This window comes from Ovis canadensis, chromosome 20 (genome assembly GCF_042477335.2).
Source record: "Ovis canadensis isolate MfBH-ARS-UI-01 breed Bighorn chromosome 20, ARS-UI_OviCan_v2, whole genome shotgun sequence".
Classification (NCBI taxonomy): Eukaryota; Metazoa; Chordata; class Mammalia; order Artiodactyla; family Bovidae; genus Ovis; species Ovis canadensis.
The window spans coordinates 30,227,476-30,297,335 of record NC_091264.1 but is presented as its reverse complement, the minus strand read 5'-3'; the positions used below and the strand labels follow the sequence as shown (position 1 = coordinate 30,297,335).

At 47.4% G+C, this 69,860-nt stretch overlaps 2 protein-coding genes, 2 long non-coding RNA genes and 1 other non-coding gene across 11 annotated transcripts; 4 read left to right on the top strand and 1 right to left on the bottom strand.

The window, feature by feature from the left end:
* Window positions 1-6,674: 6,674 nt before the first annotated feature.
* Window positions 6,675-8,177, bottom strand: LOC138425352 (uncharacterized). Its single transcript, XR_011251182.1, has 2 exons — window positions 7,841-8,177; window positions 6,675-6,860 (listed from the first exon to the last, which is right to left on the bottom strand). It is a non-coding gene; the product is annotated as an uncharacterized lncRNA (long non-coding RNA).
* Window positions 8,178-14,953: 6,776 nt separating this feature from the next.
* On the top strand, window positions 14,954-17,531 carry LOC138425351 (uncharacterized). The gene is made up of 3 exons (XR_011251181.1): window positions 14,954-16,107; window positions 16,601-16,688; window positions 16,802-17,531. It is a non-coding gene; the product is annotated as an uncharacterized lncRNA (long non-coding RNA).
* A 12,525-nt stretch (window positions 17,532-30,056) lies between these two features.
* TREM1 (triggering receptor expressed on myeloid cells 1) lies at window positions 30,057-44,514 on the top strand. 4 transcript variants are annotated; one of them, XM_069564412.1, is made up of 5 exons: window positions 30,067-30,206; window positions 34,933-35,274; window positions 36,518-36,725; window positions 38,275-38,338; window positions 43,945-44,514. In XM_069564412.1, exons 1-4 carry the CDS (start codon window positions 30,158-30,160, stop codon window positions 38,288-38,290), a joined length of 615 nt encoding a protein of 204 aa, XP_069420513.1. In that variant the 5' UTR covers window positions 30,067-30,157; the 3' UTR covers window positions 38,291-38,338; window positions 43,945-44,514. The 4 variants fall into 4 exon arrangements, with proteins under 4 accessions (XP_069420511.1, XP_069420513.1, XP_069420512.1 ...); XM_069564410.1 differs by lacking the exon at window positions 38,275-38,338 and having other exon boundaries at window positions 30,057-30,206; XM_069564411.1 differs by lacking the exon at window positions 38,275-38,338 and having other exon boundaries at window positions 43,928-44,514.
* Window positions 44,515-50,456: 5,942 nt separating this feature from the next.
* On the top strand, window positions 50,457-50,604 carry LOC138426093 (small nucleolar RNA SNORA79). The gene has a single exon (XR_011251519.1). It is a non-coding gene; the product is annotated as a small nucleolar RNA SNORA79 (small nucleolar RNA).
* A 7,222-nt stretch (window positions 50,605-57,826) lies between these two features.
* Window positions 57,827-68,237, top strand: LOC138425954 (trem-like transcript 2 protein). 4 transcript variants are annotated; one of them, XM_069564407.1, is made up of 6 exons: window positions 57,827-57,925; window positions 59,271-59,442; window positions 61,509-61,829; window positions 64,477-64,897; window positions 65,938-66,044; window positions 66,325-68,237. In XM_069564407.1, the coding sequence occupies exons 2-6, from the start codon at window positions 59,382-59,384 to the stop codon at window positions 66,402-66,404; spliced, it is 990 nt and encodes a 329-aa protein (XP_069420508.1). In that variant the 5' UTR covers window positions 57,827-57,925; window positions 59,271-59,381; the 3' UTR covers window positions 66,405-68,237. The 4 variants fall into 4 exon arrangements, with proteins under 4 accessions (XP_069420508.1, XP_069420509.1, XP_069420507.1 ...); XM_069564408.1 differs by lacking the exon at window positions 57,827-57,925 and adding an exon at window positions 58,862-58,995; XM_069564406.1 differs by lacking the exon at window positions 57,827-57,925 and having other exon boundaries at window positions 59,177-59,442.
* The last annotated feature ends 1,623 nt before the right edge of the window (window positions 68,238-69,860 follow it).

Genomic DNA, 69,860 nt, shown 5'->3' with positions numbered 1-69,860 from the left:
AGCTCCCTGCTCCCTCCCACACTGACAGTGGGCAGTTGGGTCCCCAGTCCCCAGACACAGGCTGACACTTGCATCTTTGGGTGTCCTGACTCAAAAGCTAGAAGCTCCACCGGAGGCCCACTGGGGATCCACACAGTGACTGAGACGCAAGCTCACCCTGCCTGGAGCTGGCCACCCCATGTGAGCGAGGAGGGCCTGGGTGAGTCCTGGGGTCTAGGGTCTCCTGCAGGCTGTATTGGCCCAGAAGGAGCGGGGCCTTGGGGACTAGTGTCTGTGCTGTCTGCCTCCACAGGAGCCCCTGGCTCTCCCCACCATTGCGAGGAGCTCAGTGTCAGGCTCTCTCCCTGGCCCCGTCTCTCTCTTCCCACCAGCTCTGGCGAGGCTCCTTCCCCTGGGGCCCCAGCTCTGGCCTGAAGGACCCTGAGGGGCTGGCTCTCGCCCCTCCCCCTCTTCCTCTCAGGACTTTGGGGGCTGGCCCACTCTCCTGGGGACCCTGGGCGGCATCGCCTTCTCTGTGTTGTCATCAGTCGCATTTGCTTTTCTGGTGATATCCATGCCAATCCCCGTCAGTGTCTCTGAGCACAGGTAGGTCTGGGGGTCTTATTGGAAGGGAGGGGTCTGGGAAGGGCTGGACAGGTGACTGTGTGGCCTCTGATTCAGGAAGAGGAGGACTGGGGGTGGGCGAAGAGATCTGAATGGGGTCCCAGGTCTCATCTCAGAGCTGGGTTGGCAGGGGAGAAGGAGGGGTTGAATTTCATGTATGATGGGGCTGGGAGATAGCTGTTAATACGTGTCAGGAGTGACAGGACTTCCATGAGTGCTGGTTTCACATGTGAGGGACGTGAGGTCTGTCTTCAGTCATGTGGCTACTTCCGGGAGATTCTCTGCAGGCACCTCTGGGTAGTGCCCCTCCCTGTCTGTCTGTTGCAGATCTGGGGTCTTCTGAAATAGACAGATCTAGTACCCCAACTGGTCTGCTTGTACTGCTGGCCCCAGTGGCTCTCTGCTCTCACTCCAGCCCTGTCTCTCTGCCACCACCCCTCTTGGCAGGGTCATTCCTGTCTCCATGACCAATGGGCTCTGGTCCCTTCCTGGTCCCCTGGAAGCCTCTGACTCTCTTAGGGTGCCAGCTGCCCCCAGACTTGGGCTCAGAGCAGGTCATTCCCCATGAGTCAGAGGAACTCTAGGTATTGCCCCACGTGCTGGTGCCGTGAGCCCATGGCTCCTTGACAGTGGTTCGGGTGGGTCAGGTACAGAATCAGGCTCCAGTTCCACGAGTCCCGGGGCCTGGACTGGGGGAGTACCAAGGCAGTGGTCACCACAGCCTGGGTCCAGCCTGCTTCTTCTCCCTCCTCTCTCCATGGATCCAAGGCTCTGTCTCCTCTGGCTTGGCCACCCCCAGACAGCTGGTCAACCTGCTGTGCGGCCTCGTTGTGGCCAAGGGCCTGCTGCCATCAGCTGTGCTTGTGTTCCTGTGCTCCGGCCGTTGGGTAGGTGGGTGGGTTTGGCTTGGGCACAGAGGGCAGGGGCAGAAGGAGATGGTGAAGGCCCTGCTGAGAAAGATGGTAAGGGGGCAAGGCGGCAGGCACAGAGGTGAGGTTTCCAGTCTATTCCAATCTCTTTGAGGTTTCCAATCGATTTGATCCTGATTTGAAAGCCCCAAGTCTCTGCCCGTCTCTGGCCGCTTCTTTGCTTCTCATAAGCCACCAAGATCCTCTACCTCCAAACTCTCAGGTCTCGTCTAAACGTTGCCCCACTCACACAGACGCACACTCCTCTCGCATTCACTCATTCAGGATGACATCTGTTGAGCTGGCGTCAGTCTCTTAGAGATTGACTGGCACCTGGAGAGGCGGGGCAGGCTTGGGAAAGGAGTAGGGCCAGGCGGTGTCTGTACTTCACTCGGAGAAATTCCTTCTCACTCCCCAGGGCTGGAAGAACACTTTGGGGGCAGCAGGAGTGAAGGCTTCTGATGGCCCTCCAACGCAGTCCAGGCACCTGGAGCGACACTCACTCACCCACATCTACTCTTGACCCTCCCTGTTCACTGTGATCCTTCCTGAGCAAAGACTGTTCTGTGCTCACGGAAGACAGCTCCCAGCCCTGAATCCACTGTGTCGCAGTGCAGACCCACCCTTGCTGGACCACTCCATGGGCATCTGCTCCCATGTCCCAGCCTCTTTCTCCCCAACCCTAGAAACTTTCTCCTCCAGGGCTCCTCCTCCTGCTTTTGGGTTCAGAAACCACCCAGACCATCACCTTCATCAGCGCTGGCTCCCTTCTGCCTTCCCCTCCCCTCTCCCCCTCCTCTCTCCATTATCTCCACCCAATTCAGGCTGTTCTACCTCACACCGCATCCGGGTGTCTCTCCCTTACTAGTCCTTCACTCTCAGCCTCTACCTCCCCAGCGGCTCTATAGATGGTGAATCATTCCTGGGCAGAGCCTGACCGTTGCTTGCACCTGCTAGGGTTTCTATTCTACAGGAAATTCTATTCTCCAGCTTCCTCAAGGCCTGCCACCTCTAGCCCATATGAGCCTCTGCAAACACAGAGAAAACCTCAGTTTCGAAAAGACAGGTGGTGTGTGTTTCCCATGAATCCTTGCATGCGGGGAAGAAAGGACTAGGCTCACTGGTGTTTCTCTCTTCTCACCCCCAATCTTTGAGAATAGCAGAAAACAAATAGAAAAAGAAGGTAAATCCAAATTAAGAAAACAGACCATCAACAGATTCAATTTCTGAGGGTTAAAAATTGAGATCAGGAAAATTAGAATGTTCAGAGCAGAAAGCTCAACAGCCTGAGATACAAGTTGGAGAATATACCCTTCATTCCACTTGAGGAAAATCTGTAGCATTGTTATCAAGTCCAAGCTCAGTCTGCTGGCCTCATAGACAAGGTATTGGGGTAAGAAATAATGATTTTATTTGGAAAGCTGGGAGTCTGGGAAGGTGGCAGACTAATGTCCTAGAGAACCACCTTGCAGGCTAAGCTGCTTCAGTTTTGTCCAACTCTTTGTGACTCTACGGACTGTAGCTCCCCAGGCTGCTCTGTTGATGGGATTCTCTAGGCAAGAATACTGGAGTGGGCTGCCACGTCCTCCTCCAGGGGACCTTCCCGATGCAGGGATCCAACCCACGTCTCTTATGTCTCCTGCAATGACAGGCAGGTTCTTTATCATTAGCTGCATCTGGGAAGCCCAGAGAACCATCTTACCCAAGCAGAATTCAAGCTTCTTTTACACTAAAAAAAGATGGTGGGTGGCTGGTTACTGTGAACTCTTAGGTATTGGAATCCTTTGTTCTTGAAGCTGTCCCCATGGTCAGATCACCATATTCCTGTAAACCTCCAATAAGACAAATGTTACTCTTTGTTCGGCAAATGTTTATATGAATGGGAAAGTGTTTCATCTTTAAAGGTCAGAGCTTTGTTCTGTGACAATCTAGAAGGATGGGATGGGGAAGGAGGTTTCGGAGTGAGGGGACATGGGTATACCTATGGTTGATTCTTGGTGATGTATAATGAAAACCCACAAAATTCTGTAAAGCAATTATCCTTCAATTAAAAAAATAAATTAAAAAAAAAAGGTTGGAGCCTTGAGAATGGCTATCCTGTATATTTCAGGCTGTAGGCAACATTCTTAACTTGAAACAAAAGCAATAGAATACACAGGTTAAAGTAAAAGAAACTAATCCAATATATACTTTCCTACTACATACAGAGGTAAGGATTTAACACAAGCACACAGAATGTTTGAATTTAGAATTAATGGCAATAATTCATGGGACAGAAGAGAAACTTCAAATAACTGCCATAAATATCCTCAAAGACACTGTACCTTTTTACTAGTCAGGCATTGACAAAAGAAAGCAAATGGCAATATTACTTTAATTTATTAATTTGACAAATCATTAAAAAGATTTTCATATCAGTGCTGGCGAGGGTCTTGTGAAGCAGGTGTTATCTGTGTTAATGGCAGAATATAAGTTGGTCAGCATTTTTTAAGGTGAATAGGGAGGATCTATGAAGTTTAACTGGAGAAGGCAATGGCATCCCACTCTAGTACTCTTGCCTGGAAAATCCCATGGACAGAGGAGTCCGGTAGGCTGCAGTCCATGGGGTCGCTGAGAGTTGGACAAGACTCAGTGACTTCACTTTCACTTTTCACTTTCATGCACTGGAGAAAGAAATGGCAACCCACTCCAGTGTTCTTGCCTGGAGAATCCCAGGGACGAGGGAGCTTGGTGGGCTGCCGTCTCTGGGATTGCAGAGTCGGACACGACTGAAGTGACTTAGCAGCAGCAGCAGCATGAAGTTTAACATGTATATTCTTTGACTTGTCAGTTCTACTTATAGGTCCTCAGCTCTGACACACACACACACACACACACACACACACACAGGAGCATGCTCAGAAAGACAAAGATGCTCATCACACATTGTTTGTAATTGTGAGCCCTTGTCAAGGGTTTAGCTAAGCTCCTCTGGGATCTTGGTGCCTAGACATCCATGCTGTTTGGCCAGGAGGCTTGCCAGAGTCTTAAACTGACACTAACCCCTGACCCCCTTGGAGTCACAAAAATAAGTTCCTGATTGACTTCCCCAGTAGCCCTGCGGTCAAGAGCCTTCTCTGTGGCCCAGAGCCTTCCCTTCACCAAAACCCCACTCATTTTGGTTTGAAGTGACCAATTTTGTCTCAGCTCAGGTACCCCAAACCACTCCATCCATGGACCCTAACAAAGGCTTGGGCTCCGGGTCCTGACTCTGTACTCTGCCTTGACCTCCCCACGTGGCCTCTCGAGGCACCTATGAGTGATAACTTCACTATTTCTATACCCCTTGTTGTCTTTTGTTGAACCCTATCCAGCACTCTTAAAAAGTGTTAATGTAACAAAGTCACAGCAGCCCCGTGGGGCAGTAATAAGATAACAGCACCTCTCTTCTGTTTGGTACCACAGAGCAGTTCAAAAAGAATGGGACTCATCTTTATGCCAGTGGGAAGGATGGGAGGAGGGACAGTTAGGGAGTGTGGGATGGACATGTACACACTGCTATATTTAAAATGTGTAACCAACAAGGACCTACCGTATAGCACAAGGGACTCTGCTCAGTGCTATGTGGCAGCTTGGACGGCAGTGGCGTCTGGGGGAGAATGGATACATGCATATGTATGGCTGAGTCCCTTTGCTGTTCACCTGAAGCTATCACAACATTGTTTGGTAATCAGCTATACCCCAATACAAAAAAAAAGTTTATTTTAAAAAAGTAAGGAAAGAAAAGAATGGGGCTCCTCTTAGGTGTGAACACAGCTTCAGGCCCAAACTTCATGTTGGGTTTAATTTTTAGTGCAGAATGGCACGGGCTTCCCTGGTGGCTCAGTGGTAAAGAATCTGCCTGCAATGCAGGAGACGCTGGTCGGATCCCTGGGTCGGTAAAATCTCCTGGAGGAGGGTATGGCAACCCACTGCAGTATTCTTGCCTGGAGAATCCCGTGGACAGAGGAGCCTGGTGGGTTACATGCAGTCCATAGGGTCGCAAAGAGTTGGACACAGCTGAAGCAACTGAGCACGCATGCATGCCGAGTGGCATGGAGAGTATAATCTCATCTCTGCAAAGAAGGATCAACTCAGACGGTACATTCGTTTGCTCACGCAAGCCTACAGTTACTGAAACCCAGGAACTGCCTAAAAATCTACGCATCCATCAAACAACAGGGCTACCTTTAGAGGGGAGGAGCCTGGTTAGTGTTGGGGGAAGGAGTGGAGAAGGGAACTTTATCTGTTTATCACTGTGGTGCTTGTTTTTAAGAAAGAATCTTTACATACACAATTTCATGTGTTGCTGTGTAATGAAGATATTTTAAATTAAATTTATTTTCTCCTGTTGATCCAGCTTCTGTCAATTCAGTTATTGGGTCAGCCAAAAAGAACCTAGAAGGGTAGAGGAAAATTCTTCCCCTACGGTGGGCTGCTGGATTCTACCTGGCAGAGGCAGAGAACTCTGCAGAAAGGATGCCCACAGAGGAGCCGAAGCATCAGCAGGCCCTGCCCCAGGCCACAGGGACTCTTTCTAAGCATGTTGAAGAGCCTCTGACTTGAGCCTGGGCTTGTCCAGACTCCTCAGCTGCATCCTGCGTTGTTCAGACATCCTGAGTGAGAGGAAGTGAGAGTGGGGGCTAGATAGGAGGCGGCACAAGCTCCGTGATCTGGGACTAGAGGGGACAGGGCTCTCCACAGATGGCAGCCTGAGAGAGAGAAAGAGGGAAGAGAGAGGAGAGAAAGCCTGAGCTGGTGTTAAGCTAATCAGGCCAGAGTGACCGTCCCTTATCCTGCCTGTGTCTGACTTGTCTTGGTCATTCCCCAGACAAGGAATTCATGTGCTTGTTGGTGTCAAAGTTAGAGGCAAGTTCAGTTCTTAAACGATTGTTTGAGGTTCCCCATGCAAATGTTTAATTAATTAATTTTTGGCCCCACGGCATGACTTGCAGAATCTTAGTTCCCAGGCTAAGGACTGAACCTGGGCCACAGAAGCGACACAGGCCAAGTCTTAACCCCTGGGCTGCTGAGAAATTTCCACCCTCCCCACCCCACCACCAAATATGTTTTAAACCTTTGCATTGGTCAAGATGGAACAAAAATAATAAAATTCTATAAATAAGAAAACCGCCATCCAAGTGCTTGTATTTTTCTGTATTGTATTGTAAAACTTTGATAAATATGTAATTTGAGTCTGTGTTAGAACTTCAAGTCTGTCCCAGTCTGTGTTGAACTTCAACATTATGAAGTCTTCTCTGGTGGCTCAGATGGTAAAGAATCGGCCTGCGATGAAGAGACCTGGGTTTGATCACGGGTCAGGAAGATCCCCTGGAGAAGGAAAGGGCAACACACTCCAGTATTCTTGCCTGGAGAATTTCAGGGACAGAGGAGCCTGGTGGGCTACAGTCCATGGGGTCCCAAAGAGTCAGATATGACTGAGTGATTAATACAACAGGCAACTCAACATTATAAATGGCTTTCAAATATGTGATTTCCTTAGGGAAATCTTTTTCAGTTTCTGGAATCCTTTTTCCAGTCTTCAGTGTTTCTGGAATCCTTGCTGTCTCTGCCCAGATCTTACTCCTTCCACCTGGCTGACGGGCAGAGTCACTCCACTGACCCCCTTTGGGGTGTCCACCTGCAGTGCCAGCTGGGCCTCCTCTACTTGCTCTCTAGAGGTCACCGAATTCATGCTGAGCTTTAGAAGGAGTGTGGAGGAGTGGAAAGAGTCCTGATTCACTCTGATCCTATGTTGGGGGTGGGGTGGGGTGGAAGGGAGTGGTAGGTATTGGGAAAGAAGTTCAGAAGATTTGGCCCTAAGCATACTTTTCTGCAGGAGACCAGAGCAGAGCGCCCTAGGCAGGAAGACTTTAGAAAAAAAATCTCAGGGAAGGCCATTGGAAGTCTAGCCAGAGCTGTAGACCTCATAGACTTGATGGGAGAGAAGGTGTAATATTCCCATTTGACAGACAGGGAGACTGAGTCCCCTCTGTCCCTGCAGTCACGCAGAGAGAAGGAGCAGGCAGGTGGAGCTGCCTTTCCTCACCCCTCCTGGGACTACTGTGGTCTCAGCTTCTCTCAGATTCTTCTCACGTCCTGAATCTTGGGATTGGGGAGGGGGAAGAAGACAGGTACCCCCTAGAAGGTCAACAGAGTAATGGGAGTCATCCCGCGCTGTTTTCTGTAACAGGGCCACAGACTATGCCATTGCCTGAGCGCAGTTCCCACAGAGCCATTTGCCCGCAGCTCCTCCTGGGAGAGCTCGTGTGAGGAAGAGATGGGACTCAGGACTGGGGACAGAGACTGACCTCGGGCATGAGCGCTCTCTCGGCAGGTTCTGTTCCTCGAGGACCCACTGAGCTCCCCACAAAGGTCCAGATGCTCAGCAGAGACTGCACTGTGGGGGCTCCAGGACCCCCAGCTCTGCAAGGAAGATGCTCACCCAACGACGCGGAGAAACGGCAGCGCAGGGAAACGGTGACTCCGCTGTCGGCGGCGAAGGGAGGGCCCCTTTTCACACAGCAAAGCGCAAGTCGGGAGGACCGAGGGCTGCGAAGAGTAAGCGTGGGCAGAACGCGATCTTGGGAGGAATCGGAGGGGAGCTGCGGCGCGGTTCACACACACGCGCAGCCTGAAGGGCCTATAGCGCACTTTGGCCAGCAGGGGGCGGGGCAGCCCGTCCATCGCCCGAGCGCGCTCCCGGCTCCCGGCCCTGCCCTGCTCCACGGAGCAGCCTGGCTGAGCTCCCTGTTTAGCCCTGGCGCGACTCCGGCACAAGAAGGAGCTCTGAGCCTGGAGTCCTCTGGGCCCCCGTGATGCCACTAATTCACGGGGGAACCTTAAGAGAATCACGAGACTCCCCGTGCCTCGGTTTTCCTCAGTGTGAAAGAGGAGAGTGACGGCTGCTTCACTTTTTAGGCCAGTGATTTCCAGGCTTACCTGCATCCGGGGATCGCCAGGGGGTCTTCAAACACACTGCTGCCTGGTCCCACCCCAGGGGGATCTTTTCATTGGTCTGCGTCTGGCGTGGGCGTTGGCATATTCTCATACCTTCCAGGTGATTCTAAGGTGCCGACAAGTTTGACAATTCCAGACATAGGTACTCTGGTAACAAGGCCTCGGAAACTAAGTTACAACTGTGTTTTTACCTCTTTCTCCCAAGGTCCCTTTTATACTGTCTTGTTTTCTTAAAACTGAAATTTCGTCTCCCTTCTGTGTCTTCCTAGCTCCTGTATAACCTGGGTAAGTGGAAAGTGTAGATTTCCCTCACAATCTGAACTCAAAAGACTTAAATATTGACTCCTCTCACCTATGATGTAAATAAACCTGTGATGCAAAAACCCATGCAGTCTGAGTAAGCCTGAGCTGAGGGCGTCTTTCCCAGGCTCCTGGGTGGTGTGGGCTGTGTAGGGCCAGAGAGTTGTGAAATATCAGTGCTTCTGATACCTGGGGTAAAGAAGTGGTTCCAGGTTAGTCATCAGCTCCAGCCCCCAGGAAATGGCTCAGAAGCCTCCACATTTTATTTGGGACGACCCTAAATCTGATGAGGATGACAGACTTCAGTGGGAAGGAGAGATTTCAAGAAATGAAAAGGGACCTGGGCCAGGAAGCGGGTCTGATAGAGGAGAAGGCATGGAACAGAACTTCCCATTCTTGAATTCCCTCCCACTGCCTCCCCCAGACTCCTCACTTCTCAGGGCTGTGCCAATACTGGGAGAGGAGTATTGCCACCCGGCCCTCACTGGAACCTGTGGGAACTCGTCCCTGAACCCTGGGTCCCCCACTTCCTCCTGCTCCTTTATGACCCTGAGGTCTGGGACCTTGCAGGAAACAGCATTCCTGTGTCTCTGGAAGAGGCTTCCCAGCATCTGAGCGCAATGCTATGGGGGTGACTCTCCCCCCAGAGCTGAGGATCCCTAGATTGCCTTCTCTCAATACAATTCCAAGTCTCCAAAGCGTGGGTCTCCCAGCTGGGGGACTCTCCCTGAGCATCTAGGCCACTCCCTCCCACCCAGCTCCTCTCAGTGGAACCAAACACAACGGACAGGTGTTCTCCCCTACCCTCCCCCTCTCCCCCTCTCTGGGGATTCGTTTCTCCATCACCCAGCAGATCAGGTCCCCTCCACTGCAGTCAGCTTTGACTCCTCTTTTTCTAGTTAGACATATCTTATTTCATACCACATAAAAATGGTATTTATATACCATATAAAAGTATAATATTTGATATTTCCAAAAAGCACATGCATTTTCAAAGTCTATGGCAATGAAGGAAAGTTATTCCCATCCTATATGCCAGATAAAGGGTTAATAGCTTTTGTACATAAACATCTTTTTTTTAACAAATAAAAAAAAAGAATCAGGCAAACACTTTCATTTTTTTTAACATTTTCATTTTTAAAAAGGCTTAGGATATGAACAAGTAATTCATTAGAGAATAAAGAAGAAACAATATAAACGCATGTATGGACAAGTGTGCAAAATGGCTGATAAAGAAACACGAAATGAACGCTCTCATGCTTGGTCCATCCGTTCAAAGAAGATGAAAATAACGATAATCACCTTCTGTGCTAGAGAGGTGTAAGGCAAAGGGAATCCTGGTGAATTGTTGGGAGGACAAAATTGATAGCCTCTTCCTGGAGTGAATTAAAAGGCAGAGAAAATCATTCATTCATTCATTCATTCCATCCTTTGGGTTGTTTCTAAGATTTGGCTGCTGTGAATAAAGCTGTTGTGAACAGTTTTGTTCAGAGGCAGCAAAAGGAAAACAAAAGAAGCAGCTAGTTAGTGAAGCAGTTTGTGAATTTTTTTCTAAATAACTTGACATGTGTGATGATTGCTGTTTAAAAAGACACAGGGCTTCCCTGATAGCTCAGTTGGTAAAGAATCCACGTGCAATGTAGGAGACCCTGGTTTGATTCCTGGGTCAGAAGATCCCCTGGAGAAGGGATAGGCTACCCACTCCAGTATTCTTGGGCTTCCCTTGTGGTGCAGCTATAAACAAGCTACCTGCAATGCGGGAGTCCTGGGTTCGATCCCTGGGTTGGGAAGATCCCCTAGAGAAGGGAACGGCTACCCACTCCAGTATTCTGGCCTGGAGAATTCCATGGACTGTATAGTCCATGGGGTCGCAAACAGCTGAATGACTGAGTGACTTTCACAGCTCACATCTCAAAAAGACACAAAATTGTACAAGATTCAAAAAGCCAAAAACACTCTTCTCCATCATTCTAAGCCTCAGTTTCCATTCCCCTGAAGGAATCACTGAAAATCTCTTATCTATTTATTCAGATGTTTACTTCTATATTCTGGGGAAGGAAAATATAGAAGAGAGAAAAAGTTTATAGTGTTATTTATTGATTTTCCAGCTTTACATATTATCTGTTAATCTATTAATGAAGATGAGAATTGAATCATTTAATGCATCACTATCCCTCCCAATCCCACTTCCTCTACCTGTAAACCCACAGTCAATCACAACTGCCCATAAAAGATGGATGGATATTCAGATTTTACATTTTCTGATCCTGTAAATATTTTTTATAGCCTAGCCATGGAAACAACGTACTATGATCATGTCTTCTTTTCAGTATAAGTCATTCTGCTCTCCCCCCCTCCCCCAATGACTCTTCTAATATTCTTATCTGGGGTGGGGGAAGGGTAGATGCCTGTCTTCTAATACTCTTGAGTCCTAGTTGCTGCTGTGGTAAGTCATTATTGAAATGGAATAATAACTATCTTCCAGAATGTAGAGAGAAAAAGGAATTTAATTTTAAAATGCTGATTTATAGGACTTCCCTGGTGGTGCAGTGGATACGAATCCGCCTGCCAGGGCTTCCCTGGTGGCTTAGATGGTCAAGAATCCACTGTCAAGGCAGGGGACACAGTCTCAACCGCTGGTCTGGGAAGACTCCACATGCCTCAAGCCCGTGGGCCACATCTACTGAGCCCAGATGCTGCTGCTACGGCAGCTCTCACATCTAGAGCCCGTGCTCCACAGCAGGAGAAGCCGCTGCAATGAGAAGCCAGTGCACCACCCCTAGAGAGTAGCCCCGCTCTCCACAACTAGAGAAAGCCTGCTGGGGCAACAAAGGCTCAGCACAGCCACAAACAAACAAAGCAGTGTGCACATGCCAAAAAAATAAATGATTTACAAAACCATCAGGAGTAGGGAGACAACTTGGTGTTTTTCCCGAAGGAGAGAAGAATATGAAAAGAATTTTCTTAAGCTGGTTTTAGAAAAGGCAGAGGAACCAGAGATCAAATTGCAAACATCCATTGGATCATTGAAAATGCAAGAGAGTTCCAGAAAAACATCTATTTCTGCTTTATTGACTACCAAAGCCTTTGACTGCGTGGATCACAATAAACTGTGGAAAATTCTGAAAGAAATGGGAATACCAGACCACTTGACCTGCCTCTTGAGAAACCTATATGCAGGTCAGGAAGCAACAGTTAGAATTGGACATAGAACAACAGATGGGTTCCAAATAGGAAAAGGAGTACGTCAAGGCTGTATATTGTCACCCTGCTTATTTAACTTCTATGCAGAGTACATCATGAGAAATGCTGGGCTGGATGAAGCACAAGCTGGCATCAAGATTGCCGGGAGAAATATCAATAACCTCAGATATGCAGATGACACCACCCTTATGGCAGAAAGTGAAGAAGAACTAAAAAGCCTCTTGATGAAAGTGAAAGAGGAGAGTGAAAAAGTTGGCTTAAAGCTCAACATTCAGGAAATAAAGATCATGGCATCCGGTCCCATCACTTCATGGGAAATAGCTGGGGAAACAGTGGAAACAGTGTCAGACTTTTTTTTTCTGGGCTCCAAAATCACTGCAGATGGTGATTGCAGCCATGAAATTAAAAGACACTTACTCCTTGGATGGAAAGTTATGACCAAATTACACAGCATGTTAAAAAGCAGAGACATCACTTTGCCAACAAAGGTCTGCCTAATAAAGGCTATGGTTTTTCCGGTAGTCACATATGGATGTGAGAGTTGGACTACAAAGAAAGCTGAGCACCAAAGAATTGCTGCTTTTGAACTGTGGTGTTGGAGAAGACTCTTGAGAGTCCCTTGGACTGCAAGGAGATCCAGTCCTGGGTGTTCATTGGAACGACTGATGCTAAAGCTGAAACTCCAATACTTTGGCCACCTGATGTAAAGAGCTGACTCATTTGAAAAGACCCTGATGCTGGGAAAGATTGAGGGTAGAAGAAGGGGATGACAGAGGATGAGATGGTTGGATGGCATCACTGACTCAATGGACGTGAGTTTGGGTGAACTCCGGGAGTTAATGATGGACAGGGAGGCCTGGCGTGCTGCGGGTTCATGGGGTCGCAAAGAGTTGGACATGACTGACTGGACTGAACTGGACTGAAAATGGAGAAGAAAATTTTGTTGAAGTGAAGGGAAATGAAGAGTGCTGATTAAAAGGGCTTCCTGCATTCCAAACAGAATTAATGAAAAGAGAGCTATGTTCTGTCTGTCAGGATCAGCTCATTTATGCTGGAGTCATAAACATACTCTACCCTTCAGCGGCTTTGCAGGACAAATGTTGACTTCTCTCCAGTATGCTGAGGGTCCCTGGTGAGCTTTCAAGGCATTGTCCTTGGAGACTGCCTCCGAGTTCCAGGCTGCTTCAGTCTGATGGCCTGTCCAAATCAACAAGTGCTTCTTTAGCAGAAGAAAGTGCCAGAAAGAGAAGCAATTAAATGTTCACACCAGAACTGACACAGTACAGTTCTTTCGACAAAACCAATATAATAGTGCCTTGCCCAGTTTCAAGGAGCTGAAAATGATGATTCTCTCTCTCAATGTCTAGAAATAAAAATAAACTGAATACCACCAAGCAGTTGTAATGTCAACCATACACCTGTACGCCAAAAAAAAAAAAAGTTTATCTGCAATAACTAAGAGAAAATTCTTACAATAACTAAGAGAAAATCAGTGTTGGAGGGAAGAAAGGGTTACTTCTAAAGGACTTAAAAAAAAAATCTTGGCTTCAGAGTTTTCTGCAGCAGCATGAATGCCAGAAAACAACAAATTATTCTTTCTTGAGAATAGAGGGAAATATTATGATCCAGTAATTTCATGCCTCATTAAATTGTCCTCATTGTGTAAAGACAACCCAGAGTTTTCATGTGAAAGAAACTAGGTATCTTTCTTTGAAAATATAGATCGAAAATTTACTGAGTTCACTGAGGTAAAAAGTAAAAAACAAAATGACAAATGAGGAAGCTGTGGTTTACAAATACGTTTAATCAGAAACCAGTCAGGCTGAAGATAAGCTAACTGCTGTAATTCTGTCTTAAAGATAAACAAAACTCAACGTTTGTAACTGTTGCTAGCTAGGGCATAGAAATGTAATTGAGTTTTAAATTTTGATCTTCTATTTAGTGACTTGATAGTTTCTCCTATTAACTCTAGTCATATACGTTTGGAATTTCTAACACAGATAATCATATCACTGCAAACAATGTTAGTTTTATCATCTGCTTCTGATACTTATGGCTTCCTTCTTCTTTTTTTTTTTTTTTTTCCTAGTCTTAAGGCGTTGCCTAGGCTTTTCAGTAGGATGATGGCTAGAATGCGCATGCCTGTCCTGCTCCTGGATTTGAAGGGAATGCATTCCCTTTTCCAAAGTCAGGATTCCCATCATATGCTACATTGCTCCGTACAGTTGTAATTTTGTGGCACGTGCACGCTCAGTCACCCAGTCTTGTCTGACTGGTTACGACCCCATGGACTGTAGCCCACCAGGCTCTTCTGTCCATGGGATTCTCCAGGCAAGAACACTGGAGCAGGTTACCATTTGCTACTCCAGGGGATCTTCCTGATCCAGAAATCGAACCTGCGTCTCCTGCGTTGGCAGGCAGATTCTTTACCACTAGTGCCTAATAGGTACATTTCTAGCAGCGGAATTGCTGGGTTGGTGGGAACATGCATTTCTACTGATGTTGTCAAAATGGCCTTCATCACAGTACGCTTGGGGTCCGAGGGTAAACCTGTAGTCCCAGTGACCAACAGTGAGTGAGGTGCCCTCAGCTAATGCTAAATCAGCGTCGGGGACTGTCTGCTTTCTGTCAATCTGCTGGGTCCGGGTTACACTTTGTTGTGTTTGTACCTTGTCGGGGATAAGGAAGGGTGATCAGCTTTTTGAGCACTGATGTGCATTCTTCTTTAGCTCACTGGCCCTTTTCTTACTGATCTCTTTGATCCACAAATGGTTTCCTAAAACTAAGCAATGCAAACAGACGTGCTTCAGGGAAGAATGGCCTGAGAACTGTGAGCAGAAAGAACATGAAGAAGGATCAGCTCCTGGAGGTGCCAGCGGTGACCTGGTGAGAACTGGCCATGCAGGGAGAGGGAGGTGGGGCCTGGGGGTGGTGGGGGGGGTGCAAGAGCATTAGGTTGAGATGGAACTGACTGTTGATGGCAGAAAGAGGATGTAGGAGGTGAGGGAGAGAGCAGCTGGGATGACTGGCAGATGTGTGGGGCCAATGATAGAGGGAGAGCCCGGGGGAGGGAGCAGTCAGCCTGGGAGGAGGTCTGAGAACCACCCCCTCCCCCGTGGGGTGAGGAATACACCCTAGGGGCTAGGCGTTGTTCTTCACGAATATAAGGTCAAAGTCTTTCTTTCAGGAACTGTATGGTTCACTGGTTGGGGGGCTTCCCAGCATAACCAAAACTGGAGTCTGGCTGCTCACCGCTCAGAAAGCTAATAAAGAGGGAAAGTTGATGGAAAAGGAAAGTTTGCTTTATCTTGGATGCTGGCAACTGCGGGGACTGAGGGTAGACGCCTGTCCAAAGGCTGACTCCCCCGACCTGACAATCAGGGGGCAAGAGCTTTTATAGACAGAAGGAGGGGGCTACATGAAGAAACAGCAGTCAGCTCTGATAGTCACCTTGACATTGGTCATCTGTGGTCTGACCAGTGTCATCTTGATTTCTGAATTGGAGTGAATCCACTCCTTGACTCTCTCTGAGGCCCTCGCCTGCCTCCCCTGCTCCACCAAGCCTGCACCTTTCCTCTGCCCCTTCTCCCTCCTGTTCTCGCCTGCTTACTGCCTTTCAGCCCATGGGTCCAGGAGCAGAGACAATGAGAAGATGTCTGTTTTCCTGTGACCAGCCTCTGCATCGCCCTCCCAGTACCCCGGTCACTCTTTCTTGTGTTTTCAGGGCCCCTGCCCACAGTCCAGAGACCCTCCTGAGGACACCAGTTCTCAGGAGGATCCCTGACCCTTGTTTCAGAATGGGTTTGGTGGTGGGAGGCTGGGGAAGCCCCCAGCAGTCAGCCCTTGAGAGCAGTGGGAGCTCCTTTTGGTCTGTGATGAGGACTTGTCTTCGGGTGAACTCTGGAGCAATGGAGTGAGGAGCATCCAGGGAGGAAGGCCTCGTGTGAGTTTAGAAGGATGGAAGGCGCTGATGGCAGCTGGAATAGTCTCCAAGCCTGGGGAGATCAACAGGCAACGACTGCTCTGTGAACCTCTCAGATGCGCTACAGTCTAAAGGGAAGGAGGGTGAAGGTCCTTGGTTCTACTCCCATCACCAGCAGGATGTAAGTTCAAGGTGAGATCATTCCTCTAGACTTTGAACCACAGCTCCCAGCAGTGTGTCAGACCAACAGCATTTGATAACATCTGTTACACGCTGACATAAGCCCCAGTTTTTATTTTATAAAGAGATTGCTTCCATCTTCCATGACTGTCATTTTCTTTAGAGAGAAGTTTTTTATTGCCTTGGATCAGGAGGGTTAGAACCACATCTGGCAACGGCAGGATGCAGAGGGAGGAAACTGGGGTCCTGAGAACACCATGCAGCCCAGCCCCCACCCACCCCTTAGACGGCAGAGCTTGGTTTCACACGAGATGGAAATAAACCCCTAAGCTGTGTTAAGCACCGTCACTTGGAGTTTCTCTGTTCTTTAGAACTGAAACCAGTGCCAACAAATACAGCTATCTGTGGAGAGTTTTGTTAGGTGAACAGTTTCAGTTTAGCAGTTATTCCTCCTAAGCATTTTGACGATGTTTATTCCACTGCCTCCTGGCTTGTGTTGTTGCAGGTGAGAAGGCTGCTATTTAAAATCCTTCATAAGTGAAGACTGCTTCCTCTCAGTTTTATGTTCTGCAATTTCTTGACAATATGCCAAGGTGAGGGTTTCTTTTTGTTTATGTGGCTTGGTTTGTGAAAGCTTGTGTCTGTGGCTTAATGATTTGTTGTAACGCTGGAAAATTCTCAGTCTCTTCACATATTGCCTCTTCAGTTATGCCCAGGATGCAGAGACCTGCTCCCATCCGGACAAGAAGAAAGAGCCAGTCACAAATTTTCCTGAATCTCGAAGGAGTTGAGGTTGTAAGACAACGGAATAAACTAAAACCCCAAAGGAAGAGAGGCCACTCCACATAGACTCAAGATGTTATCCCTGGCTCACCTGTCCTCAGGAGGGGAGGAAAAGATGCAGAATACCAAACAAGTGGGTCAGAACAATTCAGCTGTTTTACCAAATTATCAAAGATCAAGTGCAGGCTAGCATGACAGTATAGAACTCCTGGGATCCCAAGATAAGAGGAGTGTTCACACCAACTTTCAGCTTCTCTTCCAGGTGCTCATGGGAAGGATGGAAGATGGAAAGTCTCCCTCAATGGGGAGGACCTGGAGCAAGGGAGTGGGAAAATAGATCCCTGCTCTCTATCGAAAAAAAGTATCAAGCAGCTGGGGTAAGGGCAACAAGTCTTGTCATCCCCAGGGAAGAGGTGGAGACCCACTGAAGCTAAGGAAGTGTACAGAAAATACTGTGTGGCTGCCAAGAGCACAAATACGAGGGCTGGAGGTCCAGCCGTCATTTTGGCCACAAGATGATAGACTTTGGAGACCGTGAATAGGATGGTGGGGCAGAGAGAAGGAACCAGATTCCCTGATGATGATCAGCCCAGCCCTACGTGTCTCTCTCTGAACTTTTTAGTAAAAGATAATAAACTCTTACTGGAATCTTCTTTGGTATTCAGCCTGCTAATTCTGAATGAATAAGTACAGAATGAATTTATTCATGTACATGAATAAGTACAACTCATTTAGTGAGGACCCTCATGTTTCTGGGACTTCCCTAGATCATAAACCCTACGTGTAAACATGGATTCAGCCAGGCTACAAGGTAACCTTGTTTTCATGGGTAGACCTCCTTGCACACTTCAGCAACTATAAAAAAAATTCTAGGTTAAAATTATTTTAGTGTGAAACACATTACTAGGATAACACTTTTTGAGTATTGAGGGCTGAGGACACAGTCTAAAAACTACTGCCGCTTAGAATGCTGCTGCTGCTGCTGCTGAGTCGCTTCAGTCGTGTCCGACTCTGTGCGACCCCATAAACGGCAGCCCACCAGGCTCCCGCTTCCCCCGGATTTTCCAGGCAAGAACACTGGAGTGGGTTGCCATTTCCTTCTCCAATGCATGAAAGTGAAAAGTCAAAGTGAAATCACTCAGTTGTGTCCGACTCTTCGCGATCCTATGGACTGCAGGCTACCAGGCTCCTCCATCTATGGGATTTTCCAGGCAAGAGTACTGGAGTGGGGTGCCACATAGGTGAGAAGTTACAGAAGCATATCCAAAGATAAACTGAGTAAATTGCTCCCTCTAGTGGTGACTTTGCATTTATACACGACTGAGACGACTGGGTTAATTGTTTTGTTTTGTGATCCAAAAAAAAAAAAAAACACCTAAGTTTGGAAATTTTTAAATTGACTTTTTTTAAACTTTTTTTTTCTTGAAAAAATGAGTTTGTGTTTTTTCTATTTGAAAATAGTGCAGTTACTGTGGAATGAATGGCATTTTTCCCCATTAAAACTTACATGATTAAGGGTTTCTAACATAATTATTTTATGAAAGATCTGCCATTAACAGACCGGTTAGTGTACAAATAGCTGTTGTCTATGTAAACTGGTTTTTGCAATCCATATAAAATTGAAAATAGTGAGAATCTGTGCTATCATTCCACTAGGACATTTTGAAAAAGTATTAAAAGCATAACATTTTGATAATAATTCTTCACATAATTGAATCATTCATAGTACTATAATCATTTTATGAGATTATTAATAAGCTCTGGACTAATACGATACTGATTTGGCAGGAGATAGATGGGCTCCAGGTCAGACTTTTACCGTTGGCCTCCTGTCTGCATTTCATGGGGCAGGAAGCAGTGGGCTTCAGGCTGGATACTTACAACTGTTCACATTTCCTGAGATAAGAGACAGACGGGCTCCAGTTGAGGAATTTACAATCAGCCTCCTGTTTGCCCTCCAAAACAGAAGTAACAACAGAAACAGGGTAAGTGACCAGTCTTTGTCTCGTGTGGACTCTGAGAGTCCGGGCAATAGTCAAGGTAGAAGTCATGGCAAGGACAAAGGGGGCAAGATTCTGTCTGCGTGAAGGACTGAGGGATCTCCGCTCTCACCTGTTTGGGACAAAGGAGACTCTACACGTGCACAGAAAGGCCCCCTGTGGGTCAGAAGTCAGGGGATAATGCCAGGCCATGGTGAATGAGTCTGGCACCTCCCAGAAGCCTTCACTTTGAGATCCATCTTGGCTGAGAACTGTGTGTGTGTGGCCCAAGGGAGGGCCTCAGGGGAGGTCATGTGTGGACAAAGAGACCAGATAATTGGCTAAAGGTAAATACAGTCAACAAAAACAAGACCAGGAGCTGACTGTGGCTCAGATCATGAACTCCTTATTGCCAAATTCAGACTTAAATGGAAGAAAGTAGGGAAAACCACTAGACCGTTCAGGTATGACCTAAATCAAATCCTTTATGATTATACAGTGGAAGACAGAAATAGATTTAAGGGCCTAGATCTGATAGATAAGACTGCCTGATGAACTATGGAATGAGGTTCGTGACATTGTCCAGGAGACAGGGATCAAGACCATCCCCATGGAAAAGAAATGCAAAAAAGCAAAATGGCTGTCTGGGGAGGCCTTACAAATAGCTGTGAAAAGAAGAGAGGCGAAAAGCAAAGGAGGAAAGGAAAGATATAAGCATCTGAATGCAGAGTTCCAAAGAATAGCAAGAAGAGATAAGAAAGCCTTCTTCAGTGATCAATGCAAAGGAATAGAGGAAAAGAACAGAATGGGAAAGACTAGAGATCTCTTCAAGAAAATTAGAGATACCAAGGGAACATTTCATGCAAAGATGGGCTTGATAAAGGACAGAAATGGTATGGACCTAACAGAAGCAGAAGATATTAAGAAGAGGTGGCAAAAATACACAGAAGAACTGTACAAAAAAGATCTTCATGACCTGGATAATCACGATGGTGTGATCACTCATTTAGAGCCAGACATCCTGGGATGTGAAGTCAAGTGGGCCTTAGAAAGCATCACTACAAACAAAGCTAGTGGAGGTGATGGAATTCCAATTGAGCTATTTCAAATCCTGAAAGGTGATGCTGTGAAAGTGCTGCACTCAATATGCCAGCAAATTTGGAAAACTCAGCAGTGGCCACAGGACTGGAAAAGGTCAGTTTTCATTCCAGTTCCAAAGAAAGGCAGTGCCAAAGTATGTTCAAACTACCACACAATTGCACTCATCTCACATGCCAGTAAAGTAATGCTCAAAATTCTCCAAGCCAGGCTTCAGCAATACGTGAACCATGAACTTCCAGATGTTCAAGCTGGTTTTAGAAAAGGCAGAGCAACCAGAGATCAAATTGCAAACATCCGCTGGATCATGGAAAAAGCAAGAGAGTTCCAGAAAAACATTTACTTCTGCTTTATTGACTATGCCAAAGCCTTTGACTGTGTGGATCACAATCAACTGTGGAAAATTCTGAGAGAGATGGGAATACCAGACCACCTGACCTGCCTCTTGAGAAACCTATATGCAGGTCAGAACAACAGTGAGAACTGGACATGGAACAACAGACTGGTTCCAAATAGGAAAAGGAGTATGTCAAGGCTGTATATTGTCACCCTGCTTATTTAACTTCTGTGCAGAGTACATCATGAGAAACGTTGGGCTGGAAGAAGCACAAGCTGGCATCAAGATTGCCGGGAGAAATATCAATAACCTCAGATATGCAGATGACACCACCTTTATGGCAAAAAGTGAAGAGGAACTAAAAAGCCTCTTGATGAAAGTGAAAGAGGAGAGTGAAAAAGTTGGCTTAAAGCTCAACATTCAGAAAACGAAGATCATGGCATCTGGTCCCATCACGTCATGGGAAATAGCTGGGGAAACAGTGGAAACAGTGTCAGACTTTATTTTTCTGGGCTCCAAAATTACTGCAGATGGTGATTGCAGCCATGAAATTAAAAGACGCTTACTCCTTGGAAGGAAAGTTATGACCAACCTAGACAGCATATTCAGAAGCAGAGACATTACTTTGCTGACTGAGGTCTGCCTAGTCAACGCTATGGTTTTTCCTGTGGTCATGTGTGGATGTGAGAGTTGGACTGTGAAGAAGGCTGAGCACCGAAGAACTGATGCTTTTGAACTGTGGTGTTGGAGAAGACTCTTGAGAGTCCCTTGGACTGCAAGGAGATCCAACCAGTCCATTCTGAAGGAGATCAGCCCTGGGATTTCTTTGGAGGGAATGATGCTAAAGCTGAAACTCCAGTACTTTGGCCACCTCATGCGAAGAGTTGACTCATTGGAAAAGACCCTGATGCTGGGAGGGATGCGGGGCAGGAGGAGAAGGGGATGACAGAGGATGAGATGGTTGGATGGCATCACTGACTCGATGGACATGAGTCTGAGTGAACTCCGGGAGTTAGTGATGGACAGGGAGGCCTGATGTGCAGCAATTCATGGGGTCGCAGAGAGTTGGACACGACTGAGCGACTGAACTGAACTGAACTGAAACAAAGACCCAGAAGAACTGACCTATATACACGACTTAACTGCCTCTTTACTGAGCTCCTCCTCACTAAGAAGGATGCCCACACCCTTTCTCTCTGGATGTGAATCCCTGTTTTGCTTCTGTCTTAACTAAAACTGTCTCCCTGAATGCTCTCCCACTTGTTATGCTATGTTTTCAATAATAAACTTTGTATTCCCGCATTTACAGTTTTTGTCTCTGTGATAAATGCATTTTTCACTGGGGGCAAAGATCCAGGGCAAAATAGCTTCTAGCCTCCAGTGCTTGCTGGGATTCTTGGTTCTCATCCAGGCTACCCAGGTTTAATTTCTGGGCAGAGAATTAAGATCTTGCTTCATACCACTATTCACTGCTGCCAAGCCAAAATAACTGGGACAATGAATGTTTCTATCTAAATATTTTTGAGAAACTGGAGTTCAAAATGTAAGCAAACTATGGTCAAAGTAAATGCTAGTATATATCATGGACAGAATCTAAATTAAAGATCTAATATATATCATTCGTATATGAATATAAGTAATGCACATGTGCACAGACTCACACTATATGATTTTGAGCAATGAAATAAAGAACTTAGCGGATTTTAGGTAAGGCTTCAAAAACTTGTACTTGTCTGTATTATCTTTTTCATTTATCATATGAAATTCTCCTTAAAATTATTAGATACTCTCCCTAATCTCTTCCTGAGGTTAGAATGGAAGTGATTCTTTGCAGTTCACTGACATCTGCCAAGGTCATACAATTAATATTAGGAGGATACTCTGGACAAGGCTTCCAGGTGGTGCCAGTGGCAAAGAATCCTCCTGCCAATTCAGGAGACAAAGAGATGTTGGTTTGATCCCTGGGGTGGGAAGATCTCCTGGAGGAGGGCATGGCAACCGACTCCAGTATTCTTGCCAGGAGAATCCCATGGACAGAGGAGCCTGACGGGCTATAATCCATAGGGTCACAAAGAGTCGGACAGGACTGAAGCAGCTTAGCACTCATCCACTCTGGACAGTCAGTTCAGTTCAGCTGCTCAGTCGTGTCCAACTCTTTGCCACCCCATGGTCTGCAGGATGCCAGTCCTCCCTGTTCATCAACTCCAACTCCAGGAGTTTACTCAAACTCATGTCCATCGAGTCGGTGATGCCATCCAACCTTCTCATCCTCTGTTGTGCTCTTCTCCTCCCGCCTTCAATCTTTCCCGGCATCAGGGTCTTTTCCAATGAGTCAGTTCTTCCACCGGGTGGCCAAAGTATTGGAGTTTCAGCTTCATCATCAGTCCTTCTGACGAACATTCAGGACTGATTTCCTTTAGGACGGACTGGTTGGATCTCCTTGCTGTCCAAAGGACTCTCAAGAGTCTTCTCCAATACCACAGTGCAAAAACATCAATTCTTTGGCATTCAGCTTTCTTTACAGTCCGACTCTCCTATCTATATATGGCAGCTGGAAAAACCATATCCTTGACCATCCTTGATGGACCTTTGTTGGTAAAGTATTGTCTCTGCTTTTTAATATGCTGTCTAGGTTGGTCATAGCTCTTCTTCCAAGGAGCAAGCTTATTTTAATTTCATGGCTGCAGTCACCATCTGCAGTGATTTTGGAGCCCCCAAAATGAAGTCTGTCACTGTTTCCACTGTTTCCCCATCTATTTGCCATGAAGTGATGGGACCGGATGCCGTGATGTTCATTTTCTAAATGTTGAGCTTTAAGCCAACTTTTTCACTCTCCTCTTTCACTTTCATCAAGAGGCTCTTTGGTTCTTCTTCACTTTCTGCCATAAAGGTAGTGCCATCTGCATATCTGAGGTTATTGATATTTCTCCTGGCAGTCTTGATTCCAGTTTGTGTTTCATCCAGCTTGGCATTTTGTATGATGTACACTGCGTATAAGTTGAAAAGCAGGGTGACAATATACAGCCTTGACGTACTCCTTTTCCTATTTGGAACCAGTCTGTTGTTCCATGTCCAATTCTAACTGTTGCTCCTTGACCTGCATACAGATTTCTCAGGAGGCAGGTCAGGTGGTCTGGTATTCCCATCTCTCTCAGAGTTTTCCACAGTTGATTGTGATCCACACAGTCAAAGGCTTTGGCATAGTCAATAAAGCAGAAGTAAATGTTTTTCTGGAACTCTCTTGCTTTTTCAATGATCCAGCGGATGTTGGCAATTTGATCTCTAGTTCCTCTGCCTTTTCTAAAACCAGCTTGAACATCTGGAAGTTCCTGGTTCACTGTTGAAGTCTGACTTGGAGAATTTTGAGCATTACTTTGCTAGTGTATGAAATGAGTGCAATTGTGTGGTAGTTTGAACATTCTTTGGCATTGCCTTTCTTTGTGATTGGAATGAAAATTGACCTTTCCCAGTCCTGTGGCCACTGCTGAGTTTTCCAAATTTGCTGGCATATTGAGTGCAGCACTTTCGCAGCATCATCTTTTAGGATTTGAAATAGCTCAACTGGAATTCCATCACCTCCACTAGCTTTGTTCCTAGTGATGCTTCAACTGATTGAATAATCATTCATTTCTCCCACCTGGAGGGGGTTTCAGTATTTGTAAAACAACTCAAAACTATTGTGTGTATCCATTGATGGGGAACCAGGACTTTGCCCCAAAGCTACTCTATTGTTTCTCTAGACTGTCTCTCCCTGGTCTGACATCCCTCCCTTTCCTAAACAGCAGGTGCTCAGATCTCCCCATTGGGACTCAGGGAAGGTTGAGGAGGCTGAGTGAAGACTGTTTCCTGTAATTAAAGAAAGAAAGGACACAGAAAGGCCGTGTGCCCAGGAGCGCCATGGGGCCCTGTACTCCCTGTACTCCCATTTCTTTTCTTTTTTAACTTTTTATTCCATATTGGAGTATAGACAATTAACAATGTTGTGATAGTTTGTACTCCCGTGCCTGATGCAAATGAACCAGCAAAGCTCTGCTCACTGAAGCTTTAGAGACTTGGCTGATAGAAGCTTCTACAGCCATGTTAGAGAAAGAAGAAAGGTGAATTCTGTGCTGACTCTTAAAGCTTCGGTCCACATGGTATGCAGGAAATATTTATTTCATGAGTGACTGAACTGAACTGAAGGTTAAGAAACTGATTTTGACAAGAAAGGAAAAGTTAATAAAAGAAGGAAATCTAAATAATATGCTTTCATGTTAAGATTCAATAGGAAATGATAGACAGTGACATTGAAATTGAATTGGGTACCTTTAAAAGTCCATCTGAAGAGTGTATATTCAATTTTTTGTTTTGTTTTGCCATTAACCAGGATGCCAATTTGCATTTGTGTCAAAGTTAGTACCAGTGATTTTGAAGGTTCACTTATAAATTTGTATTTCAGTCTTACTGCTAGGATTCTGGTTGCCTTGGATAGTCGATGCAAAAAGAGTGTGTTCAGCAAGGCATTTTGTTGCCGTTGGGTGAGGAAGCATTTAATGATCTTGCGGGATAGTGAGAAAACCTGGGGCTCAGCTGAAAAGACTCTCATAGCCAAATTGAGATTAGTGAGCATCAGAAATGAAACAGCAGGGGATTCCTGGTGGTCTAGTGGTTACAACTCTGGACTACTGCAGGCTGTGCAGGTTCCATTGCTGGGGGTGTGAGTTCGATCCTTCGTAAGAGAACTCAGATCCCACATGGGGCAACATGTGGTGTTAATGGTGTTAGTCGCTGAGTTGTGTCCGACTCTTTGAGACCTCATAGACTGTAGCCCTCCAGGCTCCTCTGTCCATGGGCTTTTCCAGGAAAGAATACCGGAGTGGGTCACCATTCCCTTCTCCAGGGGATCTTTCAGACCCAGAGATCGAACCTGGGTCTCCCACCCTCCCCCTCAAAATAGCAGCCTGTCTATCAAGACATATTGATAGACAAATATAATTATATTCAAAATGGAAGAACGGAATATCTTTTTCTTTATGGATAGTAAGTGCTATATATAGGTTGGGTTTTTTTCCCCTGATTAAAAAAAAGGTTCATATTTAACTGCATGGATGTTTGAAGAGTGCGTAGAAGGGTTCTCATGCCCAAAGCCTAGAATAATCACTGTCAACAAGGCTGATAAAACTACCCCCCACCCCCCATTATCAGGATGGCTTTGTCGGGTTATTCAGGCTGCTGGCTCTCTGATGAGCACTTCTCTACCCTGGTCTGAGTTGAGATGCTGCAGCCAGATTTCTCCTCTGTCAACAGGGAGACTAGAGGGGACCAAGTGCTGGAGGAAGGGACAGGGTTGTGTCTTCCAGTTTGCGTCTGTTCCTGTGAGTGTTGCCCCAGACAATGCATTTCAACTGGGGCAAGAGCAGTGGTTCCAGTGTGCCGTTATTCCTGCTCCTGGTAACCGTCCTGTTGAGGCAATCTGAGGTTGGAAAAGAATTTCCAAATACAGAGCATTTCAGAGGGGAGTGAGTTTATTAAGAACAAAGAGCAGAGATACTGTGGGCACCGGGAGCGCAGCGGGCCGACCTCCTGACAGGGGAGAGCCGACCATTTTCATTGGTTAGTAGATGATTTTTATAGCCTCAAGACAAAGAAAATTCCTGCTTGAAGGATGGCCTTTAGGTGACTCTTTAGGGCAAAGTCGGACACGACTTCAGCGACTGAACATGCCTGCACGTAGGGTGCTTTAGGGTAACTACCCCCGTGAGCATTTTTGCCTAATTTGGGGTCAGGAAGCCTGTTGGTGATGATCAGGGGGGCTTTTGCCAATGGTTACAAAGGGGCTAAGTCAGCTTCGGAGGTGACCTTGCTTCTGGGCTCTATTTCTGTGGCCTTGGTACAAGGTCTCACACCTGTGGCCTTGGGGTGTGCGTGCATGCTAAGTCGCTTCAGTCGTGTCTGACTCTTTGTGACCGTATGGACTATATCCTGCCAGGCTCCTCTTGTCCAAGGGATTCTCCAAGCAAGAATATTGGAGTAGGTTGTCATGCCCTCCTTCAGGGGGTCTTCCTGACCCAGGGATTGAACCCAAGTCTCCAGCAACTCCTGCACTGTAGGCAGATTCTTTACCATCTGAGCCACCAAGGAAGGCCTTGGGGGCAGGGCTCAACAAGTCTCATTGGGCCTCTTCAGAAACACCAGCACCAGAATTCAGAGATCTGGGTCCTGGAGCCATAAGGCCCTCCTTTGAGCCAAAATCTTTTTGGCTCATATACATTCTCATTGTTAAAAGATGTCACACATATATTCTAGCTAGGTTAGAACAGTTATGTGATTAACCAATCCATGTTAAGAAAGAAACTGTTACCTTATCCCATTGTGAAGATTGGAACCTATTCACATGGGCCAGTGACTTACTAAAGTAGAAAAAGAACCCAACCAGAATAATATTTACACAGGCTTTCATAATAGTACTAAAAATAATGTTTGAAGAATAAAACCAAAAAGACTCATGGTACCTTAAAAATAAACCCTCCTGGTGCTGGGGCCTCTGAAGGAGGAACTTTGAACTGAACCGTCATAAAATGAAAAGAGATCCTAGGTCACAAGTCCCAAGACTATTTAATGAGAAGCCGTAAGACAGTAGCTTGTTGCGAGAAGTAGTTTGAGAATTTAAAATCCTGGCTGCAGGAAAGTTAGGACTCCACACTGCAGGGGGCCCAGGTTTCATCCCTGGTCAGGGAACTAAGATCTTGCAAGTCATACGATGAAGCTTCACCCATGGCCTCCTAAAAAAAGAAAGACAGAAAAAATAATGGATGGGTCACTGAACTCTTCAGAAAAACAATGGGTTAAAAAATGAGAGGATACTTTACGTTCTGTTTACTTCAAGTACACAAAGCGATCAGACAGGTTGAGAAAGACTTCTCTCATTTAAATGCACTCAGGTGGTGCCTCTAGTTAGGACATCATGAAGGAGCCATCACTTTCCTGTGATACTCAAGTTTAGTTAGAAATCCTTCTCGGGCTATTTAATGAAAAGTTCCCAAAAGAGAAACAGGGAAATGAGAACCAGAGGACAGAAACAAAACCAGCAGATAGTAAAGTGCTGCTGCTGCTAAGCCGCTTCAGTCGTGTCCGACTCTGTGCGACCCGATAGACGGCAGCCCACCAGGCTGCCCCGTCCCTGGGACTCTCCAGGCAAGAACACTGGAGTGGGTTGCCATTTCCTTCTCCAATGCATTAAAGTGAAAAATGAAAGTAAATTCGCTCAGTCGTGCCCGATTCTTCGCGACCCCATGGACTGCAGCCTACCAGGCTCCTTTGTCCATGGGATTTTCCAGGCAAGAGTACTGGAGTGGGGTGCCATTGCCTTCTCTGAGTAAAGTGCTAACCCATCAGTATTTACCTTAGATGTAAATCATTGTCACACCCTTACAAAAGACACAAAGTGGATAAGACACCACAATCCAGGTAGATACTGCTTGTAAGAATCTCACTTCAAAGACAACGACTAGGTAAGTTGAAGGGAAAAGGATGGAACAAGATACAGAAACATGAATTTTTTAAAAAGCAGAAGTGGCTACATTAACAGGACTTCCCTGGTGGCTCAGGCAGTAAAGAATCTGCCTGCACTGGAGGAGACGTGGGTTTGATTCCTGGGTTGGGAAGATCCCTTGGAGAAGGGAACGGCTATCTACTCCAGTATTCTTGCCCAGAGAATTCCATGGACAGAGGAGCCTGGCTATATCAATATCTGATTAGACTTCAGAGCAAAGAAAAGAGCTAGAGACAAAGAGAGCCATTTTATATGATAAAAGCACCAATCAACCTGGAAGACTTGATGATCTTGTAAGAATATACAGCTAATAACAGAACCTCAAAGGACATGAAGCAAAAACTAATGGAAAAAAAAGGTTTCTCTTAATCTTCCAGGAATTTGACCCTGAACACTGACCCTGAACCCTGAAAGTAGGCAGACACAAAAAATTGGCATGTGCTGTAGTATTCATTTAGGTCCGGAAGACACATCTTGTAAGAAGAGAGATCTGTTACATTAACTGTGCAAATGTGACTCATCCTTGTAAAAATCAAACAGACGCCCCACTGAGTCAGAAAATTTCAAAATCTCTGTCTTCTTTCCCTCCCTGTGGGCCAGACAAATAAAACAAATAGCGCTTCTGGCAGATTTCAACCCGAGTGCAGTTGCAAACCTGGTTTCTAATATCATTTATAGAACAAAGAATAGAAAAAAAATTTAGTAAAATGTTAACTACCATGATCTCTGCAGGGTGTAATAGTAGGATAAAAATTTCTTCATTATTGTTGATGTCTTAGAAGTTGCTGCATTCAACAGTTTTAATTTAAAATGTTAAAGTTAACCTTAGAGGTTTTTTTTTTTTTTTTGCTTTTATAATCTGCCGACATGATAGTACTTTTTTGCTGCTTTCATACTTGAATAGCAATCAGCTTTTGTATACAATTCTAGAGGCAGATTTTCTGTACACATCATCCCACTGTGTCTCAGTATTTGTTACTCGGTAGAAGAAATTCCAGTCCCACTCAGTTCAATCCTTTTGAAGGAATCAAGTTTTCTTTTCCTGTTTGTTTAGCAGCAGGAGCTTTTATTTAAATTTAAAATTTCTCACCTGGAAACTGTCCAGTCTTGATTTTTCTTCATGAATGTTTCCTTGCCAATGTAAAAAATTCTCTCAACTTCCAATTTCAGATATCTTTTCAGATCTAGAGAGTAGGTCTTTTTGTTTCTAATTTTTATGGAAGTGTAGTTGACTTACAATGTTGTGTTAGTTTCTTGTATACAGTGAAGTGATCCATGATCCAGCGTATATATAATTTTTCAGATATGTATATATATATTCTCAGATTCTTTTCCGTTACAGTTTATTACAAAATACTGAATGTAGTTCCCTATACTATACAGTAAGACCTTCTTTAAAAAAAAATCTATTTTATATATAGTAGTTTGTATCTACTAATCCCAAACTCCTAGTTTACCCCTCCCTCCCTTCTTTTCCCCTTTGGTAACCGTAAGTTTGTTTTCTACATCTGCAAGTCTATTTTGGTTTTGTAAATAAGTTCATTTGTGTCATATTTTAGATTCCACATATGGGTGCGATCATATGGCATTTGTTTTTGTCTGACGACTGCAGTTAGTATGATAATCTCTAGGTCCATTCCGGTTGCTGCAAACAGCATTATTTCATACTTTATTATGGCTGAATAATGTTCCTATATATTTGCCTATATACCACATCTTCTTTATCCACTCATCTGTTCGTGAACATTTAGGTAATTTCCATATTTTGGACATTGTAATTAGTGCTGCTCTGAACATTGGGGTACTTGTATCTTGGAAAGTGTTTTTATTTAATATACACTTTAAATCTTGTTTATGATCCACTGTCCCATGTTAATCTTCAAGGACATTCCTTATTTGTAGATGATCTGTAGATTGGACTTCTATGCTTTGTCCTCTAGTATATTTCTTAGCTGTTTAACATGTCCTAGTCATTTTACATTTGGGATTATTTCTGAAGTGAATCTTTTCTGTTATTGACTTTTCACACTGTCAAATCTGCCTTTCATTGCTTCTAGTAAGGAACCTTTTGGATTTCTTTCTTCTTTATTCACTGTCCTGTATTATATCATCCTGCATCTTTTCTGGTCTATGAATGAGCCTAGTCTTGGATCCCTATGTTGTCCTTGAAGTCTGGAGCCAAGATACCCAGTGATGAAACACAGCATCAGACTCAGCACCTCCCAGCAATGGCATAACATCCTGTTGTGCAACTTTCTGGAGCCTCTGGGGTAGAGTGTCTCTCTGTAGCTGTGCCAGGAGCCACAGAACAGCTGGAGTCAGCGCACATGAAGGATGAGGAAGGCCAGGCTCTGGGGGCTGCTCTGGATGCTCTTCATCCCAGGTAAGATGCGGAGGAGGCGTGAGCGGGTGAGCTCTCCGCCTAGGACCTGGGGTTGGGGCCAAGCCCTCCACAAGAAAGGTCTCCCGTTTCCTCTGAAGCTCCAGGGCTGTGGCCACCCAAGACAGAGCCAGCCAGTAGATATGCCACGCTGGGTTTCTCCACCCAGACTTAAAAGAATCAGGAGAACACACAGGGCCTGAGAACAGAACTAAAGGGGGGGGGTTAGGGAAGCAAGATGCCTGTGCCTTTTGATGTTGTCAGGGACATGCAAAACCCCGAGTGGGAAACTAATGGTAGAGAAAAATCTCACCTTGACATGACCTAAGGGAATTTTGTTTTTGAGTTTGACATTTTTTTCCCTTTATATTCCATCATGGTGCTTTGGATGTTGAAAGAAGTGTTAGTCACTCAGTTGTGTCCAACTCTTTGTGACCCCATGTCTATCCGTGGGATTCTCCAGGCAAGAATACTGGAATGGGTTGCCATTTCCTTCTCCAGGGGATCTTCCCCACCCAGGGATCGAACCTGGGTCTCTCACACTGAAGGCAGGCTTTTTACCAACTGAGCCACCAGGGAAGCCTAAACCCCAAAGACATAGTCCATTCAATAAATACCTCCCAGTGGCCAAGCATGGGCCAGGAGACCTGCTATTGCTGAGGACACAGAAGTGCACAGGAGAAAAGTGCCCGTTTTCACAGAGGCCGTGATCCCAGGGCCCTGAGGCTCTGCTGCTCGGGCTGCGCAGGGTTGCTGGGGCCCTTCTCTCCTCTTCCTGCCTAGCTCACACCTTCACTAAAAGTGGAAGCACTTGGAGCTTTCTTTGTTCCTGCTCCCAGTCCTCATGAATACATCGGGAAAATAAGCAGAGAAGGGGAGCATATCAACAAGGAATTAAAAGAAACGTTTCTTTGGAAAGACAGAAAAGATTCTAGGGAGAGGATGTTTTCCGGGGACCCGCTGCCTTGAGCAAAGTCCTGGGTAATCACCTGGTAGAGCCTGCAGACCAGGGTTGCTCCGGGACTTCTTGGAGCTGGGGTGATGATCCGGATGGGGTACATGGAAGTGTGGTTCCCATGGACCAGTGCACTTCCTTGCGTCTTTTCTTTCTTTTCTTTTTTTAAAGATCTGTTTTCATTTTGCAGTGGAGGTTGTGTTTATTTATTGATTTATTTTTAGTTTTATTCATTTATCCGCCCGCACGGGGTCTTCGTCGCGGCGCGTGGGCTTTCTCTAGTTGGGGTGAGTGGGGCTGCTCTCTGGTTGCAGTGCATGGGTTTCTCGTGGCGGCGGCTTCTCTTGTCGCAGCTCACGGGTTCTGGAGCACAGGTTCAGTAGTCGCGGTGCATAGGCGTACTTGCCCCTTGGCATGTGGTATCTCCCTGAAGCAGGGATGGAACCTGAGTCCCTGCATTGGCAGACCGATTCCCAACCCCACTGGACAGCCAGGGAAGTCCCTCCTTGTATCTTATTCATGTTTTTCCAGGAGAACTGGGAGAAGATGGAAGGTTGAAGACTGAGAGGAAACCAGTGTTTTTTTTTTCCCACTGAGTCCCATCAGGGTAGCTTAGGGTGTAACATAAAAGCTCCTTCTAGACCCTGTATCCTGGGAAATAGAATTATTCGTCAGTTATTCTCGTTTGGGTTGTCACTGGCTTTAATCCCAACTAGACAGCTGCTTTGGGCAATCTAGCTCAGAGATTTAGAGCTGATTCTAGAGTTTTCCCTGGTGGCTCAGACGGTAAAGAGTCTGCCTGCAGTGCCGGGGACCCAGGTTCTAATCCATAGGTCAGGAATATCCCCTAGAGAAGGAACCAGCAACCCACACCAGTATTCTTGCCTGGAAAAATCCCATAGATGGAGGAACCTGACAGGCTACAGTCCATGGGGTCACAGTTACTGCTAAGTGTTTAAGACACTCTCTCATTTAATCTTTATAACTTATAAGTTGATACTACTATTATTCCTAGTTTAGAGACTAGGGTCGCCAAGAGTCAGACACTTTCTAGAGTCTGACTATGAGGGTCTGAATCCTGACTTCCCACGTTTCTCCTGTGGGACCTTGGGTGAATCACACAATGTGTGTGTGCCCTCAGTTGCATCCAACTCTTTGCAACTACACGCACTGTAGCCCGCCAGGCTCCTCTGTCCATGGGATTTTCCAGGTAAGAATACTGGAGTGGGTTGCCATTCCCACTCCAGGGGATCTTTCCAATCCAGGGATCAAACCCCTCTCTCTTGCACTGACAAGCAGATTCTTTACCACTAAGCCACCTGGGAAGCCCAAATCACATAATAACTTCTGGGTTATTAAGTAAACTTTCTGTCTCCCAATTTCCTTGTCTTGAAACTAGGAAAAACAGCAGTATCAACGGATACGTTATAAAGATTAAATGAGAGAGTGTCTTAACACTTAGCAGTAGAAGGTATTTGTTATTCTTTTTTACATTAATAATATAGAGAAGTCCTTTCTTGAAATGGTGCAAAAAGTGATGTACAGACTTCACTTGTGCGTTAGTTTCTCACTCTCCATTCACAAGAGCCTGGCAGGTTTGTGAGCAATCTGTCTCCTGTGACTCCTATTGTCTTGACCCATCTGGGCAGTTATAACAAAATACCACAGTCTGGGTGGCTTATAAACAACAGAAATTTACTTCTCCCAGTTCTGGAGGCTGGAAATTCAAGGTCACGGTACCAGCATGATTGGGCTCTGGGGAAGGTCCTCTTCTGAGCTGCAGACTGACTACCAGTTTCCCACTGTATCCTCATGTAGGGGAAGGGGCAAGGGAGCTCCCCGGAGCCTCATTACTACAGGCACTAATCCTGTTCCTGAGGGCAGAGCCCTTATGACCTAACTATCTCCACCTTGAAGTTTAAGATTTCAAAATACGAATTTTAGGGGGACACTAGCATTTAGATTAATAAAAGCAGCAATAATTGTAGGTAGTGGTAGCCTGATCTTAGTAATGGTAGGTGGATTGACCCACCACTATCTAGCCCATTATTTATTTGGTTTTCCATGAAGGAAGGTATCTCAGGCCTGGATGGATAAACTATAGACCCTCAGTGAAGGGAGTCCTGCTGTGTCCAGTGGAAAACACAGACCTAGATCTTATTACTTCAACTCTACTTGGCCCTCCCATCAGCAAGGATCCCTTGGACCAGACCAGAAATTCATGCCAATTCTAAGTTCAACATTCAAGAGTGTGATTGAAACTTTTGTCCCTGTGATCCAGAGGTTCTCAGCCTTGGCACTATTGACATTATGGGTGGGTTAATTTTTTCTCATGGGGGCTGGCCTGTGCGCTGAAGGATGTTTAACATTTAACAACATCTCTGGTCTCTATCCATTAGATGCCATTAGCACCTCCTTGCTCCCAATGATGGGGCTTCCCTGGTAGCTCAGCTGGTAAAGAATCTGCCTGCAATGCAGGAGACCTCAGTTCTATTCCTGGGTTGAGCAGATCCCCTGGAAAAGGGATAGGCTACCTACTCCTGTATTCTTGGGCTTCCCTGGTGGCTCAACAGTAAAGAATCCACCTGCAATGTGGGAGACTTGGGTTCGATCCCTGGGTTGGGAAGATCCCCTGGAGAAGGGAATGGCAACCCACTCTAGTATTCTTGCCTGGAGAATCCCATGGACAGAGGAGCCTGGTGGGCTATAGTCCATGGGGTCTCAAGGAGTTGGACATGACTGAGTGACTAAGCACAGCATAACTCCCAATTATAACAACCAAAAATATCTGCAGTCACTGCCCAGTGTCCCCAGAGGGAAAATTGTCCCCAGTGGAAGACCACTGCTGTGACTCCTTGACAGTCTGTAATATTTAGAACTCTTTTGGATGCAAGCAACATCCTATAGACCAATCAACACAGTAAGAAAGAGCAGCAGTCTCAACAGAGGCTTCTGATTGGCCCAGCCTTAGTCATGTGCCCATATCTAGGCCAATCAGCATGGCCAGGGTGGTGAGATTCTTTGGCTAAGCCTGTGTCTCTGTGTCTATCCTGGAGAATACGGGCAGCCCCATCAGTAAAGGTACATAGGATGAGAAAGATGAGCACCTTGAGAAAGAGGTGATCTGCTACCCAAGGAAGGGAGACATGAAGACCACACCACCAGACATCAATGTCCACCATGTCCTCGAGATGGCTTCCTTGCCATTTTTCCAATAGTCTCTTGAACTGGTCTCTCTCCTCTGACGTAGATGAAGTTCCTCTAGCTGTTCAGAAGAGTCACTTTCTGATAGTAACATCTCTTCACATCCACTTTGCACCCTGTGCCTGGTGGTCTAGTGGTTAGGATTCGGCAGTCTTGTTCTGCCCCCCTGTACATCCTTCTCTATAATCGTTCCCTCCCATCATGCCCCTGTCACTCATGGCCTTAGCACGTGTCCCACGCTCTGTCTCTATTCAGACAATTTCTTCCTCTCAAAAACAGTCATTTATGAAAGTTGATTTGCACAAATCATACACAGTCTAACTTTTGTGGTCAAAATCAAACAAACAAACCAAATGAACCCCCACCTCCCAAAACTACTTGCAATGATAAGATCTGGGATCTAATGCTAACTTGCAGGGAAAGCTGCATCTTCTCTGGAGACCTTGAGAATCTTGTCTAAAAATCAGGTGATTTAACAAGAAAGAAAGGTGGCTCCTCTCTCTCTTTTTTTTTTCCCAAAAAGAAGGAAGCTATTCCTCACAGAGCCTAACTCAAATTCTCTGCTTACAGAAATCCAAGCTGCCGCTAAACTATTCGAGGAGAAGTGTACTCTAGCAGAGGGGCAGACCTTGAATGTGAGCTGTCCTACCAATACCAACATATATTCCAACAGCCAGAAGGCTTGGCAGAGGCTGAAAGATAACGGGGAGGTCCAGACACTGGCAATCACAGAGGGGTCCAGTCAAGTCCAGAAGGGGAAGTACTTCCTAGAAGACATGCCCAGTGAAGGGATGCTGCAAGTCCGAATGACCAACCTTCAAGTGGAGGACTCAGGATTGTACCGATGTGTGATCTTGGGACCCAGCGACCCCATCATCCTGTTCCACCCAGTCCGCCTGGTGGTGACCAAGAGTGAGTGACCTGGGGGTGGGTGGGAGAGGGTGGGAGAGCCAGATCAGGTCGAGTGGGAAGGTGGCGGGAGCACCAGTAGGGCTGTGGCTCAGGATTTCTAGAAGCTTATGATCTTGCTCCTTGTTTCTCGAAGCTCCTTGTTTCTCATTTGAGGTCTTTGAGAGACGTTTGGTCTAACGGTAAGAAGGGATTGCATCTCATTCTTTGTGTGGGACTCCTCTTTGGGAGCAGAACCTAACATGCTGTGCTATTGTAGGAAATGGGATAAGGTGAAAGGTGAGTGATGGACTTGGGACACTTTAGTCTCAAGCTTCAGGTCTTCATGTAGAAGTCATTTCCTTGGGAAGCCTCTGTGAGTCACCCTCCCTTCCTAAGGATGCATCTGAGGCCCCTCCTGGGTGCTTCCAAAGCAGTGCTCCTCCGACCTTAAGAGGGCACAGACCACCTGGGGGTCTTATTTTAAATGTAATACATCTAGGATGGGACCTAGATTCTGTATTTCCAGCTTCCTCACAGACAATGCTGATGCTGCTGGTCCATGGCTTCTGTTTTGAGTAGCAAAGCACCAGGGCTCGCTTGGTGCTCTCTTTATAGACAGCTCTGTCTCGCTGGATGAAGTAGTGGCCAGTTTCCTTAACTGTCTCCCGTATTCATCTTTGAGAACCTTGAGGAGATAATCTGTGCCTCATTCAACTCTATATCTCTAGCAACTGATGAAGTGCCTGGCATATAGTAGGGCCTCCACAGATGTTGACTGGATGAATTAAGGAAAGCAGATTAGAACGGGGGCAGATTCAAGTGCCTAGCCCCTGTGGAGCCCACATCTAAGGAAGACAAGACGTATCTGCACTATATTAATGAAAGATAACTTGCAAAGCAATATGCCACAGGTATAGGTGAGTGCAAGGCAGAGAGAATGGTATAAGATAATCAGGGAATTATTCTTGAAGAAGGGCTGGTGGTGAAGACATGGATTGGTGAAGAATGGCAGGCAAGTGTATTTCCAATAACATGAATAGCCTGGAAATACCTTCCTTCTTGCTTATCTCCCTCCCTCCTTCTTTCCTTTTCCCCATCTCTGACCCCAAAAATGTCACACTATTTCTTTATTAAAATGAAAAGCAAAAGGAAACCTTGGTTCATGAGTGGCCATGTTCATTCCCCTCCTCAGTCCCATTTACTCTACCACTCCTCCTTCCAGCTATCCATCATCTGTCCAACCTTCCAATGTGCTTTCTTGCAGATTCTTTGGGAACCCCTGACTCAGATGAGTATCCTTGCCAGATCTCTGTTCAGAATCCCACCCTACCTCCCGTCACCACCAAGCTCCATCCCAGGCCCAGGCCCAGGCCCAGGCCCAGGCCCGTGACCCAACTCGTCCCCACATCAGCCGATAGGCTCTCCTCTCCTGGCCTCACAGTCACCCCCACAAATGTGACACATGTCACCAGGTATGGTTTCCAGGTCTCGGGGCCCTTGGATCAGACACCAAGTCCCTTGATTCCCAGTCCATGTGCTGAGAGGGTGTGGGGAGTGAGGGATGGGGGAGGGTAGAGGGCAGGGTGGGTTTGAGTCCTCTCGGTCCGGTGGACCTCCCCAGGGGAAGAAGGAGTGTGCTGGTGCTGGAGAGAGGAGGATGCTCTTGGAGGCAATACGAGGCTGCCATTCTCCCCACCGTTTCCCTCTGTGTTTGCTTCTTGCATGTCAGAGGGGTAAGGAGAGGGAAATGGCATCTGTGCTGAATTCCAAGGGCTCAGCAAACCCGTAATGGTGTAGTGGGAAAAGAGACCCTGGATTCTAATGTCAGCCAGATCGACTGAAAGTGTAACTTCAGGCCACTCAGGATTCTTCTCTGGCTTCAGTTTCTTTGTTTCTATGGTTGGGGTTGGAGGGGGTAGGGGAGGGTAGAAAAAAAAATCAGAGCTGGAATTCATAATCTAGCCCAACAGCTCTGAGCAAGTGAGGTGCATTAGGATATCCTGGAGCATTAGCTTTTATTTGGCTTGTTTTATTTATTTATTAAAAAATTTTTTTTGAATGCACCCTGCAGCATGTGGGATCTCAGTTTCCCAAACAGGGATGTAACCAGCATCCCCTCCACTGCAAGGCAGAGTCTTGATCACTGGACAACTGGGGAAATCCCTGGGTTGTTTTCAATGCTGATGCATGTGACCTCTGCAGACCAAAAGGATTAGAATTTCTGGAGGTGGGGCTGGTCTCAGTAGTTTTTATAAGATCTTCAGGACTCTTAAAATGTGCAGGCAAAGCTAAGAACCATGACCTTTGCATGCTCACCCTTTTATACAGTTTATTATTAAATGTTGATTTATCTTAGAGTGTGTTTATCACTAAATGTTGACTTAGCAGTGAAAGAAAGATTCTTCCATATTCCTACCAATCTAATGTGTCGTTTCTTGTCCATCTTCTCTTCTAGCTTTTATTCATGCTTGGATATATTTTAATGTGGCATTAATCCTAATTATACATATTTTCATTATTTTTTCTTGGCTAAACCTATTCTTCAGTGTTGCTCCCTAGTCTTTGTAGTCAGAATTTCAGCATACTTTTCTATCAATAGAAAGCCATTGCTCACATAATCCTTTGCCTGTTTTCAGACACTGAGATTATTTTCATTTTTTGTAGTATTGATAACTTTGAGATGAACATATATTTGTAGATGTCTGTTTCTTCTTTGAAATTGTTCACTCAAAAGAAATTCCCTTAAAAGAAGCCCAACATTTATACTGTTCTGTATGTGTCTTTGCATGCTCAATTGTGTCCAACTCTTTGTGACCACATGGACTGTAGCCTGCCAGGCTCCTTTGTCCATGGAATTCTCCAGGCAAGAATACTATGGTGGGTTACCATTTCCTCCTCCAGGGAGTCTTCCTGACCTAGAGATTGAACCTGCATCTCCTGCATTGGCAGGTGGATTCTTTATCACAGAGCTACTGGGAAAGCCATTTTCCTCTATACATACTGTCAATTTGTTTTCCAAAGGTTGGAAACAATTTGAAGTGAGATCCACAATGAGGAAGAGAAGCAGTGTCACTACAGAGCTCTGGTAAAAATATATCTGTCAAAATAGATGCGATGCTGAAAGCTCATATTCTGTGTATGCTGGTGCCAAATCAAATCTCAAGGACAATTTTGGGTGAAGTAAAAGGAGTAGCTTTGTTGCTTTGCTAGGCAAAGGGGGCCACCGTGGGCTAATGTTCTCAAAACTATGTGTTGCAACTTGGGGAAGATAGTGACAAGTTTTGTAGTAATTGTTCAGAGAGAGTGTGATCAGCTCTTGAACATTCTTCTGATGGGCTGGTGATGACATAAGTAGGAGTCAGCATCCTTATCCTTCAGGTCCAACTGGTCTAGGGTCTACATGCTTGTGAGTGGCAGACCATCATTAATCTTTGTTAACTTCTATCACCTGGAGGGGGTTTCAGTATCTGCAAAACAGCTCAAAGATATTGTCTGTATCCACTGATGAGGAATCACAAACTGAAATCAAGACTGCTAGGAGAATATCAACAACCTCAGAGATGCAGATGATATCACTCTAATGGCAGAAAGAGAAAGTAAAGAGCCTCTTGATAGGGGTAAAGAGGAGAGTGAAAAAGCTGGCTTAAAACTCAACACTCAAAAAACTAAGATCATGGCTTCCAGTCCCATCACTTGAAATGACAAATAGATGGGGAAAAAGTGAAAACAGTGGCAGAATTTGTTTCCTTGGGATCCAAAAATCACTGCAGATCATGACTGAATTCACAAAATTAAAAGACACTTTCTGCTTGGAAGAAAAGCTATGACCAACCTAGACAGCACATTAAAAAGCAGAGACATCACTTTGCTGACAAAGGTCTGTATAGTCAAAGCTATGGTTTTTCCAGCAGTCATGTATAGATGTGAGAGTTGAACCATAAAGAAAGCTGAGCACCAAAGAATTGATGCTTTTGAACTGTGGTGTTGGAGAAGATTCTTGAGAGTCCCTTGGACTGCAAGGAGATCAAATCAGTCCATCCTATAAGAAATCAACCCTGAGTATTCATTGGAAGGACTGATGCTGAAGCTGAAGCTCCAATACTTTGGCCACCTGATACAAAGAGCTGACTCACTGGAAAAGACCATGATTCTGGGAAAGATTGAGGACAGGAGGAAGGGGATGACAGAGAATGAGATGTTTGGGTGGCATCATAGACTCAATGGACATGAGTCTGAGGAAACTCTGGGAGATGGTGAAAGACGAGGAAGCCTGGCATGCTGCAGTCCATGGGGTTGCAAACAGTCGGACACAACTGAGTGACTGAATGACAACAACGATTGATGGGAAACAGGACCTTGCTCGGAGGCTGCTCTTGACGTTTTCTCCCTGGTCTTGCATCCCCAGTTCAGTTCAGTTGCTCAGTCGTGTCTGAGTCCTTGCAACTCTACGACTGCAACATGCCAGGCTTTCCTGTCCATCACCCATTCCTAGAGCTTGCTCAAACTCATGTTCATCAAGTTGGTGATGCCATTCAATCATCTCATCCTCTGATGTTCCCTTCTCCTCCCACCTTCAGTCTTTCCCAACATCAGGGTCTTTTCCAGTTCGTCCCATTAGGTGGCCAAAGTACTGGAGTTTCAGCTTCAACATCAGTCCTTCCAATGAATATTCAGGACTGATTTCCTATAGGGTGAACTAGTTTGATCTCCTTGCAGGCCAAGGGACTCTCAAGAGTCTTCCCCAACATCACATTTCAAAAGCATCAATTCTTTGGTGCTCAGCTTTCTTTATGGCCCAACTCTCACATCCATACGTGACTGCTGGAAAAATCATAGCTTTGACTAGACAGACCTTTGTTAGCAACGTAATGTCTCTGCTTTTTAATATCCTGTCTAGGTTGGTCACAGTTTTTCTTCCAAGGAGCAAGTGTCTTTTAATTTCATGGCTGCAGTCACCATCTGCAGTGATTTTGGAGCCCAAGAAAATTAAGTCTGTCACTGTTTCCATTGTTTCCCCATCTATTTGCCGTGAAGTGATGGGAATGGATGCCATGATCTCCATTTTTTGAATGTTGAGTTTTAGGCCAATTTTTTCACTCTCCTCTTTCACTTTCATTAAGAGGCTCTTCAGTTCCTCTTCGCTTTCTATCACAAGGGTGATGTCATCTCCATATCTGAGGTTATTGATATTTCTCCAGGTAATCTTGATTCCAGCTTGTGCTTTATCCAGCCTGGCATTTTGCTTGATGTTCTCTGCATAGAAGTTAAATAAGCAGAGTGACAATAGACAGCCTTGATGTAGTCCTTTCTCAATTTGGAACCAGTCTATTGTTTCATGTCCGGTTCTAACTGTTCCTTCTTGACCTACATACAGATTTCTCAGGAGGCAGGTAAAGTGTATTCTCATCTCTTGAAGAATTTTCCACAGTTTGTTGTGATCCACACAGTCAAAGGCTTTAGCATAGTCAATAAAGCAGAAGTAGATGTTTTCCTGGAACTCTCTTGCTTTATCTATGATCCAACAGATGTTGGCAATTTGATCTCTATTCCTTTGCCTTTTCTAAATCCAGCTTGAACATCTGGAAGTTCTTGGTTCATGTACTATTGAAGCCTCACTTGGAAAACTTTGAGCATTATTTTGCTAGTGTGAGAGATGAGTGCAATTGTGTGGTAGTTTGAATATTCTTTGGCATTGCCTTTCTTTGGGATTGGAATGAAAACTGACCTTTTTCAGTCCTGTGGTCACTGCTGAGTTTTCCAAATTTGTTGGCATATTGAGTACAGCACTTTCACAGATGATGATCTTTTAGGATTTGCAATAGCTCAGCTGGAATTCCATCAGTTACACTAGCTTTGTTCATAATGATGCTTCCTCATGCCCACTTGAATTCAACACTCCAAGATGTCTGGCTCTAGGTGAGTCATCACACCATCATGGTTATCTGGGTTAGGAAGGTCTTTTTTGCATACTTCTTCTGTGTATTCTTGCCACCTCTTCTTAATATCTTCTGCTTCTGTTAGGTCCATTCCATTTCTGTCCTTTATTGAGCCCATCTTTGCATGAAATGTTCCCTTGGTATCTCTAATTTTCTTGAAGAGATCTCTAGTCTTTCCCATTCTATTGTTTTCCTCTATTTCTTTGCATTGATCACTGAGGAAGGCTTTCTTATCTCTTCTTTGAAACTGTGCATTCAGATGGGTATATCTTCCCTTTCCTCCTTTGCCTTTAGCTTCCCCTCCCTTCCCTAATTAACAACGGCTTGAATCTGCCCCCTGGGGCTCAGGGAAAGCCATGGAGGCTGAATGAAGGTTGTTTCCTACAATCAAAGAAATGGGGGACACAAAAACCTTGTGCCCAGGAGCCCCACAGGACCCTGCATGGTATCAGACATGAGCTGGAACTTGCTTTCATCTATTACTGTGGACCTTAAGCTCCATAGGGTAGAGGCAGAGTGCCCTCTTCCCCTTCTGTTGTGCCTAAGTGGCTGGTACATAGTAGGAGATCATTAAAACATTTAAAATAAAACACAGCTTTACAATAAATGCTATTCTTTTTTTCCCACTAATTTTCCAGAGTATAAACTGAGAGTGCAAACATTCACCCATATTCCTACTAAAGGCTATACCTCCTTCACCTATTGGATTTATGTGTTTTAATTAACATGAACCATCCTATGTGTCAGCGTCCAGCTGGGAAGGTAGAAGCCACTGAGCTGTTTGAAAAAGAGGGAATTTAGTGGAGGGAGCAGTTTGTCCAGGAGATGGAGGAGCAGAGGCACCTATCTGGGGCTGGAGGGTGTGGCACCTCAGAGGAAGCCACTGTCACCCTGTCTTCGGAGGGTTCCATGGAGGCAGGCTGTGGAGAAAATCTTGTGCAAATGCTTTAGGAAGGGATCCCAGGAAAAACCATTCCTGGGGAGTGGGACTGGGAGGGAAGGAAACCTAGCAAACGGTGCCATAACAAAAGCGAGGGGCCTCTGGGCATCACAGGAGTTGTCTGTATGGAGAGGGGCTGGGGAGCTGGAGCGTTTGTACTCCCAGCACTCGGTGAGGGGCGCAGGAATTCCCCAGCACTGTGGCTGGAGTGCCTTAGGGTGGGGTGGGATAGGGGTATCTGGCTGCCCACATACAGCCTCAGAAAGGAATGCAACGCTTGCCCTTGAGAGTGGACATGTTCTAGGAGCTCTGTGCAAGAAAACGTTCCAGGGCTTGGAGGGGATAAGGCAGGGCACTGGCAGGAGACCCTTGGAGAGAGCACAGTTTGTGGAGCCCAGAGCTGGAACCTCCCTGGACAGTAGGGCTGCACCCGGGCACAGGCTTGCACTGCAGGGGGCATAGCTGCAAGCCTGAGGGTCTAGAGAGGCACTGCCTTCCAGCCTCCGCCCCAGTCCCTAGCCAGGGCAGCCAGGGCTGAACTTGGCTGCCTCAGACATCTAGTTCCTGCAGATGCAAGACAGCGCCGCAGGCTGGGGGTAGATTTTAGCACAAAAGGACCTGTGCTGCTTTCTATGGCTGTTGTATCATTTCTCCCTTTGCAGGCTTGTACATTCAGGTTTAAGTTTTGCATAGGCAAACATGTTGATTTTTAAATTATTGCTTTGTTTTATTCCTTAATTGTGTTTATCCTATTTCCTGGTGCCTTCTCTATTTTTTTCACTTTATTTTAATCTTAATCCATCGGTAAGGGGGGTGTTATTTTGCTATATGGTGTGAATGATAGAAGCAATGACTTTTTCTTACATTTTGCCATCCAGGAATCACAAGACTGTTTATTTACTAGACAATTCTTGCCTACCTTTTGGGCTGCCGATTTCCTTAGATATGAATTCTTAACTATCCTTGGATCTATATCTGGACTTCTATTTGTTTCCCTGCTGTTTCTCTTTTCAACCTGGTGTCTCATCTCTATGGATGAGTTGTGCTATAACCTATTTCCACGGACTTCCCAGGTGGCAGTAGTGGTAAAGAACCTGCCAAAGCAGGAGGCATAAGAGACACGGGTTTGATCCCTGGGTTAGGAAGATCCCCTAGAGGAGGGCATGGCAACCCACTCCAGTATTCTTGCTTGGAGAATCCCATGGACAGAGGAGCCTGGAGGGCTGCAATCTATAGTGTCGCAAAGAGGCAGACACAACTGAAGCAAGTGAACACACACACAACCTATTTCCGCATCTGCTGAGTCTATACAAGCCAAGTTTCTCCATTCATTCGCGTCCTTCTCTTACAGTACCTACTGATGTTTACCCAGGACTTTTAGAATCACGTTGCTGAGGTCTATGAAAATTCATGATGGGATTTTGATGAGGACTGGAATCTCAGTTTATAAATGAGGCCAGAGAGGTGAGGTGACTCTCCCAGGATAGGTCCTGATGCTGAGAATGGAAGCCAGCTTTCCTTGCTCTGGGAGCCCTCGCTCTCTCTACTGCATGAAAGCAGGAAGGAGCCTTGTCCTCCTGTCCTTTCTCCCTGATGCCTCTTCTGAACGTGGACTCTGTGCTGTCTACTAAGTATATTTCTAATCAGTAGTTTTAGGTGATGGGACAAACTAGAGGCACGTGACAGAGCCAGTCAGTATGGGGAAAGGAGGGATTGGGAGCAGATGAGCCACGAGGTGTGAAAGCCCGTGATAGACACGCGCATGTGTGGGAGCATCCGTGTCAATAGCCGCGCTCAGTCTTCTGTCTCCCCCAGGGCCCCTGGGATCAGCATCGTCATTCCCGCAGCATGTGGACTCCTGAGTAAGACCCTGGTCTTCATCGGTCTGTTTGCTGTCACGCAGAGGTCATTTGCATCTTAGCCACAGGAATCCACAAGAGTGACCTCCAACCTCCACCCGTGTCCACTTGGCAGTTGTGCCTGAAGAGGGGCATAAGGGAAAGAGGCGGGGGTCAGTGACATGAGCTGATCTGTAACTCAGGTGACGTCTAAGGCTCAGGATCCCACCTTCGTGGCCCTGCTAACTCCCCTCATTTAACTGATAACATTGGGTGTGCTTTGTTCCCTCACAAGAGAAGATACGGCCCCACACCTGCTCATTCCACTGGCGGCTCAGGGTTTGCATTAAATACAGACACTGCCTGGGACTTCCCTGATGGCCCAGTGGCTAAGTCTGAGTTCCCAATGCAGGGGGCCCCCTGGGTTCCATCCCTGTCGGGGAACTAGATCCCGCTTGCTGCAACGAAGGTCGAAGATCCCACGTGCTGCAACTAAGACCTGGCACAGCCAAATAAATAAATAAGTAAATAAATATTAAAAAATGAAGACACTGCCTGATGCTTTTCACTGTCACGGGTTGTGGGGGTCGTGAGGCACAGAGGCTACAGCTGCTAACTCTGCTCTGGTCCTCACCCTGGACTACAACATTTTGGCTTGAACTGGACAGAGTTCCCAGTACAGAAGCATCTTGTTCTCTCAGCTGCCAGGGCTTTCCTCTCCTCTAGAATCAGATGTTTCACTTTCTCCCCTTCATTTACGGCCTTTTCCAACACTCCCAGAAGATTGTTGAAAACCATGGAGCAAAGAGAAGATGAGATGTCATGGTAAGAATTCCATATTTGGGAAAGGGGAACTGAGCTAACCAGAAGGGTGTATCCTGGGACAATACTGGGAGGATGAGATAGGATCCATGGCTGAGGACTGGTAAAGCAATATCATTTGTCTATGGTGTGCATTTATTGTGGGCATCAGTGGGGGTGCATCTGGCCACTGGATCCTCAGAACAACCCCACAAAGGCAGAGATCCATGCCTGGAATGAGACCACATGAGAAGGGCGTCACCGCTTACTGGCAGGGACAAAAACTAGAGCTCCTTTACTGAAGACCAAGCGCCTCAAAGCCATATAGACCAGGACAACAGGGAGCCTGCTCTATCTAAGTGCCTCTTCCTTGTATCACAGGAGGGGCAGGGTTGGTGGTGACCAGCTCTCGCCAATTAGGCTCCTGGAGGTTGTCTCCCACGTGCCCTGCTGGCACCACCCCCTGCCTTCCTCTGCCTCTCTCTCTGCCCCTACAACTCCCCCTTCACTCTCAAGCTCATCCATGAAACAGGTATCCAGGCCCACCAAATGATTTAAATCAGTACTTTCTGATTTTCTACCTCTTCTGACTCTAAAGGGGAAGGGACCCCACTAGTGGTCACTAGTGGTGAGGAGATGATGAGTCCTTCCATTCCTATTCAGGGATGGCCAAGGCCAAAGCTGTCTTAAATTCCCCGAGAGCAAACATATTCTACCACCCATGATCCATATTCTTACCATCAGGATGCCCTTCCCCTCCCTTTCTGAAACAGGTATCCTGAGAGCTAAGGTACAGTCCTCCCCTCCCTGAGCCCTCTGCCATCCTGTGAGGACTTCCTCACCAACCTGGGAACTGACCCCTCTGAGAATCATGCATTTGGCCACTTAGGTCAAGTCACATTTCTGTACCATAGATGCCAGGGGAAAGAGAAGGGGCAGGAGAAATATCTTTCTCCATGCTCAGTAGAAGGGGAAGTAGAGTTCCGTGCCCCGTGAGACCCACACCTTGGGGCATATCCCCCAAATGGAAAGGGTATTGGGTGATGGAGAGCCAGATGACGATGAATATCTATTACACAATTCCAAAGCTGGTAGAATTAAATGAGACAACCTGTGTAAAACATCTGGCACACAGCAGGACTGCAATCCTTGGAGTCACTCCTAATACCATTAGAACTGTGGTTTCTATGCTCACGTCTGGACTGGAACTCAGGGAAACACATACCTTAGATTCAGGCAGAGCACCTGAGGAACACTTCAGGGGCTACCTGACTCTTACAGGACTTTTGGATGTGGGTGAACTCTGATTCATCCTCTATTTGGACCACTTGCTTCAGAATCACCTGGTATGCTTGTTAAAATGCAGGTTCCTAGGCTCTCCCCAGACTTATCAAATCAGTGTGTCTGGGGTGAAGCCCAGACAGATGTATGTTCACCAAGCTTCCCAAGTGACTCAGCCACATACATGCCCATCCTTGGGAATTGGTGTGGAGTAAGATGGAAGAAGGTGGGTCATCAGGAAGGCTTGACTCAGGCCTCGAAAGGCAAGTCAAAGCTGGATACACAGTGTCAGGCGGGCGGGGAGATTGGTAGGAGGAGTTGTGGGATGTAGTGGTCAGTGGCCAGTGATAAGAAGGTCTTGGTGGCTGGAGGCAGTCTTGGTGGCAGAGAGGTGGGACATCAGATGGATGGGTCTAGACTTGCTCTGGTGGAGAATGGGGAGCTGCTGAGTGTTTCCCAATTGGGTTGTGACATGATGAAAGCAGGAAGGAAGATGTCACAAGGGCAGTGACCTCTCTCTTCTCTTTCTTCTGCATTTTCCTGAGCTGCCCTGTCTTGTCACATTTTCCTCAGGGTTTCTCAACTGCAAACTGACAACCAAGCCTCCTCAGGGAAGATGGAAAACACCCAAGTGAGGCAACATCCTCCAGTAAATGGAAAAGATGCTGAAGTGACCGATGCACAGTGGATCCAGGGAGCAGGATGAAGTGGAGGGGGAAGGCTCTGGGGGTAGCCATGGCAACTGCTGCTGCCACCCCAGGTCTCAGGTAAGGAGAGGCAGGGAGAGGGATGTAGGTGGCTAAGCAGAGGTACCTACTAAGGAGGAGTTTTCTCTCATTTCTTAAGGAGGGACTGAAGTGGGATTAGGGCACCTGTGTATTAGAGATGGAGAAGCAGGAAAGGAAGATCATGAATGCATACTGTCCTGCTTGACCCTGTCCCAGCAGGGACTGGATGATGAAATAGAAGCTGGAGGTTCTTCTGCACCTTGAGGTTGAGAAAACTATGTGAAGGCAACCAAATAATCTCTCCTTGATCTACTGATATGTAGAGGGCAGTCCCCCTCTAAAGGAATCAGGAACTAAGACAGAGGAGCATTAATAGAGGAAAGGGCAAATAACAACAAAAGGGCCAAGCAGCAACATGGGAGCAAAATTACGGTGGAAGCCCTCCTAGCAAGGCGGAGAGGGGGTGGAAAGAAGGTAAGGGCTCTAGAATCAGACAGAGCTGGCCACTTTCCAAATATGTGACGTTAGGAAGTCCTCTATCCTCCCTGAGCCTCTTTTTCCTCATTTGAGTCCCTATTCAGAAGTATTCATTTGTAAATGGTACCTACTTCAGAAGGTTGTTCCAAGAGTTTAAAACCAGACAGATGGACTTCCCTGGTGGTCCAGTGGTTACGAATCTGCCTATCTGTGCAGGAGACATGGATTCGATCCCTGGTCTGGGGACTCCACCTACCTCAGGGCAACTAAGCCTGTGTACCCTGCCTACTGAGGCCTGCATGCCCCAGACCCCATTGCTCAATAAGAGAAGCCCCTGCAATAAGAAGTCCATGCATGGCAACTAGGGAGTAGCCCTCACTTCCCTCAAATAAAGAGAAGCCCAAGTACAGCAATGAAGACCCAGCACAGCTATACATATTAATACACAAAGGAAAGCAGACTGATGTAAATTCTTGGCTCAGGGTTTATGGCACAGTAGGTGCTAGGTAACAGTTATGGTGGATGGTGGTGATGTAACCAGGTGTAGGGTGATCACTGGTATTGAGGGTTGAGAAGAGAAAGAGGTTAGTACCAGCTGGATCTGTTCACGTAGACTCCCCATGTCTTTCTTTTGTTTGTAACTGAAGATGGTATTTAAGCCAGAGTTCTAAACCACCTTGTGGAGTTCCTCATTTTACCCTGGGCATCTCCCACCTTTACATGAGATATGCATGTTTAAAAGCTTGTTTGTTTTTCTCTTATTAATCTTCTTTTTTTAAAAAAATCTAAGCTAGTTATTTTTATTTTATTTATTTATTTTCACTATTATTTTATTTTGGCTCTGCTGGGTCTTTGTTGTGGCACGTGGGCTTAGTTGACCCATGGCATGTGGAATCTTCCTGGACCAGAGATGAAACCCACTTCCCAGGCATAAGAAGGCAGATTCTTAACCACTGGATCACCAGGGAAGTCCTTAATCTTCTTTTATTGTAGGGGTCTCAGCCAAGAACTCAGAAGCGTAGAAGGAAAATGATTTTTCCTCCCTTATACCTATCGACTTCTAACTTCCTTCCTCCATTGAGGTCTCTCCAGCTCCAGGCAGCTATTTGGGACCAGACCTACTAAACTTTTGCTGAAAGTTTCACATGTGTGAAACTCACATCTAGTCCACAGGACATACCCACTTTACTCATTCCAGCAAACTGGAGCTTCCAGCAAACTGGAGCTCTGGTAGATCCCTATACAGTCATCTTTCCTTCACTCTGCCATGGAGACAAGGAGCCATCAGCAGTCTCTGCCTGTTGTAGTTCTCAGGTTTGAGTCAAATATCAGTCTGCTGTATCCTCCAAACTCCAGGGGACACTTAACCAGCTCTTCAAGTTGTGACCTTGAAGCCCCTCTCCTTAGACTTGAGGTAACGGGCAGGCATCCACTCCCTTTTGCCCATAGGATCATAGGACACCAAAACTGTCTCTCCACATCCTTTCCTAATCTTCAAAATCCCCACAACTTTATATCCTTGATGTGGGTAAGGTTTAGATACCTTTCTGCATGAGTTATACTGGTCTCCCAGCTCACTCTGCAATGTGGGATCTTTCCTTTGAACTTATATTAGTGGAGGTTCAGTTGCAGACAACAAAATCCAATGTATCTATTTTAAGTACAATAGAAATGCATCCTTTAAAAATAGAATATTAAGTCGTTGTTGCTAAGTCACGTCTGACTCTTTGTTACTCCATGAACTGCAGGACAGCAGGCTTCCCTGTTCTTCACTATCTCCCAGAGCTTGCTCAAACTCATGTTCATTGAGTCAGTGAGGCCATCCAACCATCTTATCCTCTGTCACCCCATTCTCCTCTTACCTTCAATCTTTCCCAGCATCAGGGCCTTTTCCAGTGAGTTGGCTTTTTGCATCAGGTGGCCAAAGTATTGGAGCTTCAGCTTCAGCATCAGTCCTTCCAATGAATATTCAGGGTTGATTTCCTTTAGGATTGACTGGTTTGATCTCCTTGCTGTCCAAGGGACTCTCAAGAGTCTTGTCTAGCACTGCAGTTTGAAAGCATCAATTATTCAGCACTCAGCCTTCTATATGGTCCAACTCTCACATCCATACATGACTACTGGAAAAACCATAGCTTTGACTATACAGACCTTTGTCAGCAAAGTGATGTCTCTGCTTTTTAATGCATCATCTAGGTTTTTCAAAGCTAGCTTTTCTTCCAAGGAGCAAGCATCTTTTAATTTCTACTCCTGAGTTTCTTGGAATGACTGTCAAAGCCACATACATGGTGGGGCAATTAAGGGGCCACTGCTTGTCCCATAGTCAGGACTCTGAGGAATCAGTAAACTTTCCAAATCAGGAAGCTACAGCATTGTTTCTGGTCCCATACTTACCTCATGTCAGCCACGCTCTGTACCAGCAAAATGGATGCCTTTCTTCCTATTCAACTCAGTTCCAAATTTAAGTTTCATACAGATGCCTTTGATTGGTGGAGCCCAAATTATCTCTGGAGCCATGGCTGCCAGAAAGCCTGAGAAGTGAATTTGCAGACCTTTCATTATATGAGGCCCAAGAGAGGGAGGTGGGAATGGAAGCTAATTCCACAGCATTTGCCCAAACAATCTCAGCCAAAACTGAGATGCAAATAGTTCAAATTTTAAAGATTGTTTGTCCTTGCTGTCAATGAAAGATAAACTGAGTAGAAAACAAACATCCCCTCTTTGTTGTGTTTTGGCAAATATATTCTCTTATCTATCTTAGAGTAATGTTATAATAGCAACTTCCTATTTCCACAAAACAGTATTTTAGATATTATTATGTGCTATATATATCACCCTGAAGCCATAACAAGATATAGACCCAGAAAATAAATTCCAAAATTTGTGGTACTTTTCTTGGAAACTTCAGTGTGTTTTAAAAATGACTATTTCCCATCAGTCTCTTCTGTTCCGGGGATACTGACATAATCATTCATTGCACAGTGACATCTGGAAAATTCAGCTTCCTTGGCAGCCACATAAGTAAAAGCTGTTCCCCGTAAATTGAGAGTTTTCAGAACATCATAAAATCAGAAATGATTACTTTAGGAACCAAGGGCAGGTCTTCTGGGATAGGGGCTGCTCTTTCTACCAATCCTGGGCTACTGTACTGTGATCCTTCCCCAGGCTTAATCCCACCCCTTCTTTGAAAGACTTGCCCCTTTGATGGCTGTTCCTCTCACTGCTTGGAGCCTTAAGTAGTGGGATTTTAGTCCATCATATAGCTAAACTGACTTGTCTTCACTCAGGGCACTATGGGGATGGGTTGGCTGTCCGTTAGTGCCTTCTGATTTTTGCGGAGTCAAACAATTGTGAAGAAGAAAAAAAAAAAAAAAAAGAAAGACTTGCCTTGAACCGAACTTCCCATTGCATTTTGACCTTGCCTTATGTAAGATGCTCGCACAGCTCTGCTGAGGCTGAGTTCTCCTTGACTTCTGTGAGCAATAAACTCATCTCTCCCTTTTCAACAGGGTGTGTCGGTGATCTTCGAGAAGCCAGCATTTTGATAATGCAATTAAATCCATCCATTTCTCCCTTATGACTTAGGTTCTGGGATCTTATTCAAGATGTCCTTCTCAACCTGAAGCACTGTAATACCTTGAATATTGTCTTTTACACAATGTTTGAAGATATTCTCATACATTAACTTTGTTAGCTTTACAGTTTTGACACAAACAGGACACAACAAAGAGATGTGTCCCTAGGAGGAGGGGGGCAGGATCTCATGAATGTCCATCTCCACCATCTAGACCTGTGCTAATACTGTAGCCATTAATCACATGTGCCTGTGTGCATTTAAATAAATTAAAATTAAGAGAAAAATAAGAATCAGTTCCGCAGTCACACGTGTCACATGTCAGAGCCAAACAGCCACACATGGGAGTGGCTGCTGTGTTGGCTGGGGAGGCATGGAACACACCACTGTGGGGAGCTTTATTTGGACAGCACTGTTTTCTCTATTTCTCTTTCAACAAAACTGACTGGTTGAAAAAGCTTTTGGTTTCTTGTTATAAATTTAGCATCTTATTAATACAGATTACAACTTTTTATAGCAGACTGCACACTGTATTTTCATAACTGGGCAGTTTGATGAAGAGTTTCCATTTCACTAAAGCAGATGTTTTTCCCCCTTAGAGAATCAAACTTCTGAATTTCAATTTTCCTTCCTCAAAGAAAGGGTTTGTGTGCTATTGTGGTGCCTCAATCCTTTTGCCCTATTCCCCTCAAGTCTACTCCAAAGCCATCTTGTGCTAGCTCAAAGCAAGTGCAAGTGTGGCCCATCTGGATAGATAATGAGGCTACAATGGCGGATGGGGTGCATGGGGGCTGCTCGGCAGTGAGCAAAGAGTTGTGGTGAGGGGGTGCAGGGTTGGAGGGCAGGGTTCAAATGCCCAACTCAGGCATCTCTCTGTGCAGTCTGTGAAATGTGGGCAAGTCAGTGGCCTGCTCTGCTGCACAGCCTCTGCAAGGAAAAAGGCAGGAGGCTTGAGACCCACTCTGCAGTCCCCTCCTCATGCGAACAAGGCACTTGCGAGGATAGTGATGCAGGGTTGAGCAAAGCTGGGCTCACAGAAGTAAGTGAGAGGCTGGCTTGGCCCTTGGCAGACTCGCAGGCTGTCTAGAGAGGATGGAAGCATGTCCGCCGCAGGATGGTGACAGAACACAGCACAGAATCAGGGCCAGGATGCGTGGCCAGATGCTACATGCCCAGGGCAGGGTGGGGTGGCTGCTGCAGCCGGGAGTTCTCTGCACCGGCGTCTTGCAAGAGGGGCCCCTTGTGGCCCTCTTGTAAGTGAGGTGAGTTGGGGAGCAGCCCTTGGAGGCATTGGGAGAAACGGGCAAGCTCTCAAACAGCCTGAGGCAGTACCAGCATGGAGTGGGCTCACAAGGGGAGTAGACACAGAGGGCTAGAGATCTAGGGGTCTTAACGCAGGCCCAGGCCTCTAACTGAGCCACGGAGTCCAGTTAACATAGCACAGCTGAGCGCTTGCATGAGATCAGTGGTGAGGACACAGAATCATGGACAAAGCAGATATAGACCCTCCCCACTTTGCCCTGTTAGCAAAAACTGATGCACTGTATATGTGGGCTTCCCGTGTAGCTCAGTCAGTAAAGAATCTGCCTGCAGTGCAGGAGACCCGGGTTCTATCCCTGGGTTGGGAAGATCCCCTGGAGAAGGAAATGGCAACCCACTCCAGTATCCTTGCCTGGAAAATCTCATGGACACAGGAGCCTGGTGCCCTGCAGTCCATGGGGTTGCAGAGAGTCGGGCATGACTGAGCGACTAACACTTACTTACTTACTTATATGTGGGCCTATTTCTGGATCCTCTAGTTTATTCTATTGATCTATTTGTCTTTACACTAATTTCACACTGTCTTATTTACTGTAGCTCCACAGCAAATATATCTATCAGATAATGTAAATACTTCAACTTTGTTTTTCAAGATTGTTTTGGCTATTCTATAACCTTTCATCTGCATATAAATTTTAGGACCATCTAGTCCGTTTCAACAGATAAAATGTCCATTAACTGGGGAGTGAATAAACAAAATGTATTCCCCTACAGTGGAATACTGTTCAGCTATTTAAAGGAATGAAGTACCGATATAACTTGCTGTAGAAAGTACTGCTACAACATGGACGAATCTCAAAAACACTGTGCTAAAGGAGCCAGTCACAAAGCACCACATATTGTATAATTTCGTTTTCCTGAAATTTCCAGAATAGAGAAATCTATAAAGGAAGAAAGTAGATTAGCAGTGGCCTGGGGCTGCAGTGCTGAGACAGGCAGGAACCTGGAGAAAAACAAGTGAGAAAATGGTCTCCCAAAAGATCTCCACGTGCTAATCCCTGGAGCCTGTGAATGATACTTGCATGACTAAAAGAAGGAGGAGTTCTTTCAGATGTAGTTAAGGATTTTGAGATGGGGAGATTATTATGGACTAGGTGGTTAGTACTAAATGCAATCATGTATATCCTTCTAACAGGGAGGTGAAGGAGATTTGAACACACACAAAAAATGTTCTGAGAAGGTGGTGTGAAGATGAAGCAGAGATTTGAAGATGCTGACTTTGTTTTTGTACTTTTTTAAAAAAGGGAAATCTGAAGATCCTTTTATTTTTTATTTTTTTTGGAGTATAGTTGCTTTACAATGCTATGTTAGTTTCTACCATACAGCAAAGTGAATCAGCTATAGGTATGCATATGTCCTCTCTCTTTTGGATTTCCCTTCCATTTAGGTCACCACAGAGCACTAAGTAAGAGTTCCCTGTGCTATGCAGTCGGTTCTCATTAGTTACCTATTTTATACATAATGTCAATAGGGTATATATGTCAATTCCAAGGGCTTCCCAGGTGGTGCTAGTGGAAAAGGGTCTGCCAATGAAGGAGACATAAGAGACATGGGTTAGATCTCTGGGTCGGGAAGATCCCCTGGAGGAGGGCATGGTAACCCACTCAAAGCATTCTTGCCTGGAGAATCTCATGAACAGAGGAGCCTGACCGGGTATGGTTCATAAGGGTTGCAGAGTCAGACAAGACTGAAGCGACTTAGCATGCATGTCGATCCTAATCTCCCAATTCATTTTACCTTTTCCCCTTTGGTATCCATACATTTGTTCTCTGTGTCTATGTCTTTATTTCTGCTTTGTAAATAAAATCGTCTATACCAATTTTTTCAGATTTCACATATATGCATTAATATATGATATTTGTTTTTCTCTTTCTGATTTACTTCGCCTCTGTACGACAGCCTCTACGTCCATCCATGTCTCTACAATTTCATTCCTTTTTATTAAAGATGCTGACTTTGAAGACTTCAGTGATAAAGTCACTACCTGCAGAATGTTGGCACTACCAGAAGCTGGAGGCGGCAAGGACCAACTTCTTTCCTATATTCTCTGAAGACGCTGTAGCCCTACTAATATCTTGATCTTGGTTCAGTGATACTGACTTCAGACTCCTGGCCTCCAGGACTGCGAGAGAATACAAGTCTACTGTTTTAAGTCACCACATTTGCAGTAATAGGAGTAATAGGAAACTTATTCAGGGTGTGACTGCTCATGGACATGGGTGATGAAATGTTCTGAAACAGGATTGTGGTGATGGTTGCACAACTCAGTGAATATCCCCAAAACCACTGGAGTGTACACTCTAAGTGGGTCAATTTTATGCTGTGTGAATTATATCTCAATAAGACTGTTAAAAAATCTTTGTGACCTTGGGTTAAGCAAAGATTTCTTAGATATAACACCAAGGTATGATACATAAAAAATGATATGTTGGAGACTCCATAAGAATTTACAGCCCTTGCTCTTGAAAGACACTATTAAGAAAATAAAAACCACAGATTGGGAAAAATATTTGCAAAACACATATTTGATACAAGACCCATCAGGCTGTGTGAAGAGTCCTCAAACTCAATAAGAAGAAAACAAACAAATGAAAAATGAAGATTTGAACAGACCCTATCTCAAAGCAGATATATTGATGGCAAATAGGTACAACAAAAGATTCTCAGTATCATTAGTTATCAGAGAAATGCAAATAAAACCACAACAAACACTACTACATACTATTAGAATGAGGGGCGGGAGAACAACACTTGACTACATCATAATGCTGTGAAGGATAGAGGAGCAACTGGAAGCTCACTGGTAGAAATGCAGAATGGTGCAGCCACATTGGAAAGCAATTAGTTTTCTTTTTAAATTAAATTCAAGCTTACAATAGAACCCAGAAATCCTGCTCTAGGTATTTACCCAAGTGAAACATAAGCCTATTTCACAAAATCCTATGTGTAAATATTTGTAGTAGTTTTATCTGGAATAATCCCAAACTGGAAACCAAATCTTATTATCCCTGAACTGGGAGGGATATGCATAAACAATTATGATACATCCATACAGTAGGATCCTGCTTCGCAATAAAAAGAAACAAAGTATTGATATATTCAACAACAGACAACATCTCAAATGCCTTATACTAAGTGAAAGAAGCCAGCTAATATGCTACACATCGGAGAAAAAGAAACCCTCAGCTCTGTTGGTGGGAATGTAAGTTGGTGCAGCCACAATGGAAAATGGTATGGAAGTTCCTCAGAAAACTAAATACAGAGTTGTTATATGATCCAGCAATCCCACTTAGGCGTATATGTGGACAAAGCTATAATTCAAAAAGATACACGCACCTCTATGTTCATGAGCATCCCTATTCACAATAGCCAAGACATGGAAGCAGCCTAAATGTCAATTAACAGATGAATGGATAAAGAAGATGAGGTACATATATAAATAGAACACTACTCAATTTAAAAAGAATGAAATAATGCCTTTTTCAGGAACATGGATGGAACCAGAGATTATTATGCTGAGTGAAGTCAGTCAGAAAGAGAACGATGAATGCCATGCGCTATCATTTGTATGTGGAATCTACAACACGACAGAAATTAACTTATCAACAAAATAGAAACAGATTCACAGGCATGGAGAATAGACTTGTGGTCTCCAAGGGAGAGGGGCCGGGGGAGGGAAGGGATTTGGAGTTTGGGATTAGCTGATGCAAACTATTGGCTTCCTGGGTGGTGCACTGATAAAGAAGCCACCGGCCAATGCAGGAGACACAGAGGACACAGATTTGATCTCTGAGTCGGGAAGATCCCTTAGAGTAGGAAATGGCAACCCACTCCAGTAGGCAATGGCACCCCACTCCAGTACTCTTGCCTGCAAAATCCCATGGACGGAGGAGCCTGGTAGGCTGCAGTCCATGGGGTCACTAAGAATCGGACACGACTCAGTGACTTCACTTTGACTTTTCACTTTCATGCATTGGAGAAGGAAATGGCAACCCAGTCCAGTGTTCTTGCCTGGAGAATCCCAGGGACGGGGGGAGCCTGGTGGGCTGCCGTCCCTGGGGTTGCACAGATCGGACAAGACTGAAGAGATTTAGCAGCAGCAGCAGCAGCAGCAGCAGTATTCTTGCCTGGAAAATTCCATGGACAGAGGAGCCCAGTGGGCTATAGTCCATGGGGTCACAGAGAGTTGGACACGACGGAGCACAATGCAAACTAATATGTATTGAGTGGATGAACTGCAAGGCCTTTGTGTACAGCACAGGAAACTATATTCAGTATCCTGTGATAAACCATAATGGAAAAGGATATAAAAAGGAATGTATAACCGAATCACTCTGCTGTATAGCAGAAATTAACTTCAATAAAAAAATACGCTAGACGCTGAGCCATTCCATTTTTATAACATTCCGGAAAGGGCAGAACTATAGAGGGAAAAACACCGGGTCAGTTTGCTAGGAACTGAGGGTGGGGTGAGGGGAAGGCTACAGAAAGACACTAGGAAACTTTGAGGGGTAATGAAGCACTTCTGTATCTTGATTGTGGTGGTCGTTACAAGTCCCCATGGGTTTTCAGACTCCCAGAACTTTCTACTGCAAAGGGTGAATTTTACCTATGTAAATTAGACCTTAATTTTTTAATCCAAAATAGAAAGACACAAAAATATCTTGCTGTGTTAAATTATTGTGTACATGAGTCTAATTAATTTGTACAATTTTTTACACATAAATATAAATAAATCTTTTACAAATAAATCTTTCCAAATTTCCCTCAGAAACATTGAATCCAATTTATACTTCGTCTGTTGAGTGGAATGAGGGCATGTGGGTTTTTCCTTTCTTGTCAACGCAGCTATCACAGTGAATGCATTTTTCACAAGGCCTCACTCAGGGCTAGGGGCACAGTAGGGGGTTAATAGAAGCATAGATTCTAAGCACATGTGGTGGCCACAAGAGATAAATGAGATGCCCTGAGTCCCGAAGCCATTTACTGTTTAGATGGAGGAAAGAAAGTAAGATATCTTCTGTGTTGGGAGGAGAGACAGTCTCTGAACTCAGGGCTTTGGGGAGCAGTGTTAAACTAGGGGAGAAAATGAAAAAGGGTGAGTGAGGAAAGCGTATTGAGAGGTCTAAAGTGACAACCATACCTCATTTCTACCCCAGGTGCCCAGAGCCATGTGCCGTACAGAAGACTGAAAGAGCCAAGAAAGGGATGAATGGATGTTGAGACTGAAATTTGGGATCAGCAAAAATAAAGCTTCCTTGCTTTGGGATTTGGGGGGTTCAAGCTCATTTTAAGGCTGTGGCCATGCAAACTTGAGGATGTTTTACTCTGAGTCCCATCTAAGGAGAAAGTTGGCATAGGTGAGGAGGGGGAGGATGCATAGTCATGGGGGTCCACCTGGGTCCCCACATGCCCAGGAGCCTATGACGCAGCTCCTGGGTGTCAGAAGTCCCTTCTCATTCTCAGCCCTGAGGACTAAGTGAAGGGTGGAGTCTTGGGCCAGATGCTGGGTCATTTTAGCTGGAGCCAGACAGCTGTATAGCAGAGATAGGGTGGGCTGAGAGGAAGCTGAGGAAGCATGCCCCTGTGCTGGCTGGGGGCCGGAGCAGGGGAAGGCAGGGCTGCGGGGTGTGGTTTCTGGAGTGGAGAAGGGGGAAGGGAAACACCGGGGCTGCTTTAGGAGGGCTGCAGCGGGGAGCAGGGGTCTGGACAGAGCTGGTGGGTGATTAGAGATGATGGTAGGAGAGGCAGAGAGAGGGATAAAGATAAGGAGACATGTGAGTATGGAAAAGGAGAGGCCGCTTGTGTGTGTGTGTCTATGTGAGTATGTATGTGAGTGTGAGAGTGTTAGTGTGTACATAGTGTAACAGCGTGTGAGTGTATATGTGAGTATGAGAGTGTGTGAGTGTGTGGATGTATGAGAGTGTATTAGTGTATGTGTGTGAGTGTATGTGAGTGTGTGTGTATGAGTGTTTCAGTGTGTGGGTAGGTATGTATGAGCGTGTGTTAGTGTATGTGAGTCTTCCCCTTCCCCAAAGAGATACTGCAGTTATATCACATACCCAATAGGCACCATGAGGTGTGTATGTGTGTGTGAGTGTGTATGAGTGTGTGTATGTATGAGACTGTGTTAATGTATGTGAGTGTGTGTGTATGAGAGTGTGTGAGCGTACGTGTATGAGTGTGTGTATGTGTGTGAGTGTGTGTATGAGTGTGTGAGTGTGTATGAGTGTGTGAGTGTGTATGAGTGTGTGAGTGTGTGTATGAGTGTGTATGAGTGTGTGAGTGTGTATGAGTGTGTGAGTGTGTGTGTATGTGTGCCCTCGTGTGAGAGCACAGGTGCTCCTTCCTGAACCCAAACTTTATACTCCAAGTCTCACAATTTGCATCTTCTTTTTTCTTGTCACTCTGTGCTGTGTGCTTAGTCACTCAGTCGTGTCTGACTCCTTGCAACCCCACGGACTGTAGCCCGCCAGGCCCCTCTGCCCATGGAGATTCTCCAGGCAAGAATACTGGAGTGGTTGCCACACTCTAACAGTGACAAAAATAAGGTTGCATCTGGGCATGTAGAGGTTTACCTGCAAGTGTGAGCATGCGTGACTGCTCGGACTAGCCAGGAGCCCGGGCGAGAGAAAGGCAGTGCCAGAACGAACGCGTGCATTTAGGAATGAACGCACGAGAAAATGAATGGGAGTTTACAGGAAGCTCCGTGTGAATGTGGGTGTGTGAATAAATGGGTCTGAGATGCCCTGCTGCAGCCCCGTAGCCTATACCCATGGTCTCTGAGAGAGAGGATTCCAGAGAAGTCTGTACCTGAGGTTCTAGAAACCTCACACCACCCCTCTAGGTGAATAATGGGCTTCAGAGGACAGCACTCTTATTCACCAGATTCTGGGAGGGAACCTGAAGAGGGTGAGGAGTCTTCTGACCCTGAGAGCCCTCCCTGGGTGGGGAGGCCCCAGACTGGGTGGAGCAGCCACACCTGCCTGAAGTTTCGAGGAAGAGGGGGCGGAAACTGCCCCGGCACCGCCCTCTTGTAGGCTCTGCGGGCTCCCGCGGTCTTCTGGTCACAGTGGGTCCCACAACTTCCTCATTTCCCTAAATGGGCAACTTCACATTTAGAACACCAGGTCTTCCCTGGCAGACCCAAATGGCCAGGCCAGGATAGGCCTGGGCCCCTAACCCTGGGTCCCTGCCCCCCACTGGGCTGCGCCGTCCCCACTGCATGGAGCCATGCCTCCCACCTTCCTGCTGCTGTCGCTGCTGCTCCTGCAGCTCCAGGGCCCTGTCTCAGGTAAGAGGGTGGGTGGGAGGTTGGGGGCAGGGAACGGTCTGTCCCTGGACCCCCTTCCTGCTTTTCTTGCCGAGTGATCTTGTGAGGTTGGAGGAGGAGGAGGAGGTCTGGCAGACCTAGTCGCCCCTTACCAGAGACCAGTGAGAAGTTTCCAGCAGAATATCTGGCCCTGGGGAAAGTTAACCCAGGCCTCACCAACTAAGATAAAGCTCTGGACCCTCTCTGCACGGGCCCCTTTATCTGCCCGGCTTCCTCAGGACCTCTGACCAGGGCCACTCCCTTTCCTCATACAACAAGGCCTCCTCCCTTGGGCCTCTGTCAGGAAGGCCCTGTTGGTTCTTTATAAGAAGCATTACCTTACGGGTGTGGGTGCTGAACTTGCTTTTTCTTGGAACATTGGGGCACAACCCCCGTCCCTACCCCCTGTCCTTGGCGGGGAGGGAAGCAATCCTTGAAGCCCTCTCTCCCACCCAACAGCTACTAAATGCTCTTTGAGGGGACCTCACCCAATTCTGCCTCCCTCGCTGCCATGGCAACCAAGTTACCACTTCCCGTTCAGTTCTGGGCACCGCCTGTGACAGGGCTGAAAGGTGGGCACACACGAACACAGTGCCCCGGAGACCCTTTGCAAGGTCGTCCCATCTGTACACCTCTCCCAGAAAGGCCCCCCCTGCCAGGGCAGAAGAGTGTCTCCTGGGGTCCCCCAAACCTGTCACCTGCCAAATAATTGAGTGGGATGATTCTGTTTAATTTGCATGGTACAAAGTGATACGAGAGAAGGCGTTGCCTTACTCCAAGCCTCAACTCTAGCGGCAGCTGGGTTGGAAACTAAGGTGGACGTCTTGGATGCTGGGCTCTTTCTTGGCCATCACAGCCCTGGGCTCCGTTGGGAAAGCCTGGAGCAACCTGCATCGGGGAAAAGGAGGCGTGCACTGCGCACGCACCACATTTAAGGCGCTGTCCAGGAGCACAGTTCTCACAGCCAAGCAGAGACAGATAAGCAAAGACCTTACCCGGTCTGCTCACACAGCCAGTGATAGAATCGAGTTTTAACCTATGTTTATTTAGACTCCAAAATGTCTGTTCTCTACTCTGTGTGTGTGTGCTTGCAGAAGACTCTGAGGGTGTTAGAGGAGTAACTGCTGAGCGGAAGGTGGGTAGAGGGGCGGAGGGCCCCCACCGCAGCCTTCTCCTTCTTCCTGTCCCCTGGCTCGCCACCCTCTCCCTAGTTCTACCCTCTCCTCATCAGACTGTGGATTATGAAGCTCACGGACCACATCTGCTTCCTAGGGATAGAGGGCAACTTATGAGCAGTGAAGAACCGTAGAGTTCTTTGGTTTAAACACAACCGGGAGTTGATAACACATGTTTGGACATACTGAATCTATGGGTTTTAGGTAACTAGAATATTTTAAAATTAAACAGCAGCTAGAGTGAACACAGACAACTTGTTATTTAAAAGATGACTAGAGTGAAACTGTTTGTGAAACAAATAACTGCCGTTAATATTTTCCAAGCCTGAATTTTCTCACCTGCCTAAGCTCACTGGGCTCTGGAATTTCAGAATGACGACTTGCGTTTGTGTCTGTCTCGCTGAGGGCGGGATAAGACCCTGAAGACGGGGCTTATCACTTTCCCATCGGACTAGAAAATGCCACACAAAAAGGGCTGTGTCTGCTGAAGTTCCCTAAATGTCAGGGCTAAGCTTCCTTTGTTAAACTAGGGGCTCCCTGTGGGCTATGCCTGTGTCTCCACCATTATACTGGGAGTTCCCCTGTATGTATCTAGCTAGCCCTGTATCTTCCTCATCATTTTAGGATTTCTCCAAGGGCACAGGACTACTGTCTTCCCCATCAGTCTGGGAACTCCTAAAGGGCAGGGCTAGCATCTCCTGCAACAGACTGAGAGCTCCCTGGGGGAGGGGGCCTATGTCCCCCTCTATCAGAGTTGGGCTGTATTTCTCCTTTGAGTTCCACGAGAGCAGAGCAATAGCTACCTGCCTCTTCACAAGTTTAGAGTTTCAAGTTGCTTCTTTCCTCCTTGCTCAAGCAGTTGTGTCTCCGCAGGTGCCCCCATGGAGAGTGTGTACTTAAAATTGCAGCACTTCGAAGGGGAGACTCTGTCTGTGCAGTGCTCCTACAAGAGCCGTAAAAACCACGTGGAGGGTAAGGTTTGGTGCAAAATCAGGAGGAGAAAGTGCGAGACTGGGTTCACCCGTGTCGGGGTGCAGGGGCCACGCTACTTGCTGCAGGACGATACCCAGGCCAAGGTGGTCAACGTCACCATGGCGGCCCTCAGGCACCAGGACTCGGGCCGGTACTGGTGCATGCGCAACAGCTCTGGCATCCTCTACCCTCTGATGGGCTTCCTGCTGGAAGTGTCTCCAGGTGAGCAGGCCTGCTGGGGCGCTGGGATGCTGGGGGGTGTCCTCCCGCCCTGTAGTCCACTGACATCAAAGACAACAAGGATGATAATGATCCATCAGTGGGCATGATGGACAGTGGGGTTTTCACAGTTCTCTCACAGACACCTTCGTGGGCATTTTACAGATGAAGAAAATTAGATGTAAAAAGTCCTTTGCGGCTCTGACCTTGTTCAGGATCACAGAGCTAGCAAGTGGACGAGATGAGATTCGAGCTCAGGACTCTTTGTGCTTTGTTTTATTCAATCATCTGTTCAGTATTTATTCACTGTGCCCTGATTCTCTGCCAGGCATGATTCTAGGCTCTGAGGACACAGTGGTGAGCAAAACCAGACACATTCCTGTCCTATGGGAGGTGATACGGAATAACACATTTTCAGACAAACAGTTGCAGATAACAGTGAATGTTCTTAAGCAAATAAGACAATGGGATGAACTAGGAAGTTCTGTGGTGGGGGGAGCGACTGAGTTAGTGGGGAGTCAAAGAAGGCTTCCCTGAGCAGATGACATCATGCAGAACCTGTGTGGGAAGAGAGTTTTCTAGCCTTGTTGAAAGTGGGTGGTTCAAAGGGCTTTCCAGGTGGGGAGAATGGCATATGCAAAGGCCCTGAGGTGAGAAGAAGCTGGTGCATGTTGAGTATTGGGCAGAGCAATAGAAGATGGGTCTGGAGAGGCAAACAGCAGTCCTGATGCCCATGATATGGGGGTCTGAGTTTTATTCTAGGTATAAGAGGAAGCTATTGGAGAGTTTTAGAGGGGTGACATTGTGCCTTGACTTTAAGATGATCAAAGCTCTCTCTTTAGTACAAACAAAGAGAGGAGGGCCAAGAACGAAGCCCTGCACTCTTTCTACATTTACAAGATAGGAAAGGGTGAGGAGCCAGACAGAGAGCCTGCAAAAAGCTTCCAGTAACTGTAAAAATTACTCTCCACCCTTCCCGGTTCCTCTAACCCAACTGCATCCCCATCTTCTGTTGGGTCTGAACTTGGGCAACTGCCATCTCTAAGACGCAGAGCAAATCTCATTCCTCCCTTCTCCAGTTCTGCTGTAGCCCCAGGGAAGTAGTCAAAACCAGTTTACTGAAGTCTTCATTTGTACGGACAAAAACATGAAATTGAGGGCGGGAGGAGAAGGGGACGACAGAGGATGAGATGGCTGGATGGCATCACCGACTCGACGGACATGAGTTTGGGTGGACTCTGGGAGTTGGTGATGGACAGGGAAGCCTGGCACGCTGCAGTTCATGGGTCGCAAAGAGTCAGACACGACTGAGCGACTGAACTGAGAGTAAACGTGACATGGTTTTCCCCTTAGTGTGTCTTCCCGCTGTACTCTGTTGGATCTCACTTTCCATCTCTTAACCACAATTTGGGGAGATTTCAACTTTGCAGGCCTTACTAGGAAATGAAAAATCTGCAAAACTTCTACTCTTCCACTGCATCTTGCAAATCGAGCTTTCTGGCCCCAGGCACCTGAGATGGGAAAGGGGGACAGCTGCTGTCCAACCTCCCTCCTTCATCACAGGAGGTAGGGAAGGAGGGTTCCTCTTCATCATTTTCTGGTCCTGCACCTCCCAACCCCTTGGTGTACTGAGGCAGGGATGAAGGAGAGGGAAACGGTTGTGTGACCTCACTGACCCTGCAGGAGGGCTCTGTCTCTGTGAACATCACTCCTTTTCTGCCCTACTCTTAGATCCTCTGTGGCCAAGTGCTGGCTCTGCCAGGGCAGCTGTGTGTGTTCTTTGAAGGGTCCTTTGGGGGTCTTCACACTGCTCACTAGGATGATTTGGGAGATCTGGCTCCAGGTTGGCCCTTTGTCCTATCCCCACCTCACCAATTCCGCTTGTTCTGGTTTCCTCGCACAGAAAAATGGGCACCTTCCTCGGTGAGGCCCTGGGAGAGCGTCCGTGCATGCACGGCAGTGGGATGCAGCCATAGCCCTCTCCCCACCACAGCATCCCTTTCTCTCTGTTCTCCTGTTTCCTGATGAGATCGGCTCAACACTGCTCCCTAGACTGACCCCTCAAGCTCCTGCCTGCTCCCCTCCCACCAACCAGACTCCAGCCTTCTTCTAGAAAAGGGGATGGTGAATGCCCGCCCGATGCATGAGGGTGGCAGGACCAGTTCGGGTGTCTCTCAATAAGCCCCCAAGGAAGGCATTTGACCTCACTGCTCGTAGTGTTCTTGGGAATCGGGGTCTTTGATGCGTCCTCGTCCTCATCTCCGGATCCCAGTTGCCAACCGTGGAGCAGCTGGGAAAGGTCACATTCAACGTCAGAGCAGAGAAATCTCTGACTTACAGGAATGAGGAAGGCCCAGAGAGTGACAAGAGAGGTGGGGGCAGGGAGGGAAGTGTCCTCTTGTCCTTGTGGCCAGACAGGGGACACTGGCAAACTTGTGAAAGACTCTTCCTTTTTGCTGTGCCTACTTCCTCCTCCTTGACCTCACCCCCTGAACACACACACCTGGTCCCTCAGCAAAGCAGGGTCCTAGATCCAAGGGACAGCCTCCCCACCACCCCAGTCCCCAGACAAGTGTGTGGGCTGCCGACAGCTGCTTCCAGAACCAAGACCCTGACCCAGTCTCACCTTCCTCCCTTTCTGGTCCCTCAGCCTCCAGAACCAAGGGAAACACTCCTCTCATAAAGCTGCCCAACATCCTCCAGAGTGAAACCGTTGTCGCCACAGGCCCTGTGCCCACCTCAGGCCTTGGGGGCCCTTTCGTCAGCCAGGCGACAGCGTTCACAGCTGGACTCCTCACCTTGGCCAGACCACTGCCTTCTCCCACCTCAGGGAGCACCAGACTGACTTCTGTGATGGGCTCCAGTTTCTCCAGCACTGGCCTGTCCACCATGGGGCCCGGGAGGGCCACCGGGTCCCAGACAGCGACTGCATCTCCTAGCAACACCCGAGCCTCCGCTGCAGGCCCAGGCTCCACCTCCACTAAGGCCGCGCACCTCTGCACCGTGGGAGCCCCCACCATGGGAATGTGCCCCACCAGCAGAACTCTCCTCAACCACTTATTCCCCAGCAGGTACCTGGCGCGGGGGCCGGCATCGAATGCCGTTTTCCCAGACATGGGAACAGACCGCCTGAGCAGACCGCAAGGTGCAGATGTCACGGCAGAGCAGCCCCTGTCGCACTCGCCACCCTACCGGGAATCCAGCCTGGCCTGTTGCTGAATGGGCGATGGGAAGTTGGCGTGGATGAGGGACAGGAAGGATGGCGGCGGGAAATGAGGGTGGGGCTGCGTCAGCACAGAGTCTGAGGATGAAGAGGAGAGGGTCAGGACCGCACGAGGGGAGCGTCTCGGAGGGTCGGAAACGGGGACACTTTAATGTGGGTCCCCCAGGAGTGGACTCAGAGACCAGGATGCATGTTGTTCCCGGAACACGGGACAGAGCCAGGGGAAGTGAGGCGGGGCAGGGAGGGCAGCAGGCAGAGCGCTTGCACAAGCTGGCCACCACCGTGGGCAGCAAGGGCTCAGCCCCGCTGGGGAGAGCCCGGGGTCCAGTGTCAGGCAGCCGTGTGGAGGGCGAGGGGGCCGGGCCTTTATGTCCCACTGTTGGTGGTTGATGGGGGGCTGCCTGCCACGCGTGGCATGGAGGGCTCCAGTGACAAGAGAAAGCCTTCAGACCAAAAGATTTTTAAAGGAGGTGCTGATGACCGGTGTAGATGGAAGTGACGTGGCAAAGGGGGATACAGGCAGGGTAACCACAGCGTGTGCTCTGGAGGACCGAGGTGGGAAGTGCCATCCTCGGTCACCCTGGGGAGAGTAAGACTCTTGGCCTCTTCTGTCACAAATGGGTGTCTCTTAGAGCCCCTGCCCTCAGCAGAGAGTACTCCCCCAAATACTGGAGAGATGCATGCCTTTGCTGGGGGCTCGGGGCTTCATCCTCCTGACCTTTGAGCACCTCACTTCCTTCTCCCGTGGCTCAGTCCCCAAGGAAGAGAGGCCATCGCTCCCCGTGGGGACTGGCGGGTCCCACTCCTCTCGCTTGGGATGTGGGAAGACGTGGGCCCGGGTGGAGTGCCCAGTACTCATCTCCTCCTGGCCCTGTCCCGTCTCCCCAGATACCTGGACTTTTATCCCATGGTGCTCGTGGGGGTGCTGGTGCTGCTCTCCATGCTTGTGATGCTGATCTCAGTCTACAGCTTCTGGAAGAAGAGACACATGGGAAGTGAGTAGAACCCAACCCTCGCAGCCCACCAAGGACAGAGTGCTGGGGAGTCTGACACCCTTTCCAAAGCGCCCGACTGCCCCTGGTCTCCAGGTGGTCGATCCTCACCTGCATCCAGTCAGGAGGACCATTTGACACCCAGGAGAGGGGGAGGGTGGGCAGGCAGTGGAACCTTCTGGGGCCCAGGCACTTGGCAGTGGAGGGCAGAGGCAGAGTGGCTGGCCTGGGAGCTTCGGGTGCTGAGCAGGACTGTCCCCTGCATCTCTCCCCGTCCTCGCAGGATACAGCATATGCCATGACCCTGCCAGATCCTGGAAGGACTCGCCTGCAAGACTGGAACCTCTCTGGAGGCCCGCTTGATCTGAAGCCACTCAACTGCGGGGTGGGGAGGAGCTTCTCCCAGAGGGACCCCAGGAGACCCCCAGGAGACTCCTCAGAGGAGCGAAGACGGAGACCTGTCTGGGTTGGAGCCGGGCTGGGGGTGAGGACTGTGCAACCTGGACTCAGGCCTTCTTGGAACCGGAGGATGTGCCGCACCTACTCAGTTCCCCTGGGCTGCTGGGAACCTGGCGGGGTTGGGAGTCAGAGCACGTGGCACTAGGCAGGGAGTCTCTGAGGGTTTGGGGCACCACTGAGATGGCTCCTGAGAGCCACAGACCCCTGGGGCCCCAGCTAGGTGGCAGACAAGCCCCGAGGGAGCTGTTGGCAGACAGAGAACCTCTGCTATCATCAGCCTCGAAACCTCTTACTACAGAACTGAGCGGGGAGGGGTGGACAGCTGGGGTCCCCCTCCCCCGACCTGGGGCCCTGTCCTCAGTTTCCCTCTGCTCCCCTCAAGCGTCCCTATGCTCTTGGGGAAGAAAGAGTCTCAGAAGCAGCTTATGTCACAAGGGTCCCACCCTGGAGGAGAAACAGTGACTAAGAGGTGGGGGCCACTAGAGGCCCTGGGGACCCCTGAGCTATCTAAGACTCCCACCCCCTGGGCCGAGCATCCTCTACTGGGCCTCCGCATGCGCCCTGGCCTGACCACAGCTGCTTGTCCCTCAGGTCCCGAGTGCCAGCGGAGCCCACGCCCCCACTGCTGCCTGCTGGCTGGGCTGTCCAGGGACAGCTGTGACCAGGCAGCTGAGACCCCTCGCCTGCAGGGCCAGCCTGTCCCTAGACCTGCATGCAGAGGCTGACCAAGGCTCTTTCCCCCAGTTCCTGCACTCCAGCTCTGGGTCTGTACTCCTGGAGGGGATGCAGGGGAAGCCTGGGGTCCACTGGAGGGGAAGTCATAGCTCAGAGAAAGGGGGGATTAATTCCCTCCAGGGGACTCATGGTCCCCTGCGAAAAGAGGACCCAACAGTGACACAGCAAAGACAACTCAGAGCCGCTGGGCTGGGAGGGGGTGGGGAGGGGGGATGGAGCCAAGGAGCCTGGGTCAGGGGCGCAGCGGCCAGAGGAGTCTCTCCTGCCCCGCTTCATCCCCCGCACCCGCCCCCTCCAGCTCATGGCTCAGATTCAGCCTCTTCAGCAGCAAAGACTAAAGAATAGGGGCTGGATTCCTCCCCTTGGGAGGGGTGTCCACCACCCCTGGGGCCGCTGGAATGAGAGCCTTGGGGTGGATGTGGCCTCTCTGCTCTCAGCCCTGGGTCATAGCCCTCCTGGGTAGGACAGCAAACATCAAAGGCAGGGGAGTGACACAGAGGGGCCTTGGTGGGCAGCCAGCCCAGGGTCGCCACTCCAGAGTGGAAGTGGGGAGAGAGGAAGGGGCAAGGGGCAATCCCGGGGGGGACAGCAGGGAGGCAGCCCCTCTCCACTGTGTCCGGAAGAAGACACTAGAGGAGAGACGCAGACTGAGGAACTGACAGGCCTGGTGCCAGGACACACACGCGCACACTGATAACCAGCCTCCTTATCGGGAGGGTGTGGCCGACACCCTGTGTGTAACCAAGAGGGGGTTAATTTTCCACCCGAAGAGCACACACCTATGGCCCTGCCCCGGTTGAGAGCAGGATGTCGGGGAGAGTACTGCAGGGGCTCAGGACCGGGACCCAGGGGTGCACCTGTCACGTGGGACCCTGTGCAAGTCACTAACCCTATCGGGCCTCACGTTTCCTCTCTTGTGAAAGGGGACACTAATTCCTACCTCTCAAGACTGTATTCAGGATAAAACGGAATAACACACGAACCTTACACAACTGACTAAAAGACTGATGCTTGGTCCTCCAGTTCTTTTCCAGGTCTGATGCTTCTCCATTCTACCTTTAAGACCGTCGGACCCTAAGTCTCTGTTTTGTCCTCGACTGTAAAGGGGTAGGGAGGGAAGAGGGCCACATGGTCTGGTCCTAGAAGGTGGGGCTGGGCGTAGGCAGAGGCCTCTGTGCCCTGATGTTATACAGGTGAGTTGTTAGGGGGACCAAACATCCCTGTTTGTCCAGGATGAGGGGTTCCTGGAACCAGGTGGACTTGCCCAAGCTGCCCAGCCCTGGAGCCAGTTCCCACGTGGACTCGAGCTAAGGACAGACACACAGCGCTGGGGAGGTGCAGACCATGTCCCCAGCTCCCCAGCCCTTAGGGGCCTGGGTGGTGTTTTTGGACCTCTAGGCCTCCAGGACATTTTCCCCCAAACCCTGGCCTCTGTCTTCCTGCTACCTGTTTGTCCTTCTCCCTGGAGCTCCAGGAAGACCCAGATCCACAGCAGATCCAGGGCGGGCCAGTGCAGGGCAGGGAAGGTATCAGGCCAGGGCTACTGCTGCCTTTGGTGAACAAGATGAGGGACTTTCTGAGCAGTGGGCGAGATGACAGGACATGCCTGCAAAGGGTTGCCTGTCATGGCTAAGGGAAGGAGAAAATGAAGGAAGCCCAGCACCCATGGGATGTTCACTCTGTGAGCCCTGATCTGAGCCCAGGGGACAGGCGTGTTCTTGCTGCGGGGCCAGCAGGTGAGCCTGGGGTGCACGGTCCCCCGAGGCTGCACATGGGCTTCTCAGTCTGCATCAGCCTGGACAGGTGGACGCTATGCTGTGTGGCCGGGCTCCTTCTTCAGGCTATGGGGCTTCCTGGCCCAGGGCTGGGAGTAGTGAGGGCAGAAGGCGGCCTCGAGTCTGTCTGGGGCAGACCCCTCTCAGGGCAACCCGTTCCCTCCATCCGCTGACACTGGGAGTCTGAAGCCCCAGCAACCCCTGCCTTCTTGGAGATCCTGAAGGGTGGCCTGTCTCCAGAACTGCTCCTCGAGTGGCCTGGGGCGGTCTGACGTCTGCCCATTCTGTTTCCCACCTTTCGCTTCCCCAGCCTCATCCCTGAGCGTATAAGCCTCCCTGCCAGTTGCTGCTCCCCATAAGCCCGATCTGCTCTGCGGCTTATTTATGGACTTGTCTCTTCTTTGTTGTTTATTAACCAGGAACAGCCTGTGACAATTGTTTTTCTGTAGCTCATCTGCTGACCATTATTTTTTAAATGTGTTTGATTAGTATGGCCTTTCAACCACCACTATGGACTGACAATGGCCAGCTGGGGGCTGGGGGTACAGGCAGGACCTGCGGGGCAGAGATCCTTTCCCCTCCTCTCTCCCTCCCCCTTCTTCTGCACCTATCTCCCTCTCCCCACCCGTCCCCTCTGATGTTCACACCCCAACTTTGCTCTCTCCCACCCTTGCCAGGGACCCTCCCTGCACCTCCATTCCTGGAAATGACTTTCCATCTCCCTCCACCCCCTTTTTCAGTCCCCATGGAATGTCCCAATCCCCAAGCAAACCTGGATGGGAAGTCTCTGACCTCTGGCAACCTCAGAAGTGTCGCCGAACTCTCTCACTCACCTTCGGCCCCCTACATT

Excerpts from the sequence above, each read along its gene's own strand:
- LOC138425954 (XM_069564407.1), top strand. The coding sequence starts at position 59,382 with ATGCCTCCCACCTTCCTGCTGCTGTCGCTGCTGCTCCTGCAGCTCCAG. Across the intron at positions 59,443-61,508 it reads GCTCCAGGGCCCTGTCTCAG|GTGCCCCCATGGAGAGTGTG; the intron begins GTAAGAGGGTGG and ends GTGTCTCCGCAG. Across the intron at positions 66,045-66,324 it reads GAAGAAGAGACACATGGGAA|GATACAGCATATGCCATGAC; the intron begins GTGAGTAGAACC and ends CCGTCCTCGCAG.
- TREM1 (XM_069564410.1), top strand. The coding sequence starts at position 30,158 with ATGAGGAAGGCCAGGCTCTGGGGGCTGCTCTGGATGCTCTTCATCCCA. Across the intron at positions 30,207-34,932 it reads CTGGATGCTCTTCATCCCAG|AAATCCAAGCTGCCGCTAAA; the intron begins GTAAGATGCGGA and ends CTCTGCTTACAG. Across the intron at positions 36,726-43,944 it reads AATGTGACACATGTCACCAG|GGCCCCTGGGATCAGCATCG; the intron begins GTATGGTTTCCA and ends TGTCTCCCCCAG.